Raw genomic sequence first — 71,549 nt, forward strand, 5'->3', positions numbered from 1 at the left:
GCATTCCACCCAGCTACACCTGTGTTTGGGGCTAACAACTTATGCTTGTGTTCAACTAAAGAAGCATTATCTTTATGGAAAATGTTTATTCTGACTTTTCTTTCTCATCTGGAAGAAATTGAGCAACTGCTGCCAGCTCCAGGGAGCACGAAGAGGTAAGTACTGTATTTCCAGAAAGTTTGATTAGCTCTGAACTAAAGCAATTCTTCCTTAAAGGCATGTTGTACTCAGGAAAGCACTGAAAAATGAAGGATCCACCATAGTTCTCCACTGTTTGTTCTAATGATTAAGCAGTTGTTCTTTTAAATTTTGTCATCTATTTTCTTGTACTCTTTAATCCTTTCCCTGTTTGTGGGAGATTAGGGACAGGCTGTCGGAAGATATCGCGCTGTACGGGCAGACAGAACCCCTCCCTCAACTCTTAGTTGGTTAGTGTCCTTGATAAGATAAGTAATACCTAACTTGTAACGTAAGCAGACGGATGTGATGTAGCAAACAGAGGTTTTATAACTCCATGTAACCAGTTAATAAACGCCATTAGCCGTCCACCACACTGGTGTCTGTGAGCTGATGGACCGAGCAGCCTGGGTGTGGCTGCCGTGTCGTTCCTGAACCAGGTTGCTACACCTCAGCGGAGGCAGCAAGTGGTGCCAAGAAACCCAGGAGTCGCCCGGGAGAACGGGAGTCGCCTGGACGGGTGAACAACGGCCGAGCGGCTGGTCCAGCTCGGCGGGAGGGACGCCTCCGGACCCACGCAGGGGATGGAAGCTCTCGTGAAGGTCGTTTCTCAGATTCATAAGCAGTGGGGAATTGATTGTAAAGCAAAAGATTTTACCCTCGCAGTGACGAGGCTTTTGCAACTTAGTATTATTGATAGACCGGTGGATATCCTCCACCCAGATGTTTGGGATCAATGTACTAAAGCTCTTGCCGAAGACACAATGTCTTCCAGCTCAGGGAAAAATCTTAAAGCATGGGGAAGGGTCGTAAAATCTTTACAGAAGGCTTTGCATGAACAGGACACCTGGAGAGCTGCGCGAAATTGTTTAAAGGTTTCCCCCCAATTAGGTATCGCAGCAGCAACGCAAACTTTCTCAGAGGGAACTGTTGTTGAGAATTTTCAGAATGTAAAAGAATGTACTCTGAATGTTAGTGATAATGCTCAGAGTGTTGATGAAGTCGGTTTGGCTGAATGTATGGGCTCGGGCTCAGAAGGTCAAGAGTTTGCTTCGAAGCCCCCGGGCTCAAGGCCGCTCACTGAAGAGATAAAACAGATGCAGTCATTTTACAACGGTCTAGCTGAAGAAGCTAGGAATGCTGAAAAAGCGGGGGAGGGACCTCCACCTTATGCGCCTCAAGATAGCGCTGAAAACAAAGAGAGCTCGTTTGCTAATGCGGGGGCACGCAAGCAGAAAAAGGGAGGAGAGCGCAAAGAGAGAGCTGAAGCTAATCTTTGCCAAAAAGCGCGTTTTTCTAAGGCAAGAAGCTCCCACAGCAGGAGGCGGGGGGAGCGCAGGTACAGGAGGCCCAGGGGGAAGGAGTGGCTCAGCCCCGAGAGAAAGGGGCGGGGGCCCAGGGGGAAGGGGCGGCTCAGCCCTGAGGGAAAGGGGCGGGGTCGGAGCCCGACCAAAAGGGTCCAGAGCCCAGAAGCAGCCAGTCAGTCGACTTCCGGCTCTGAACCGGACTGTAGCTGGGACTGGGACAGCCAGTGCTCTGCTGCCGGCTCTGACTCCGGCTCTGACAAAGAAGAAGTAACAGTATATAAAATCAGTAACAACAATGTTTCTACTTGGGTTGAGGGGAAGTCAGAACGAACTCCCCTCACAAACTGGAAGAAGATAAAAATGGCATGCTTTAAATGCAGCCAGGCAGTTAAATTGGGCAAACGTGCAAATTATCAGACTCCCACCTTCAGTGCCCCAATCATTCAAACCCTATCAGATTCTCACAGCATGCAGACACAGGAGAGAGGCCACATCTGGCACCTCCTCCTCATTCAGTCCTTTAGCTATCTACCAAAAACCTAAGTCAGATCCTTACAATTTGTTTCTTAGTGTGTTAAATGCTACCTTTTTGTCATTGAACCAATCCAATCCGAACTTTACAAAATCATGCTGGTTATGTAATAATGCAGAACCTCCTTTTTATGAGGGTGTCGCCCTTGATGCTCCTTTTGAATACTCTGCAGCAAACAATCCACACAACTGTAAGTGGGACACCCCCCGGAGAGAAATTACCCTGAGTCAAGTCACAGGCCGAGGCAAATGCTTTGGCAGTGTAACCGTAGCAAAGCAGATGGGAAATATCTGTACTGAGTTCATCCAACCTAGTCAAAAGACTGATAAGTGGGCAGTTCCGTTCCTATCAGGAATGTGGGTCTGTCAACAAATCGGAATAACTCCCTGTGTGTACCTTAGCAAATTCAATAACCTTGCTGACTTTTGTGTCCAAGTTCTGATTGTTCCTAGAGTCCTGTATCACCAAGAAGAAGAAATGTATCACTTTTTAGAAGAAACCATCCTGCTCCGCAAAAGAGAAGTAATGACAGGTATAACCATTGCAATGCTCCTTGGCCTAGGAGCCACTGGCACAGCCACAGGTGTTTCAGCTCTCGTGACCCAACATCAAAGACTTTCTCAGCTGCAAATGACAATTGACGAAGACTTACTGAGAATTGAAAAATCCATCTCCTCTCTGGAAAGATCTATCTCCTCGCTTTCGGAAGTCGTCTTGCAGAACAGGCGAGGACTGGATCTCTTGCTCATGCAGCAAGGAGGCCTGTGTGCTGCCTTGAGAGAAGAATGCTGTTTTTATGCAGACCACACCGGAGTCGTGCGAGACTCCATGGCCGAACTGAGAGGAAGACTGGCCCAGAGAAAGAGAGAGAGATGGTTCAAGTCATGGTTCAATCAGTCCCCATGGCTAGCCACCCTTGTTCCCACATTAATAGACCCTCTCACCATGATACTCCTGACATTGATTTTTGGGCCTTGCATTTTGAACAAGTTAGTGTCGTTTGTTAGAAGACGTTTAGACAAAGTCGACATCCTATTTGTCGAACGCATGCAATTATCGTGAAGTGTGTTTGTTACTAACATTTTATATTATTTTTGTATCCTATTATACTAACTTTAACAGCTTTTGTATTTTTATGACATTTATACTTTTATAACATTTATACTTTTATACTTTTATACTTTTTTATTTAGTCATGAGAGGGGGGGGAAATGTGGGAGATTAGGGACAGGCTGTCAGAAGATATCGCGTTGTATGGGCAGACAGAACCCCTCCCTCAACTCTTAGTTGGTTAGTGTCCTTGATAAGATAAGCAATACCTAACCTGTAACGTAAGCAGACGGATGTGATGTAGCAAACAGAGGTTTTATAACCCCATGTAACCAGTTAATAAACGCCATTAGCCATCCACCACACTGGTGTCTGTGAGCTGATGGACCGAGCAGCCTGGGTGTGGCTGCCGTGTCGTTCCTGAACCAGGTCGCTACACCTCAGCGGAGGTAGCACCTGTTTTTGTTTCCTTTTTTCTCCCTGAGAAGATTATGACACATCACAACCATATTTTGTATCAGCTTTCTTTTCAATAGATAACACTGGGAGATTTTTCAAGCTTAGCTAGCTGAGCTAGCCCTCAATAATTCCCTTTCCTCTTTCAGTGCTCCATTTTTTTCCTATTTCCTTTAAAAATTTCAAATTGAGCAGCAGACTCACCAATGCAGCATACAAAGCTAGGATCAGTGTTCTGCTCATATGTATTAAAAGCTTTAGAAACAGATCTTGAGTTTTCCCCTATGATTTCCAGTGTCATTGCTTTCTAGGGAATTGTGTTGCTTTTGCCCTGAGCACTAGATGCAAAACCACGCCACTGTGCTGACTTTGTACACAGACAGTTGATGAGAGCCAGGCTGCAGAAGAGGCCAGGTTACTCTGCCCTTGTCAGCATTCACCCACAGGCTGCCAAACACAGATCTGATCAACAGCAACTTTATATCTTACCTCAGGATCAGTGAATGAAAGAATGGAACCTCTTTCCTAGTGACTCCAACAAACAGAAATTAGCAGGGATTTCTTAGAGGGACGTTTTTTATGATCTGTTACTAAATCACTAGTTAGAAGCTAAGCATGAAAAACATTTTTAAGAATAATACTGTTCAGATGGAAAGCATCATGGTAAATGTGAAATACACTAAAGTGAGATTAGGCCTTTTGTTATTCCAAGCAGAATATCAATTAACCTATTTACTACACTAAGCTGGTGAAATATAAATTATTTATGAAGAAAGGAATTTGTTTTTCCTCATTTTGAGCTTCAGTCATTACAGATTTGGGTCTGCAGCCACAGCTGTTTCTTTTTGGAAAATTAATAACTGAGAAAAACAGGCCAAGTAGAACAAAACTCTGATTTCAATTGCAAATACTTAGAAATATAAAGCCAAAGAGACCCAGCAGGTAGAAATACTAGATATTTTTCATTGCTCCAGTGAAAACTCAATCACTAAGTTAAAGCCAAACTGTCAAGGTGCCACAATTGCTACAATTAAACATATTCCATAAGATGATGGCATGGGTGAGATAGTGCAGAGCTGTCACCTCAAAGGACCCTCCAGAGAGAAATGAGAAGCAGCAAATGCTTTGTAATAGCACTGATGGAATCTTACTGGATTTAAACAGACTTCAGATGTACTTGTTCTCCAAGTGATAAAGGGCCATTCTGAAACATTATGGCAGTAAGCAAGAATGAAGAAGGAACAGGGAGAAAAGAAGATAAAAAACACTACCCCCCCTAAAAAAAAAAAAAGAAATTGGAAAAACCTATGATTGCAAAGTCATTCTAAGATGTGAGTAAAAGATTGACATCCCAGCAAAAATGATTGGTGATGTCACTGGCTTGTAACCTTTTTTGACTGGACTATGTCAATATAGAGAAGTATTCATGGGAGAATAATTATCAAACAAATTACAATCAAACAAATTTCAGCTCATTGTGCATTTCAGACCCCTCAGGGCCTGACTAAAGGACAGGCTAAGCTAACTTTTTTCTATGGGCCTTTCATTGATGGCAGTAGAACTATTCAATTTGCTGTCACATGAAATTTGGATTAGTGCACACCCAGAGCTATACCAATTTACCCTACCTGTTATCCAACCTATCATTTCCATGTCTTTTTACAAACCATTTTATTTTTTGCAGACTTGTCTACAAAAAGATGAAGCTGAACCCGCTACTGGAATGTATATGCACTGGGCCAGCTAAAATAAATATATTCCCATAGCTGGGGTAATTCACATCAATCCTGAATTCTCACTTCATGGCTATTTAGTTTTGGATGCTGTCTGCCTTTGTAAGGAATCATGACATTGAAAATGCAGAAAATTTGAAGAAAAATTAGTTAATCCATCTGTCTGTATATGCTGGAAGTATGGAACCTCTGAAAACACAAATCATATTTTTCAGTGTAGGGAAAAGAACCTCAGCAGGACAATGCTCTGACTGAATCCTAAATGTTACTGTTTTCAATACTCAAACTAGTAGAAACTGAGACTGTGCAGGGAACAGTTTGCAAGACAAGCCAGACTATGCATCTGAGAATGAACCTGCAGTTAAAACAAAAATATGAGGCCACAAAGAAACCATCTCTCATTGCTGATATCACTGCAAATCTAACTTCATTCTTAGAAGGTCCATTGAGATACCTCTGAACAGGACACTCCAGGCTAATTTGGACCCGCACATGTTGTCCAACATGCTCTTTGCCTGGCTACTTCATGGAGGTTGCACTGGTGTGATTAACAGAACTCACATGGGGAACAAGTGGCATTGGGCTGCTTACATCAGCGGGCAGCCAATGGTACCCTGAGACAGGAACCACTGCTATGTCTCTGGAATGCAGTCACTCTCCTCTTCCTTCTTGGTCTCTGAACACTCTTGCATTTTAAGCCAGACTGGGCAGAACTTTACAGCTTATTTTTGGCAGCATGTGAAAAAGCTTGTTGTCAAGCCTTTAGCTTTAGGTTGGTCAGCACAATTTTCTGAAAATTTGTACAGCATTCAGTCTTTATTCTGTGCCAAGTATGAGCAGACTGCAGACGACTACATTGCACTTACAGCAACTGCATTTCAGCTGTCATGTTCCAGGTGGAGCTTCAAATATTTACAGATGAGACAAGTCTTCCACAGTTCAGTGTATGAATACCTTAAATCTGGCCTGCTCTCACCACAGTGAAGGTGATCATTTGGTAGCTCTAGAGCAAGTTAATTGTGTGCCCATGACATGCTCCAGCCATTCATTATGCAAAGAGTTTTAAAGTCATGTGCAAAATATTGAAGAACATTAGCAAAGACCTCTAAGAACAAAAGTGTAAAACTACTGATGGTATTTTACAGCTTTGACATATGTAAAACATACTTAGTAGCATATATTCTGCTAGATTGTGTGAAGAAACATAATCTAGCTAGTACATCAAGTACTAGCATTGGGTATATCAAGTCTGGAATGAAGAACTCATAGTGATTATACATATATGCAATTCAAATAGAACATACAGCAAATAAAGTTACAAACATTGAATTAACATACTATGCTGGTTTGGCTGAGATGGACTTAATATTCTTCATAGTAGCTATTACAGGGCTGCTTTCAATTTTTTACAGGCTGTGCTCAAAATAGTGTTAAGATAGGTGTGCTTGCATTATTGCTGAGCAGTGCTTGCACACCATCAATGCCTTTTCTCCTTCTCACCCCACCCCACCAGTGAGGGGACTGGGGATGCATAGGGAGTGGGGAGAGGCCCCATCCAAGACAGCTGACCCCAACTGAGGGTCAGCACATAAAGCTGGAGGGAGATTGAAAGGGGGGGATATTTGGAGTGGTCACATTTTTCTTCCATAGTTACCAGAGATGGAGCCCTGCTTTCCTGAAGGTATCTGAATACCTGTCTACCAGTGGGAAGTGGTGAATTAATTCCTTGCTTTGCTATGCTTCTGTGCATGGTTTTTGACTTACCTGTTAAACTGTCTTCATTTCAACCCCTGAGTTTTCTAACTTTCATGCTTCTTGTTCTCTTCCTTATCCCACTGGGTGTTGGGGGGGGGTTGCCATCAGGGTTTAATCCACAATACATACTGAATGCAAAAATATTTTTAAAAAACAAGATGGATCTTTAAGTGAAAGAACTGTCTTCTTTCCAACCTCCACCATTATTTAACAACATAGATGCAATGACATACAGCAAATATGCTCAAACTGACATGAAAGTAGATTTAAAACAGCTCAGGCGAGGCCCTCAGGAGGAATATCTGCAGCAGGTACACGATTCTGGCTCCAGTGTTACCAGGCACTTGGCCTTTGTCTACAAAAGCTGTTCATGACCAGTTACATGTGTCCTGTTGATGTTGGTATTGCCCTGTTTATACCACCTCCTGTCTACCGCCAAACTCGTCTCAGACCTGTTCCCGGACTGAGCAGGCCCTGGAGCCCTCTCAGCCTGGCACTGCCGCTGTGGCTGTGCTGCGGGTGAGCGGCAGCCAGGGCAGCACTCACAGCGCTCCGGGCCCACCCCCGCGGGCCCACCCCCGCGGGCCCGCCCATCCCCGCGGGCCCGCCCATCGGCGCGGGCCCGCCCATCCCCGCGGGCCGGCCCATCCCCGCGGGCCGGCCCATCCCCGCGGGCCGGCCCATCCCCGCGGGCCGGCCCATCCCCGCGGGCCGGCCCATCCCCGCGGGCCGGCCCATCCCCGCGGGCCGGCCCATCCCCGCGGGCCCATCCCCGCGGGCCCATCCCCGCGGGCCCATCCCCGCGGGCCCTGCAGGGTGGGGCGGGCGCGGCCGCCTCCTCCCCATGCGCCGGGCGCGGCGCCCCCGAGCGGCTCCTCGGCTGCAACAGCACAACCCACCGGCACAGGAACGGCTTTCTAAGTGACAGCTTTTAGTGTTCTAATTAGGAGGACATGATGTTGAGTCAGTAATTTTTCATTAAATTAAACATTCTCACTTCAAAGCCTCTTTCTTGAGCATCTCTGTTCATCAAATTCATTTTTGAAGTTATGTATAGAACCTGTCTGATGTTACACTTCTGGATACAAGAATTAAAAACGCATCATGTTAGGAGACTTACAGCAAATTATTGAATTCAATTTCAAAAGGCCCCAAAGATGCACATTAAAAAAAAATACCAGTAACATGGGCAAAGCTAGAAAACAGTAGTTGTTCAGAATTAGTGACTCAAAGTAAATGTGAAAAAAATTGCTGATGAAAGATACAACTGCCCTTTTCTTGAAGAATTCAAACTCTTAAGAATTGCTGAGTCAATACTTGCAACTCCTGTCATAGACTTCAAACAACTCATCCCCTAGAAAAGCTGTACAAAAGGAATTTCACCAGCAGTTTCACACAGTCTTAACTTTCTCCTGCTGACTCTGGGAAAATCAGAAAGGCTATGCTCAGCAGTATGAAATATCCCATTTTCTACACTTTTTTTTTTTTTTAAATACCTTTCTGCGTTTCTGGTCAAGATATTTGTTAACCGTGCTTCCTTTCTGAAAATCTTTGCAAGGTTCCACAATTGTATAAAGTTACAGATTATTAGAAACTGGAACAGGTGACACCACATTACAGTACACTAAAAGAGAGAACCACCTTAGAACCATGAGTCCACAAAATTTTTTATTAAAACAACACCAAGTTTAAGAAATCAATGCAGTGCAAAGAAAATTTAATGATTTTTCATCCTTAAGTATGTAAACTGCATTCCAATCCTGATATGATTGATGTAATACAGGAGACTATCCCAGATGAATGTCAAAGTTAAAGACTGGCATGCTGAGCAAGGAAGGTTCTTATTCTTTGCAAGAGTTCTTTCTTTACACTGTCTGGTACCAAAGCTGAAACACAAATAAGTAAAAAGTTAAAAAAGACAAAATAAAAAGTATGCTAAAATCCATAGTTTTACAACAGCCATTTCTATTCATTGTTCTTACAATTCTAAAGTAACTGTTAATACCTAAAGTAACTGAAACTATTTGATTTTCATAGAACACGTCTATATTTTTCCCATTTAAAATATGCTAAAATTGGGATCTATTGAGAACAATGTTGTTACTGGTAATTTTTTTGTTTTTTTTTTCTTTTCATAGTCCGGAAAATTGGAAAGTTTGAGGAAAAGGATTATTCAATGGGAAACAAGATATAATCATCAGAACAAGTGTGATTATCCTACCTCTTTTCTTCACAAATTTAAGACCAAAAAGAAATCTCAACCCTGGTCTCCGAGTAAAGGTCTCGAGCAAGCTATTTTGAAGGTCTATTTTTATTTAGAACTTAATGAAGTTTCTACCACAGACATCAAACCCTGCTAGAGAGCCTGAGAGGAACAATATGAAGCAGACAGTGGTTTCATTAAGTGATTTAATTTTTTTTTTTGTATCTGTATGCTATGTCCTTTACTCTTCCCAATGCCATTACATTAGAACTATTAGTTCTGATTTTCCATCTTAAAAGATTTGGAATTTTAAAACATCTGTGTTGCATACACTGCTCAAGACCATTAAGCCAATTATAAAAATAAATATAGACATGACTAAATAATGTAATCTGCAAAAGTAATCTGAAGGCTGCTATACAATACAAATTCACATGTTTAATTTGTAGTTAATATCAAACTATTAACATTTTTCCTTGAATCCAACACAGATAAGCTCATGATGCTGCTTTCAAAATATTAATGAAATAGAGGTATATTTATTGAAGTATTACTCTATCCACATTTGCATTTTCTTACCTCTGCCTTTGGGAGTGATTTCTGCCACCAAATCATCAACAGTAACATGTTCTAGTCCTTTTTCTTTAATGACATCTGGGGAAGACCAAGACCAAGACAGATACTTTAAATCTTTTAATCCGTTCATAAATGACAAAACCTGTGCTGGTGATCAAGAGACAAAACCTGCCTACATAGTCATGACAGAATACGAAGTAGCATGGGACCTAAATATAGTTTATGAGCTCAGCACCTACTGCATTATACAGTGGCTTTTAGTCTCTAACTTACGCCATAGGTTTAAGGATGGGAACTTGTCACTGCTGATGCATCTTGATCAGCTCATTTTAAAAGCAAACATTAGAACTCATAATGCTCTCACATCTGAGCATTACCAGATGTGCTTGTTACTGGAGTGTTGGAGCAGTTCACAAGTTGGCTCACTTATTTCTTAAAACATATTATTTACAGAGTAGTAAGAAAGGTGCAGCTGGAAAAACACTTTGGAACATACAATAAGGAAGAGCACAGACAGTAAATCCTTACTATTCTTCCAATTGGTTTAAACAAGATTTCTGTATATACCTCAACCAAGTCAAAAAGTATGTCAGAAAGAAAGGAATAAATCTATAGCAAAATAAAGGCTATTATTAATACACATGAGTACTGAAACAACTGTTTACTTATAATGCCTTGCAAACTACTGAAAAATGCAGAAGTCAATGCTGAGAAGTAATCTCAATTCAGTAGCATGTTTAAACATAAATGTTGAATTGCCAGGGATACATTCCTCTTGCCCAGGTCTTGTTTAAACTGTCAGTAAAGCCTTAATCTGGGACCTTTATTTGGCCAGAATCTCAGTTGAGTACAAAGGAAATTAATTAATTGGCCACTGTTACCTTTGCAATGTGCCTTCAGCTGATCCTTCCAGCCACATTCAATTAACTTGGCCCTCAGCAACTCTTTAAGGCTGTTAAGACAATATAAAACTTGTTACAACAGCAAACATTCCTGACAGCTTAAATATGCTCCAGTTTGAAAGTCAAGCCTACAATTACTACCCGAGAGCTCCCAGACCAGCAGCAGGTGGCTGAACAGCAGGTGAATCCAAACCCAAATGAGTTCCAATTTCAGTTTACCGTGCTGGACTATGAGGATTTGGTGCGTTCAGAGCTAACTCACATAACAGGTTCAGACAATGTTGATGCTCCAGCCACGGAGGAAAAGGTAGGAGCTCTTGAATTACTTGAACTGACTGAGTCTACTCTGGGAGCAGATGTATGCAAACTTTTGAAAATGGAGTATTTCACCTGCTACCAGGTCTTTAAAATAAGTAAAACCTTCTCCCTCACCTTTTGGGAAGAATTCTGCACTACTCAACTGCAGGTTTATCTCTCAGTTACACATTACCTGGTTCTGAGTGAAAATGAAGGATCCTGTATCTTACCTTCCTAAGCATAGTTAGCTATGTCAGCTTAAGCAACAAGGCTTCAGGCATTAATGGAAAAGACACAACAGTCTGCCACAATGAAGCGTCTACTCCATACATCGAAACAGAATATGGAAAGTTAGCTAAAAAGGTGAAAATTAGTACTAGAAAACAGAAGAAGGCAAAATGAAAGTAAGATTTGATAAATATCTTTACTATCTTTTACCCTTTTCTCCAATGGCTGGAAAGCATGCTTATCTTGTACTATCCTAAGTAACTCTAGCAAACCCCTGTTTTTATGAATGAAAGGATTGTAGCAAGAGCCTGAATAGTATAGATCTAATCCCTTTTACTTAGTGAATTGTGTAGAGGGCAGATAAACTGATGACAAAAAGCAGAATAAGAATACAGGTGAAATTGACTGCCTTCTGGGTATTTCTCAGTTCAAGAAATCAAGTGCTCTGTCTCTGATCACCTGATGCCTGTTTATAAGACAGCTTGTGACATCCTGATAAAACCCTTCCTATTCCTAAATTAGCATAAAATAGATCTTAATACCATTTCAAGAAATTGCTTTTTTTGCTGAAACTCTGTGCAATCTCCGAGGGTATGGTCACAATCAGGAAAGATGTAGAGCAGAGATACCGTATCAGGCTACAAAAGGTTACACCAGGTAAAAGGCTATGCCATGACCCAGGGAAAAAAAAAATCTTCTCATAGAGGCCTTTAAAAATGAAGGAAATAGAGATTTTGGTGCATTGCAAGCATAGTGAAATGATTAGGAGGGAAATGTCATATCACTCCAGTGATATGTAAATACAACATCACTAAAACAGACTGAAGAGACAATAGGCCACAAACATTGTGCAGTTTACTTCTTTGCCTGTATTGGGATCTCTACAATGACTCGCACAAGTGCTGCTTTATGTATTCTACTATGGATTGCTTTACCTAACAAGAGAAGAGTTAGAAACACAAGAAAACTTAAAAGCAAAAAGGAAAGTTTTGTTTCATTCTCCTTATCAGGAAATAACAAGATTTATCTGCAACAAACTGTATGGAACAATGATTCTTACATGAATCTGGGGCATTCCAACACAAAATACCTGCATAAGAGAAAGCTTTAGCGTTCATAAGCCAATTACCCCATCCTTTATTTCCCCGCTATCCCTTTTCAACTGGAAAACGAAAGTAAAACTGTTTAAAAGGCATTTTAAAAAATAATTTATATAACACTCAAGACTTTCATGTGCAAGCATTTAAAGAATTTAGAGTTGAGCTTACTTTATTGAGTTTACTTCTAGGTGTAGGACAGGTTTGATGCATTTAAAGCCTCTCACCGGCAAGGAGGAGGAAGTCAACTTACCGTTCTCGCTCTCCTGTTTCTATTAGCTTTTGGTTAATGGTGGCTCTCATCTGCGCATCTTTATTCATTTTGGAAATCTAGGTTTTCCACAAACCTATGCAGAGCAAAACAGAGTTTCGACAAGTGCTGGTGTCATTCACTTAACAACAACAAAAGTCACCAAAACAGAATGACATGCAGTGTTCCGTCCACTGACACATCCCCACGGTTAATGACCGGAGCACCAGTGTGTGACCGGCTCAGGGGATGAGCTCGGAACGGCTCGCACCCGGCTGCCCGAGAGCCGGGCGCCGGCAGTTCACAGGGCCGCCTGCGCGGGCACGGCCCACCCTCTCCGGGCGCGGCCTCTCCGCAGCCCGGCCCTCCCGCCCGGCGTCCCCGGCACTCGGCCCGCCGAGCGGCGCCCCGGAGCGAGGGAGCGGCGCGGGGAAGGCCGGGCCCGGTTCGCTCCCGGCTGGCTCCCGGCTCACCGCCCGCCGCAGCCCCACCGGTCCGTGCAGCAGAGGGGGAGCCGCCTGCAGGACGCGCCAGGCGCCGCCAGCCCCACCTCTCCTGGGCGCGGGCGCCGCCGGGAAACGTAGTCCGGGCTCGGCGACTACAGCTCCCGGCGCGCCCCGGGCGCACGGCTGCCTGCGGGCCCGGACTACGACTCCCAGCATGCACTCCGGCGGCCGGGCGCCGGCGCACCCTCTTCCCGTGGTGCTCCGCGGCCGCTGCCGCGCGTTCCCCGAGGGCCCGCGGAGTTGCCGGCGGATCCCGAAGTTTTCCCGGAGCTGCGGGATGGCGGGCGCCGCCCACTGCTCCCTGCAGGCCAAGCGGCTGCTGCTGGACCCCAAGTTCGAGGGATACAAGCTGTCGTTGGAGCCGCTGGCCTGCTACCAGCTGGGGCTGGACGCGGGTGAGGAGCGGGCGCGGCGCGGGGCTGATCCCGCCGGGCATCCCTTGGGCAGCGCGGGCGGGACGGATCCCCCCGCGTTTCCCTTCGATCCCTTGCGGTGCTCCGCGGCCGGGCAGCTGCCCTCGGTGCAGGCAGCCCCGAGCTGGGGACAGCCCGGCCCGCAGCACCGGGAGCCCCGCGCCTCTCGAACGGCGGGGGCTTCAGAGACCGAGCGCTTCGTCTCGGCCTTTCTCATTTCAGTTGCTGCACTAGGCCGGGTGCGTCCGTCGTCCTCCTCGCCAGGTGGCTTCGTGGTGGATCGAGGTCTCTCACTTGTCAGACCTCTGCCTTGTAGCCGCCTGCTCCTGGTGCGCTTAGTTTCTAAATGAGTAGGAAATCTGTGTCCTAAATCTGGTCGTGCTTGTGCAGGCAGGGTGAGGCCAGCTGAGGCAGTTCAGAGCGGAGTGTGAACCGAGCACATGCAGTTTAGAGAAACACATACGATATTAACATCTTATACAAACTTCAGCAAATTACCTATTTTTCTTTCCTACTCTGCCCACGTTTCAGAGGTGGGTATTCATGCCATGTATTCCATGCCCTGCTTTCTCTGCCAAGCATCATTAGTATTTGAGATGCTGGTCCATTAACAGGCTAATTCATTGAGGGGTACATCAGCACCAAGTCCTGTTGCATATGTGCCTAGAATCTTAGCCATGCCCTGAAATATCTCAGCATTCTACATATACTGATTTGTTAAATTCAGGTCTTTTTGTAATGTGGATGAATTAGTTTGGTTTTCTTTGTAAAGCTGAGACAATAAACACAATTTGTGTGGACTAACCTCTGTTTCTATATATTTGCTGAATGATATACCTGTCTACAGAGTTACCCATTACACGTTACTTTAGGTTTTTGTACAACATAATTGTATTCCTAGCAGATCAGAAAGGTATGTTTGCTATGCTGAATTGTCAGCAGTAGGAAGAAAGTTTTTAGATAAATTTTCTATTGAAGGTTAAGTGAATGAGACTGTGAGTATATCTATGGTAGGACTGGAAAATTTAACGAGAGGAACGTTTTTACTGTAAGACTGCTTTAGGCGTCACCTTTCAAAAGACAGCCCAAATGCACTGGTGCTGTTATGAGTGTGCTGCGGTTGTGTCAGAGATAGCAACAGTGTAGCATTGGAGCTCTCCCTTGTCTCTTATTTGCTGTTCTGCCTAGGGTCAAGCAACCTTTATGGTTCTTGCATACTTCAGTTGTGCACCTGTTCTAAATAGGTGAAGATTACATATATTAAAATATATGAACAGTGGAGTTACTAATGGAGAGATGGATCTACTCAGTTCTTGTCCGTTCACATATTTTACATAATAGTTCCAGTAACTCATGTAATAGAGGATTGGTATGTGTGACTGTTATTTTCTTTCATCCTTCCTACAGCATGAAGACCCTGACTCATTTCAGTATTACTCAACTGTCCTACAGAGTCACTAATCCTAACTCACTTATTCTGTTCTGTGTGCACATACATAGATATAGATACTGGTCCTCTGGAAAGTGGAAAGCTTTTACTGTTGTTCTTGTGTTTTGGAATTGATAACAGGAAATGTATCAGGCCTTATATCTGTCTTCCAGATGTTTCGATTGCAGCCTGCACTTTGCCCATACAGCTGCCTCTTTCTCCTTGCTGGTTTTCTTTTATGTCCTTCAAGGCAGTATACTCACAGTGCAGAGATGTTCTGCGCCTCACTTTTGTATATCCCAGTGTCAGTGGTCTACACATGTGTAAGATTTGTGGTATCCTTCCAAAACTTGATGTTTGTGTTGTACAGGAGTAATGGGTTGAGTTGTAGAGACTGTGGATGGTGTGTAGGCTGCGGCTTTTTCAAATTACTTAATGGGACAAGAAACCAGTACTGTGTGGGAAGGCCAAGAACTTCTGCTTTCCAGCACACTTTCCAATGTGCAGATTCAAAGCCTGTAGAACATGATGAAGAGCTCGGTAGTTTTTGAGTTATTAAATCAATATTTGTCACTGTGTGAAGAATTTGATTTCATTTCCTCAAAGTGGGATTGAATGCAATAGCTAAAAAAAAAAAAAAATCAAATGTATAGGAATACTGTCAGTATAATTATTTCTGATTTTATTCACAACTCTTTGCAAAAATATTGTCATAGAAAGATTAATATTGAAAGGTGGTTGATTTTTTTGTTTTACAGAAAAAGATTTGATGAGTGTTTGTCTCAAATAACCTGAGATTTGTAATTCTGCCTGTGTGACATCCCAAACTTGGTGGCAGTTAAGAGGAATATGTGATTTTTAGAATACTTGGAATACATGACAATAAAAAGAAATAAGTGCTCGTTCTTAAATAGAACTGAGTTTTAATTCAGCTTAGTTGAAGTGTTTATGAAGTGTTATTACAGACTTGCATAGTGAACTTTAGAGTATCAATCTTCTCTCAATATTTCTATCTCTGTTTTTATATTTATCTATTTTCATGAATTTCACTGGTAGCTATAAAATAAAATTATTACCCTGTGGAATTGATGCAGCCTTCCGCCCCTAGAGCACGTGGATAGCAGCATGTGGTGTTGTGTGACAGCTTGTGGTGGTTGTCATGTTCCTGAGGACTACAGTGAACTTCATTTTCTGACCATCATGTAAAACTTAGTGTTCAGTGCCTTTAGCTGGTTGACTATGGTTGCCAGGAATTTGCTGTGGTCAGATGTACAGCTGACAAAGAAATACATTTTAAGAAACTATTTATTTATTAAATCTGTGATGGAAGGTGATTTTTCTAGTAATTTTTTTAAATGTATGCTCACAGTGAAGAAGAATGGGGGAAGTGGGATACCTTCCCTTCTCTTTTAAATGCTATGGTTTGCTTATTCTTTAATTTCTTCCTTATTCCAGCCCATTCTGTCCTAGTTATTAATAAGCTCTTACAGTAATTTGTTTTCTCGTCTCTCTTTCTGATAAAATATTTCAACTAGTAACGGGTCCTATATTATTATGCTTTTATTTCCTAGCTTTTCATTGTAAATTTTGTCTTTCTCCTTACTTTTTTTAGTTTATTTCCTTAACTCAAATGTTTCCTTTGCATTGAGTTTTGTAATGCTTTTTTATTCCGTCACCAAATGTTTAGGAGGGACAAATGAGTATCTTGTTTGTGGTTATCTCTTCTGCCCTAACTGATCTCAGCAGAGTCCAAAGCAGAGATTGTGGGGCAAATCCTTGTCTCCAGCAAGGAGCATGTCCCAAGTTGCACAACATTTTTAAAGGATCAAGAGTTTTGCTGTTTACCATTTAGATGTCTCATAATTCCTTTTCCTTTCCAGAGGCTTAGAATTCATTCAGATGTGGAAGTCCCTGATCCCTTTCCTCTATCTTGTCTGTTTGGCAGGACCCTTGTACCTATAATGTAGTAGTGGATGCTTTTCAATATAACTACAGCTGGAAGGCAGTGTAAACATTTGCTCAGAGATGGAGCTACTGTTGCAAGCCAGGAGAATATGCAGAGAATGCATTCCTTTGATCACATGCATTTATCAGTTTTATCACTTTTTTGAAAAGTGGTGGTAATGCATGCTGCTTAGAAGGTCTGCTTCAGTGAAAAGTTGCTCATTAATAGAAACATGGAAACCATGTTTGTGGCTTTTTATGGAGCAAAAGGCACTGGTATGTTTCAAACATTTACAGATTTTCATTTGCATTTGAAAAGTTAAATATAAAAAAAAGTTTTTAATGTATGGGAAACAGAAGAAATTGAGAGCTTTTTCAGACATTTGCAGCTGTAATTCATAGAAGTTTAGGTCTCAGGCACATGTTTATTCAACAACAACGAGATGCTGCCTTCAACAATAAAAGCATGGTTTTTATAATTAAAAGAAAAACCATTAATGCAGGGTTAGAAGGATCTTTGAATACTGATACTACAAAATATCTCTTCCACGACTAGATCAGTGTATCTGCAATACAGAATTGCGTCCACCGGGTGGCATTGCAAAACAAGGCATGACATACAGGTGTACAATATTTGATGCCACAAAATATGCTGGTAAAATTACTTTGCATATTTTGCAGTGAGTTGCTTTGGTGTATTCAGGAAAGCATCTAAAAATGCAGGGGGCTGTTTGGAGGTTGTTCCTCACCCTATTTTAATCTGCCTTTTTTTTTTTTTTAACCCCAGTTCTGCTTTATAGAGTTTGGTGCCAGATGTACGACCTCTCTATTCATTTAAAATATAAGTTCCTTGATAGTGTTCTTTATTCGGAGGAGTTGTTGGGTTTTTTTTGCATTGCAGACTAATAATTGTAATAATATCCAGCTAGGGGTCTTGTAGTAACAGTAAGGTTAGGGATGTGTTACTTCTGTTAATTATTATAAATTACCTTGTTTTTAGTGCTTTTGCTTTTCAGTAAAGCATTGTGAGTGCAAATATTTTCTTTAATTATGTTTAAACTATTTTGAGTCAAATTATTCTTTTAAAGCGTGGAACTAGTAGAGATAAATACAATTCTAGAAAAGTAGCATGGTTTTCTTTATTCTGGTCCAAAATATCCTGCGTAACTAGGGTTGTTGGGAAATAATATTGAAAGCTGAGGTTTAGTTTATACATTCTGTTTACTTGCTTTCTTTTCTGGTATGAATAACAGTGTATGTAAATCAGTGTTTCTGACTTACCATGGTATAGGTGTATTTATCAGAAATTTGAAAGAGACCACATATCTTTCTGTTGAATAACTGCCCTTGACTGCTGCTTCTTAATTGAACCTAAACAGACTTGTGAACCCATTGAGAGTGGTGAATTAGTCTGACTCTTAAAAATCACATTAAAAAAAAAAAGAAAAAAGAACAAAACAACAACAACAAAAACACACAGGGAAAAAAAAATTAAAAACCCTAATACAAAACAAACCCAAACCAAACAATAACAAATCAGAAGAAAATCCTGACTAAACAACCAAATTAAAACTCATAAAACTAACTGTGAGACTGAATAACGTGATGACCTGAAGTATTTCTTCTCTCCATTTATATTAACTTACCTTTCTCTGAATTTACTTTATTTAAAGTCTCAGTTTCTTTTCTCTTTTCTCCTTTATATTTTTGCACTCAGCTCTATTGGCTTTCTCTTTTTTTCAAAGGACTATCAAGTAACTTTGAAGGCTTTAGAAAGGAAGGGATGAACTCCATCCTAGTGTAGAATCTTCTGTAAACTATTTAAGCACATGGTATGTGATAGCAGATGGCAGTTGTGTGCAGATTTCACTTGGTCACAGTATGGGTTTCAGTTAATGGAGAATGGAATAGATTCTCTAATTGCTTCATCTTGGCAGAGCTAAGCATATGTATGATTCATTCTGAAAGCAGTTGGCTACTTCATTTGAAGTGTTTCATGACAAGACAGTATACATTTGTCAGATTTCCTAGTTTAAAATCACCTATGAATTTATAGTTTCTGACTTCTGTTTATGTGGAATTATTTACATATTGCAGTAATATAAGGGATTTGGATTTCCTGTTCCTGACCCCCTTTATTATTCAGGGCTTATCAGAACTACAGTCTAGAAAACTCAAGGACAGAGAATTCATGTTCTTCCAGATTTTATAAAGTTTATCACCTTATAATCAGCTAATCAGTATTTATTATTCTAAGAATTTTTGTGAAAAGTTGTACATTTACTTCAGGAATCATCTAGTTTGGAGTATTTAGACTGTTTGTTCAGTTACAATTCTGACAGGAACAGCGTAACCAGGGGAATGGGAAGGGAGAAGTAGCAATAGGAAGCCTTACTGTTTTAGGTTTTTTTGTGCTAAAAAAATCTTTACATGTTTCTACACATATATTCTAATTTCATAGGATCAGCTATAGAGGAAGTAGATGCTATGTGCCTGGTTTCACTGAAAATAATTATCCTGGATTATATTTGGTTTGGTCTGTAATTGTTTACAAAACACTCATGTCATCTCTTGTGTTGGGAAATAAAGCTTACACAAACAGCTTTAAAATGCATTTTCACAATATATGTTTTTTTACAGTGTTATTTACAGTAAAATATTCTAATTAAATAAAGTAGGAATTGAAATGGGTAGCAGTCCTTGCCATTAAGGCAGGTGTATTTTATTGTCGCTCCTTTGTTGATATTCTAGCTTGTTTTGAAGGGCCATAGCTTGTGGAACAGTAATTTATTAATTGCAGAGGTACAGAAATCCCTCCTGCGTGATGAATATGAATAATGATTGGATCTGCATAGAATGAAAACTGCTGGTTTGCAAATATCAACAGTGATTACGAGATTAATTGCTAATTGTGCTGTCATTTTGCAAGTATTTTGTATAGTATGACTGGATTTTTTATTAATCGGGCAGTATAATCTTGCATAGTTTCCTAAAGCCACTTTTATGTTAATAGCCAGTGTTGTTAATGGCTCTAATGTCCTGAGCCATGTAGTGGTTGTCTGGTTGTTGAGTTTGTGATAGCTGTGCAGGGGTGCTGATGAATGGACTGCTGCTCTTTGCACGAATTCGTCCTCTGACACAGTAAACTGCTTCTGCCTGCAGTAGGGTTTTAGTAGATGCTGAAGAAGATTAAGAAGTCTGAGTGCTGCTGCAGAGAGTTGTGAATCGTCCCTGTTAAGGGGTGGGATGGAAGTGAAATACTGGAAGTAGAAGTTGATAAAATAACTGTGAACTGCTGCTATGAGAAGGATTATCATTGAGGTGCTTTCCCTGTACTTAGGGCTTGAATGCTAATCATCATGGACTGACAGAGTTTACTTGTAACTTTCTAAATGATTTTCTGTGTGTGAATTTCAAGATAAGTTCCTTGCAGGAAAGCTGAGAATCCTCAGTTGACTGTACTGGAGAATGAAATTGAGTTCTGGTCTATCTGAGATTATTTACAGAAGGAGGGACCAGACCTCTTCTAATGTATTTTGAAAAGTTTGGACTACAGCTGCATCATCTCTGTATAGATATGGAATAGGAGGAAAAAAGCTGCACCTCATTTAAATAAAAACCTGGTTAGTCTGCGACAGATAATCCAGTTCTGATTACTGGTAGTGTTGCCTTTTTCCCAACCTGGAAATGAAACTTGAGGTAATTTTAGTAAGGAGGTAATATAAAAGGACATCTTTGTTTGAAGACTTTCAGAGGCAGTTATGGAAAGATGTCCACAAAAGCCCACCCCCTCGACCCCAGGGGTGAATACATTTTTATAGGTTTTAGGAAATCAGCATAATTGATAAGGACCAGTCAGGAGGACATGTGGTGATGCAATTCCTCCCCATGTCAAGCCCCTTCTGTGGAGCCCCACCTTCAGCACTTGTACTTCGTCCATGAGAATGTATCTGGAAGAATTGTTCTCAGCCTTGGTTCCCAGGAAGAGCCAAGACAGTACAGAGCCTTGCACCTCCCGGGGCTTGGAGCTCTGAATTTGTTTTGTCTTTCTGCTTAGGGAAAGGCTATGGAAAAGTACTGGGGGAACTAGTCACTAATACAATAGGCTGCAGAGCTACAAATATATGTGTGAAGAACACAGAGAGCATAGAAAAGAAAGAAAGGCAAAACTCAAATGACATAATTTCCCATTTTTTAGAGACTAACGAGACTCCATCTTGTCTAGTCTCTACTCCATATTTAGCCATACTACCGGTTTACATAATCAGTCAGCCCACTGGTTGTTATACAGATGCCAACTAGAACTGCAGCTACTATGAGTACTTTTTTATCCAGGCTCAGTTTGGTAACCATGGTGTGAATGTATTGAAGATACTCAAGGTTCAGTGAGCTCCTTTTGAGAGCTACCTGGTGTATAATGAATTTGTTTTCAAATTTCATCCAAATCCTTAGCAATTCTTTCACTCTGATCTGCGTAAGAACAACAACCAGTGTTACTGATTTTGTGGTTAGTAGAAAATTAACTGCTTTGAAATGGTTTTTGAAAAAAAAATCTGTTTTGTCAATAACCTTAATATGATTAAATATTATATTTGGAATCATAGCCTTATGGACACAGGCCTGATCTTTATCTAGGGGAAAAACGTACCAGACCAAATTTTCATATCCAATACCACTCTGACAAGTTGTTCTTATGAAGAGTTTTTGGATACATATTGGACTAGAGCTACATGCAAATTTTTAGGGCCAAATTTGAATCATGGTTACCAACTGCACAGATAAGAGGTACAAAAGAACACTTTGAATCACATCATCCTGATCTGTTTCAGTCTCTGGTGTCCAGTTGTCTTTTTAACACTGAAGCAGTGAATCCAGGGTTCTCTGCCGGCACTTCTGGCATCAGTAATTGAGTAGATGTTTTCTATTTGGAAAAATGTAGCTCAAGTGAATGACTGTAGGTAGCACTCTTGCCTTGAAGAAGGTAGTATTCTGATGAACAGCAGTTCTTTGCAGCCTCTTTTAATTAGAAAAACTTAGTCTGAAATTTTGATGGTATCATGGGCATTTCTGGAAATTTCTGAAAGTGCTAAGAACATGGTGGGGGTTGTTGTTTGTTTGCTTTTGATTTTTGTTGTTATTTTGTTTTGTACATGGTGGGGGGTTTTTGTTGTTGTTTTTTGGGTTTTTTTTTGTTGTTGTTGTTTTTTGGGGGTTTTTTTGTAATTACTGTGAGCTAATTCTGCTTTGTACTGTTTTAATCTTTTGCTTTGCGAGTGTTGGTAGATTAGTTCAGAATTTAAGACTATGAAATCCATGCAGTTACATGGAATGTTTCTTTTGGCTTCTGTTTTCGTAGATTTACTATAGAGCAGACTTTTTTCCCTTACTGTAATACAAAGTAGGTTTGACATTGTTGTTGCATGTGTGTAGCTGTGTGCTTCATCCTGTGAGAATTATTGATAAATTAGACCTCAGCACATGCTGATGAGAGACAGGGTGGAGGTGTATTGGGTTTGCATGGTGAGGTTTTGGTAGCAGGGGGCTACAAGGGAAAACTTGTGAGAAGCTGCTGGAAGCTTCCCCCATGTCTGACAGAGCCAATTCCAGCCAGCTGCGAGATGACCCGGTGCTGGCCAAGGCTGAGCCCAAAGTGTAAAAAGCTACTGCACAAGAACTGCAGCCAGAGAGAGGAGTGAGGCTGTGTGAGAGAAACCACTCTGCAGGCACCAAGGTCAGTGAGGAAGAAGTGGAAGGAGGTGCTCCTGGTGCCAGAGCATAGTTCCCTGCAGCCTGTGGTGAAGACCATGGTGAAAGAGGTTGTTCCCCTGCAGCCCACGGAGGCCCATAGGGGAGCAGAGATCCACCTGCAGCCTGTGAAGGTCCCCATGCTGGAACAGGTGGATGCACCTGACTGAGGCTGTGATGGCATGGACAGCCCATGCTGCAGCAGGCTCCAGGTAGGACCTGTGAACTCTTGGGGAGAGGCGTCCACACCACAGCAGGTTTGCTGGCAAGACTTGTGAGCCCACAGGATGGACACCCATCCTGGTGCAGTCTTTCCTGAAGGACTGTGACCTGTGTAAGGGAGCCACTCTGGAGCAGTTTGTGAAGAACTGCAGCCTGTGGAAAGAACACAGCTTAGAGAAGTTTGTGAAGGATTGTCTCCTAGGGAAAGGACTCCATGCTGGAGCCGGGGAAGAGAATGGGGAGGAAGGAGAAACAGAGGTGTGATGAACTGACCTCAACCTCCATTCCCTGTCTCTTGTGCTACTGGCGAGGGGAGGAGGGAGTAAACAAGTGAGAGTGAAGTTGAGCCCAGGGAGAAGGGAGGGTTGGGGGGGGAATGTGTTTTAAGATTTGGTTTTATTTCTCGTTACCCTAGTCTGACTGGCAGTAAATTAAACTAGTTTCCCCAGGTTGAGTCTGTTTTGCCTGTGACAGTAATAGGTGAATGATCTCTCCTTGTGCTCATCCTCCCTCAGGAGCTCCTTCTTCATTATGTTTTCTCTCCCCTGTCCAGCTGAGGAGTGATAGAGTGGCTTTAGTGGGCATCTGGCATCCAGCCAGGGCAAACCCACCTCCATAGGCCACTGTAAATGGTGATGGTGATGAGATTATCAAAACAAATGACTGCAGTGGCCTTTAGGGTGGATGACTTGCTTTCCCAGTTTATCGTGAAATTTTAAACTATGTATACACAATGTATTTTTCTTCAAATAAACCATACCTATGGAATGAAAATGGAAGAATTATTTTTAAATTGTTTTGAATTTTAAATTACTAAAATGTAAATAAATAATTGTTAAAATAGTGTTCTTCTTTTCCTTCCAGCTGTAGCAGAAGTGCAGCTTCGTGATGATCAATATACCCTTGACCACATGCGTGCTTTTGGCATGTATAATTATCTTCACCTTGATTCCTGGTACCAGGATAATGTCTACTATGTTGATCAGTTTGGAAGGGTTATGAATCTGTCAGTGACTCTGGTAAGAATAAAATCTTTTTTTTAAAACACTGAATTGGAAAATATAGGAGCAGATGAGATAGAAAATATTGCAAGTAGGATCCAAATGTAAAAACTTGGGGAAGCTATTGTCAGGAAGACAGGTTGGCCAACAAAAATATATTTCACCAGGAAGAATAAAAGGATTTCAAGTGAGGTTTCTGACTTCTTTGTGTTAATGATATTGCATTAGTGCTGCAATAGTGTGTGGCATCCCACCCTTAAGGGGACAGAAGCACTCAGGAGTGCTTGTGGCCAAAAGGGCTCAAAAAAGCTTGCAGAGTGTTTTTAGAGAGTTATACATTTGGCGCGGAAATTGAAATGTTAGTCCCTGATCTCCTAGTACAAACACACAGCAGTGGGCTGATGGGATGTCCAGGGTCCTGGAGGTGCTTGGTGGGGCTATCTGTTTATGGATCAGTTTCTCCACTTGGATAGTTGGCGACTCACTTTCTATGCAAGTTAGTTATCATGTGCAGTTTGTTCTTCCAGTCCCTTCTGGAAATGGGTTGGAGGGCTTTAGGGGTCTCTGGTGGGGGGGGGAGGGGTGTCTCTTGATCTCCCCCCTGCAGTTGATGTCCACATCCACTTCTCTGCATTATTCCTGTATGTGTGCTGTACTGTGCTGTGCTTATGTCTAGGAGCCAGAACAAGGACGTTTGTCCCAGAAAAGTGCTGCGCTACCTCTGTGGGGCTCCTCTCTCCAGCCACATCCTGTTCTTTCTCACAGTTATTACCAGTAAACCTTGGCTGAGTCCACAGCCTATGGCTATCACTGCTGGAGACATATACATTAGGTCTTGTCTTTTAGGCTTCTGCATGGTGTTACACCTGCTACCATTCTGGGCAAGATGGACATGAAACAAGCTGAAGGAAAGGGAAGATGCTTCTTTTCTAGTTGCCTTTCTCTTTCTCCCTGACAGTACTTGATGCTTGTTTGCTAACTTGAAAACCCAGTCACTGTATATATGTTAGAATTAGAAATGCTTAATCCAGACATCATTTGTTGGAGGCAAAAAGATGCTGGTGGTTGCGAGGGAACTTAAAAAGTGTAAGCAAGCCAGGCCAAGTCTGAAATTTCTGCTTTTGTACTGGTGGTCCTAAGTAATCAAACTTTGTATTTCATTTGAGCCGTTTTAATGCATGTATGCTTTAATTTTCTTTACAGAACTATACTTCATTTCAGAGAGGGAAGGACATGGTTCTATGCACACCTGTTTCTGGCACATACAGTTGTAGTGCTTGGGCATTAAGGAAAAAAAGACTGTGGAAAGGAAAATACTCATTGTCATACTACCAGAGAGTTTGAGTTGTAACCCTGTCAGACAAATGAAAACACACAGCTATGTGTGAGTTTTTGAGAGCACTGGCTTAGCCTGTGCAAGGTTCTGGGGACAGAAATTACTAGGTCAGGACTAAACTATAAAAAGTTCTGAAATTGTAGTTTCAGATTTTCAGGAAATACAGGTTTCCAGACAATGATAGAGTGAGAACTGAAGCTGCAAAACAGTTCCTTTGCTTTTCATAGTATATAGCAGTTGGAGACCTTGGCAGAGTCTTACTATGTCAAAATAATCTTCTAGGACTTCTTCCAACACTTTTGAGATCATCTAGATTCCTAGTAGAAGCATCTAAAAGAAAGCCTTCTCTTAACAGTGGCTTGTCCCAGTCTCATTTTTTGTTTTATCCTTGAGGTTGGTTAACCCTGGATTGCCGCTGGGCACCCACCCAAGCACTCTCTCACTCCCCCTATTCAACAGGGTGGTGAGAAAAAATGAGAGGAAAGCTTGCGGATGAGGATAAAACCAGGGAGATCATTTACCAGGTACCATGATGGTAAAACAGACCTGCCTTTGGGGAAAATTATTTAATTTATTGCCAGTTAGAACTCGTGTAGGATGATAAAAAAGGTCCCACAAAGCTTATACCAGGAATTTACTCCATTGTGTGCTTTTCTATGGGCAACAGTGTGGATATCTGTCCTCTGTGGGTTTCAGGATAGCCTGCTTTCCCATGGTCTGCTCCAAGGGCTGCAGGCAAACCTCTGTTCCACACCTCTGTCTTAGCTGACAAGCTCAACTCTCTCTGATGGAGAGTCCAGCGGAGCCAGGTGGAAGTGGCTGTATGTGCACGGGGCAGCCCTGGCCCTTCCTCACTGAGACACCACCTCTGCAGGTCCCCTCTGCCTGCACAACACAGACACTCGATACATACCTTTATTTGGGGGGCACTATGTGCGTAAAATTGATTTCTTAGCAGATAAAGGATTTTACAACAGGCTATAAATTGACATAAGAAATATTCTTCCCTAGGACCTATGTCAAGATAATGGCACTTGATTAATATCTGGTCACAAGTTTTGGTTCCACCTGAAGGGGAAAATAAAACTGATCAAACTGTGAAATAAATAGGCACCATCTTTTGTCCTAATACATGATACCGTGCTGTTTTGCAAAGGAAGCATGTTTGCATATGAATAAAAAGGAATGTGTGTTCAGAAACATCAACAAGGTGTCTCATTACAAATGTGCCCAGCCATGTATTAGTTAAATGTATATTAAAAATAAGATTGGTTTTGGCTAAGTACAGCTTACAATTAAAATGAATGTCAGTCTTCTTTAAAACAGAAGGTAGAACAGGGTAATGTGTTCATCCTAAAATCAGAATGAAAGAACACATAGGCTTTCTAACGCATCATTATTTCTAGTTTTATTTCTATTTTAGCTGCAGCTTTGATTCTAATATGCCTGTGTGTTGGTTATCCATATATCATGAATTATCCCTACAACGTAGGTGTTTAAAAAGATGTCATCTAGGTAGGAAAAGAAGTGCATATAACACCTTGCCACTTGCTCAAAATCACACATAATTGAAAAAATAAAAGTGATCAACACAAGCAGTTCTTCTGTGTTGATGGATGAGTATTCAGGTTTGTTTTTTTTTTACCAGACTGAGAAAATTGTTACTCTAACTTGGTTGGAAATACTGTGTAATAGCTTTAACCTTCTCCTATTACAGCTGTTGGACTTTTTTCATTCAGTATGCTAGCAGCAATCAGTACTTTGCTTTAAACACCCAATGGGTAGGGTAGTGATAGGATTACTGACTTGCAATTTTTTAATTGGTCTTTTTCTTTGCATATGACTCAACTTTGTTGATTGCTCGGTGTTTGTAGCATTCAAATATAGCTGCAAAGCATTCAAAGTTGACCTTAAGCTCTTCTTGCAAAGACAACTTGGTTTCATTTTATGCTCAAATAATCAATTGAAAAAAATTGTGGCAATAGGAACTCTTGTCACACTTAATTAAAATCTTTAACGGTAAATATGTTTTCATCTTTTTAATTTCCAATAAGAGTTAGCTATGGAATACTGTTTCTGTAACTTTCAGTTAACTTCAATTCAGAACAGCTGTTAGTGGCACCAGACACAGTGTGGGAATTTATTTGAAACAAGTCAAAATAAGAAAGCAGATAGAGAACAACAAAATCTTTCAGTGTTGTGTTTCAGGGTTTTAAATACATGTCTCTTTGTTATTCAGAGTGCTGGATAAAGGCATTTTTTTCAGTTAAAGAGGTGTGTCAAATGCCTAGATATTTTGATTTTTCATAAAAACATATTCTTGTATGTTATTTCTACTTTGTGGGAATTGCCATATGACTTATAACTTTCATTTTTCCCTTTCTTTTTTATTCCTTTATTCCTTTCCCATCCTTTGTTATTTCCTTGAAAAAAATGCTTTTATTTTAAATCTTCTATAAATATCTGATGTTTGTACAGTATTGTCATTTAACCCCGGCTGACAGCTAGGTACTGTGCTTGCTCACTGCTGCTCCCTCATCCCAAGAAGGATGGGAGGGAGAACCAGAAAAAGGTAAAACCCACAGCTTGAGATAAGAACAGTTTAGCACTTTATATAAAGCAAAATTTAATAATAATAACAACAAAAATAATAATGATAATGAAAAGAGAGATAAATAAAACAAGGAAAACCAAGTGGTGGACAGTACAGTTGCTGACCAGCACTGACCAACGCCCAAGCAGTCCCGAGTTGTATTAGCCTGTTCTTGCTGGTATAACACATGACTACAGACTCTAACTATCCCCCCGTGATTCTAAAGCAGGGAGTTACTCTTACCCCAGTTAACCACCTGGTGAACAAAGAAACAGTCAGTCGGACTGACTGTTATTGATTGTTCTCATTGTAAAAATTTCTCTTATGTCTAGATGAAACTCTACTAATGCAACTTTTTGCTGTTGTCCCTTATCTTCTCTACATGACTTCATGTGAAGAGAGAGCCCCCAATCTCTTTGTGGCTGCCCTGGAATACAGTGATGAGGTCGCCCCTGAATCTTCTCCAGGGAGACGAGGCCTAACTCCTTCAAACTTCTCACATAGGGGAGATTCTCCAGTCATTTGATGGTGTTCATGGCTGTCCTTTGCACCTTTTCCAATCTGTCCATGCCTTCTTTAAACGTTACTCCAGGTGGGGCCTGACAACCACTGGCTAGAGTGGGATGATCACATCTCTTATCTCTGCTAGTGATACTTCTGCAGATGCAGCCCAGGATCCAATTTACATTCGGTGCTGCGGCATTGCACTGCTGATTTATGGTCAGCTTGTTATCCCCGTTGGCCTCTGGTCTCTTCATCAGGACTTCTCGCTACCACACAGATCCTGGCCTATTCTGAGCTCCCTGGTTGTTCCATTCCAGGTACAGCACCATGCTTGTCTTTGCTTATTTTCCCAGCGTTCTTGCTGCCCCACTCTTGGAGGCTCTCTGGGTCTCTGTGCCACATGGCTTTCCCATGTAGGTACACGTCTACCTCATTACCTAGTTTGGTGTCATCAGCAAGTGTGGTGAGGGTGCTTTCAATCCCATCTTCTGGGTACCTTATGAAGATGTTCAGTGTGTGGGGCCTGGTATCAATCCCTAAGGGACCCCACTTGTAACAGACTGCCAGCCCATTTTATTTAACAGCTTCTTAGTTCAGTTAAAAAACTTCAAATTATTAAGTTCTATTCCAGTTATTTGACTGGAATGGAGATTGTGACTGTGATGTTGCTGAATCTCCAGTTAGCATCTTATATTTTTCTGTGAGAATATTTTGTTTGTGCTCTTTGTGCAGCCTTATCTACTTCATAAGTAGCTGATCAAGCTGTATTGCTGATAAAGCATGTCCTGAGTGTTTTCTAAAAAAACTATCAGCGAAATTCTTTTCAAATCATAAAGATTTTATTGAAGTCTAATAAGCCTCTTGGGTTTTCAGAGATTACTTCAACACAAAAAATGGAGGTAAATCTTAGTCCTAAGCAGGCAGCAGCATGGCTGACATTCCATGAGCCAAGTAATGAGCAGAAAGTCAGCCACAAAGTGTAATTCAGCAAAGAAAAAGCTGTATGTGAGAGTGAAGGTAGAAGATAAAGGATAATCCCTAAAAGATATGGTGGAAGACATGCTGCTGTACTTAATGAAAACAGTCGGAAATCCAATTTTCAGCGTAAAAGCAGGTTTTTTTCCTGTTAGAATTAGCAGGAAATTGAGAACACAACACAGAACTAAAACAGGACTTATGGGAACAATTACTAGAAATATAAATGAAACTGTCAATCTAACATCCACTTTGCAGTGTTATTGAATCAAGCTGATTTGTGTAAAGTTAACAGAGCAGGAAATAAAGGAATTGGCGGGGGGGGGGGAGCGTAAAATGTAGTGGTATGCATAATTTTTTAAAAATCCGTATGTCTTGATTGTTCACTGAAGAATTATATCATCTGTGCAATTTGTTCATCATAGTGTCTCCATTTATTCCTGCTCAAAAGCTATTTGTAGTTCAGTGTAAAAAAGAATGCAGGGTAGCACTGCAACAGGATGCTAAATAAACTTATCCTGACATGTAGTAGAATCAGAGAATTGTATAGGTTGAAAAAGCGTTTTAGGATCATTGTGTCCCATCAGTCACCCAGCACTGCTAAGTCCATCACTAAGCTGTGTCCATGAGTGCCATATCCACACATCTTTGAAATATATCCAGGGATGTTGTTTGCACCAACTACCCTGGGCAGCCTGTTCCAGGGTTTTTTTACTTCTGGAGAGGAAATTTTTCCTAATATCATCTAAGCCTCTCCTGTAGCAACTTGAGGCCATTTCCTCTTGTCCTGTCACTTGTTACTAATGAAAAGAGACCAGCCTTCACGTGACTACAACCTCCTTTCAGGTAGTTGTAGAGAACCATAAGGTCCCTTCTGAGTCTCCTTTTCTTCAAGCTCAACCAGGTTTTCTCCAACTCCAGCTCCCTCAGCTGCTCTGTCCCTCTCAGGACTTGTGTTCCAGACCCTTCCCCAGCTCCATTGCCCTTCTCTGGACACAGCTCAGTCCCTCAGTGTATTTCTTATAGTGAGGGGTCCAAATCTGAACCCGGGATCTGAGGTGCAGCCTTGCCAGTGCCCAGTATAGGGGGACAGTCCCTTCTCTAATCCTGCTGGCCACACTATTTCTGGTCCAGGCCAAGATGCCATTGGCCTTCTTGGCCACCTGGGCACACGCTGCTTCGTGTTCAGCTACTCCTGATTCTTTTCCACTGGGCAGCTTTCAGCCACTCTGCCCCCAGCCTGTGGTGCTGCCTGGGGTTGTGACCCGAGGGCCGGGCCCAGCCCTTTTCCGTAATGAACCTCGTACCGTTGGCCTTGGCCCATCAATCCAGTCTGTCCAGATCCTCTGCAGAGCCTTCCAACCCTCCGGCAGATCAACACTCCTGCCCAGCTTGGTGTCTTTTGCAAACTGGCTGAGGGTACCCTCAAATCCCTCATCCAGATGATCGGTAAAAATACTAGACAGGGCTGGCCCCAGTACTGAGACCTGGGGAACACCATTAGTGACCGGTCACCAAGTGGATTTAATTCCATACTACAATAATAATGTGATAGAAAAGTGTTGGGGAGGAAGAAGCCAGAAAGCCCTATAAATATGATTGCTTAGATTCTGAGAATGAGAAACCTGTAAGTGAGATAGAATTGAAAGTAAGTTTTGATGTTTGAGATGTATTAGATACTGGATCTCTGGGAAAACAGTTATGTGACCATCTGAAGGTTACCTGTAGCCAGACCCAGAGGTCAAATGGAATGTTCTGTCTCACCCCTCAATGTATGGTTCATCCCACACCTGTACCCCTCCTCCCCTGAAGTATCAGGTATCTGTAACCCCATTGGCCCAAGTCCTGTTCCAGCCCACCTTGAAGACCCCTGATAAGGGGTCCCAGGGGGGCTGGACGCTCTCTTTGCTTGCACCCTTTCCCGAGGACTTTCCTCTCTTTGAATCTCCTCTCCCTCCCTACTTCTCCCTTCCCCCACTTTCCTAGGCCTTGCCACGAGCTGCAGCCTGGCAGCTCAGAGCAAGGCCCCCACATCCCTTACAATAAACCTCATCTTCTAAACCCCAGCTTCAGAGATCTCTTGTCTATATTTATCTACACCATCCTGGAGTCCTCAGCAGCAGGAGGAAGCAGTTTCTACAATTGGTGCCCAACATGGGGCTCGAACCCACAACCCTGAGATTAAGAGTCTCATGCTCTACCGACTGAGCTAGCCGGGCCCCAGTACTGAGACCTGGGGAACGCCATTAGTGACCGGTCACCAAGTGGATTTAATTCCATACTATAATAATAATGTGATAGAAAAGTTATTTGAAAATGTGGTATGAATTAGCAAAGCTTTGCTTTGCCAGCTAATCATAGGTATTGCTTCTCTGAACTTACTGAATAAAGTGACTACTCTAGGAAGGTTGAGAAATTATATTTGCCAGTTGTGCAACTGAATAAGATAAAATTCTTTTAAATTTACAGGTGAGTTGTATGTACTAGCTTGAGTACAATTCTGTGGTTTTCATTTCTTTTTAAGTGTCCATATTTTTCCTGGGACTAGAATTATTTGAGGTAAGTAATTAATAAATAGGAATGCTAGAGGAAAATAAAAGCCTTTTCTAATACAAAATATAATTACTGCTTAAAACTGAAGAAATAAAAGTGCTGAAATATCAGTTAGAAAACACTCATAGAAACCAGTTTGATGAATTTCCACCACCTTTTCCACATGTGTGAGAATTGTTCTTGCTACCTACTTTTTTCCAAATATGCTCAATGATACACAAAACTGGTACATTGCTACTGAGATTTATTATTCTTAATTTGCCTATAGTCTTTACTGAAATGAATAAATACTTCATAAAGTTTTAGTTCATGACTGTTTATTTCTAGGACACTGCTCTACAAAAACCAAGAGAAGTTTTCAGGCTACCTACAGACTTGACTGCATGTGATAATCGCCTTTGTGCCTCAATGCACTTCTCATCCTCCACATGGGTTACCCTTTCTGATGGTACAGGAAGACTGTATTTAATTAAATCAGGCAAGCGTGGAAGCAGTGCATCTGAAAAGTGGGAGGTACGTCCTGCAGGAACGTGTTTTGGAGTTGTACATATGTCCCTATTGAAGTGATCTGACTGCATTAATAATGGTATTTGTTATCCTGCTTGCACACAACAAATATAATTGTTACATTTCTACCTGAAGCTGTGAGTGTCATGTTCTGTGGTTAGTTCCTCTTTGTTCATGAAAGATGAAATTGGCAAAAAGTGCCCACATTTTGCATCTATTTTCTTTATTAGAGTGTAGTTTCCTAAGAAACCACAGATGTTTTAGTATTGGCAAAAATGTAGGTGTATATACTGAAGAGGAAGATTTCAACATGATGGATTAGCTCCTTTCCTTTACATCTTTTGAGAATTCAGTAAAGGAAATTGATCATCCTGGTTTTAGATGCTTGGTAATAAATACCATCTGGGTTTTATTCTGTTCTGTGTGAGAATGCTGATACGTAAATAAATTACATTGAAGTTGTCAGTGTAACAAAAATATGAGATTTTTATCTGAGGTTGTGTCATCATTTAAATTGACTTGTTGAGTATGTAGAGCATGCAGTGGTTTAGAGTTATGTTAATATGACAACCCTATAAATCCTCAAACTATCAGGTTTCAGTAACAACAGCTGGATTGAGTCTATACTCATTCAACCACTGCAGCTTGGATTCTTTGTAACTTATTTTTTCATTTGTTCTTTCATTTTCACATGTTAATCTTCTAGCAAATAATGTTTCTTTTCTTCTTCTCTGTTGTTTGGATTTATTTTGTTTTTATCTTCTTTGGTTATTTGCTGAATGACTACTTTTTGAAAAAAGCTGGAATACATGGGTTTTAGAATTAAAACTTTCAGCTGTAGGTGCCAAATGTCTCATGCTGTAAGATATGGAATCATTCTGTATGAAATTGATGAAATAATTTTAATATAAGTATAAATATAAACTATTTTGATGAATTAATGAAATTTATAATTTTAAGTTCATAATTAATGATATTTTATGTTCATAGTGGTGCTTTTTAGCCTTTCAATGTGACAGGAATTGAATATGTATTCTGCCTACCTAGTCACATTCAAATATTGGATGTACTTTTCCAATCCATGTACTTCAGTAACTTCTAACCCTAAACATGAATATTATTCTCCTTCATTTCATTATAGCTTTTTTTTTTCTTACTTTATGGAGGAGGAAAATGGGATCTCTGCAAAGCTAAATAATGGCATGTGTGATGATTGAACACTGGTAGTGATGCTTTGGACTTTCACGTCTTATCGTTTGCACGTGTCAAGGTCTGCGGAGATTTTCAGAATGATTTCAGAAGTATCTAGAGAACTAGTGAGGGCCTTGGGGAAATGCCTACATTTTCTTGAGTGTGAGATTGTTTGCCTAGTTGATAGGCAGTGTTTATGGACCCTCTTGTTTTCATCAGTTGCTCTACCTCTATTTATTGCAGTGCTAAAGAGTCACAATGCTGCCAGGTTTGGGGATCTTTGTGCTTTGTTTAATGGGCTCTTTTTAAACAATAATGTTTAAAAAACACTTCAGTACAGTAGCTTAATAACCACAGAAGGAGGAACCAGAAATGTGTGACATTTGTGGGTTCATATCGGCAGAGAGATTTGTAGGGGACTAACTGTTACTGATTTGACATTCACTGAAACCCTTCCCTGCTTTCTGTAAAAGAGCAAGGCTTCCAGCTTTAACTGTCTGACTTTTTATTACATTTTTGTCTTTTAGATTGTGTTTAATGAAGAACTAGGAAGTCCATTTATTGTAGCACACAGTGTTTCCTTTGTAAAGTCTGATGCACATTCACTAGCTGTGCTGCTGCTTAGGGTAGAAAAAGATGAGCTGGACACAAAAGGAAGTGGATTTCATGTTACCTTGGAATGGGTTACAATTGCAGGAAGAGGAGAGGGTAAGTGTTTTACATTTAAATTACTGGTGAGTAGTGTTTAAAACAAATTAAAATCATGGGTTTTTTCTTTCTAGTCTTAGAAGTTATTTTTCCACAGGTTCTGGTATTTCTTTTCCACAGCTTAGATTTTACATAGGTATTTTTTTTTCTTATATTTTGAGATCAAGTTATTGGTTATAGACCTTAATTTTGGAATTTCAGTCTATAACCAATAGACAGACATTTGGAAAGCAGGAAGAAGTAAAGTTTTGCACTAGTGTCATTAAGATAATTAGAAAACAGGATAGCACTTTACTTGAATGTTATGAAATGCAATTTCTGTTTAGCTTGGCCTTGTAAAATTGAGGTCATATGGAACTATTTCTAACTAATGCCTGTTGTATTTTTTACAATATTGTGCAGCTGGATATGGGTCTTTGGTTATGGCTGTTGTTGTTGTTGTTTTTTAGATTCCAATTAATGATATAGTGGGATTAGAAGTAGTAAGAGATAAATGTAAGACCTGTAGCATAAGATGTAAATACTAAATCTAGGTTTTCCTGCAATAGGAGTATGAAGTTATTCCATTAATTTTAGACCTACACATTGAAAACATATTAGTTAGTATATTAATACCTACTAATTAATATTTTATCCTAATGAAGTGTGACAAATGATACTTTATATATTTAATATGACCATATATATGTACATTAAATATTTACATTATATATGTACATATATGTGTATATTAAATATCATGATTTACATGAAGGATACAAGACCCCATGTGTCACTGTCTGATTTAAAGATGTGTTAATTAAATTGATAGACATTGTTGGAATGACTGTGATATAGTCCTGCTCACTATGTTTCAAGAAATAAAATTTTCATACTGACAGAAACAAGATCTTTAACTGGTTGAACCAAGGCACTTGAGGCATACTGTGATGCTACTAGCCAAATGTTCTTCTATCTCCTACATATATAGTATGGATAACAAAGCATAGAACAGAATAGTTCATTTGGAAATGTCATCTAGTCCAACTGCCTGACCAGTTAAAAGCCTGTAGTTAAGAGTATTGTCCAAATGCCTCTTAAAACACTGACAGATGGGGCTTTGACCATCTCTTAAGGAAGCCTGTTCCAGTGTTTCTCCACCCTCTCAGGAAATAAATGCTTGCTAATGTCCAGTCTGAACCTCATCTGGTGCAGCTTTGAACCATTCCCATGTATCCTGTTAGTGGATACCAAGAAGAAGAGCTCAGCATTTCCATCTCCACTTCCCCTCCCTGGGAAGACTGTAGACAGCAATGAGGTTGCCATCAGCCTCATTTTCTCCAAACTAGACAAGCCTGAAGTCCTCACCTAGTCTTGACAGGACATTCTTTCCAGCCCTTTCACCAGCTGTGTTGCCCTCAGTGGCTTTATTTATGTTTTCTGCTGTTGAAACCTTGGATGATGGAAATATTTCTCAGAAATGAGACCAACTGCCTCATGCTTTTGTGGCCAGCTCAACAAGAGAAAGAAATCTCTGAATATTACTGTTTATAACTTAGGAAAAAAACTAAATCAGTAGCACTGTCAGTCTAGAACTGAAGATTTTTATTAACACAGACTTTTATTATATTTTTTATTATATTTTTTTACACTTTCATAAAAAATTCTTTTTTACATTGTGTGTTTTGTAACTTATGACAAATATTCTTGGAATCCCTAAAAGTATATTTAAAAATCTTTGAAAAAGTCTTGACAGTTCTCCAGCATTTCCAGGGAACAGAAAGTTTTTGAAATTACTTCAGTAGATATGCAGATAATAAAAGGCAAAGCCATCTTTCATTATGAAGAGGGAAATAAATTTTGATTTCATTTTAACAAACATCTCACAAATCGGACTGATGTATGAACTAGTCTCAAAGATAAAAACTGTTTTGAGGAATTGCAATATTTTACAAAAATCTCTTTCATCAGGCAATTGCTGTTGCTTGTCTTTCCTTGAAACTCTGTCTGTAGATGGAGTTTATCAAATCAGATTTTAGTAAAAACAAGTAGTTACTCAACAAGCCAATTCTTAAATTACTAAAATCTGTGCTTCATCAGAACAAAGCCTTAAAACCTGGTTATGTCTGTTGACACCATCAAATGTAAGATCTCTGCCCTGTTTGGCAGACTTAACAAAGGGATTGTACTCACCACTATTGTGTTACCAAAGAACAAAAAATGGAAGCATGAATATAAATCAGAATGGTGGCAGTGGTTAGGTCTTTTCATATCTTCTGTGGTACTTCAGAGGACTGTAACAAAGGTATACCCTTTCCAAATTGGTTTTCTTTTATTAACCAAGCATTTAGGAATACTTGCTGTAAAACCTTGAAATGAGGAACCACAATGCTGCCTTATGAGTTTCAGAAAATATGACATGCTTAGCTTTCTTCTGACCTTCTCTACAAGAAAAAAAAAAATATTTGTACAGAAGTTGTGCTGGGCTAGCTGTGATCAACAAAGACATCATAAGAATAAAAGGCAGTTTTAGATTAATCCAGTATAACTCATTGGAAAACCATGGTACTGTGATTTAACAGGTAGGATTGCATAGTATCTAAATGTAATGAATACCTTAAGTAATAATTTGTCTTCTAGAAATATATTCTGACTTTTAAACATTTTATTTTATAGGTGATTATAGATATGAAATCAATAAAAGGAGAGTTTTGCAAGGAAAATCAGTCCCCCATTATGCAGCAATAGAGCCAAGTGGGGATGGTCTAATGATTGTTTCCCACAAACCATTCACATTTATGCAAAGTGACAGTGACAAATTAGAAGAAAATGAAGATGTAAAAGTATCAAATGAAAAGAAAGGTAAGACTTAGTCTGACAGGTTATGATAGGCTGCTCTCTTCTTTTACTTACCTTGTTAGTTTAGCATTTGTTTAGGAACTCTAGCAGTAAATATTTTAATATCTATCTTCTGGACAGATTGACTTTTGTTTGATTGTTTGCCTTTATTGTTGGAAGTTGTATTGTGTATGAACGTATATTAGGTGCTTTTTTTTGCCTTTTTTGTTGTTGTTGTTATTGTTGGATAAGAGGCACTTAAAGAATTTTGTTGTCTTAAGGAAAAGGATATTTTGCAGACAGACCTATTATAAGCTTTTGGTATTAGATGGATTGCTAATGCCTTAATTTAGGCATCTGTCTGAAGTACTCAAAAAAACAGTCTTCCTAGATGAGAGGGGGGCATTGACCTCCCCAAACTGGTTGGGTTTTTTAATTATTATTCATCAGAATGCTTTTTGATATGTAATTTATTCCTGCCTTTCTAAAATATAAATAATTACTTTGAAAAATCATTTTAAAACATGAGACTCCTGTAAAAGATTCTCTTTTCTCCAGCAGGAAAGCAGTTCAGAAAAACTCGAACAAAATGCATTCATACTTTTTTTTTCTTTGCAATCAAAACTAAGTATGTAAAACCCTGTTAAAAGAATTGTTTAGTCCTAAGCTCTGTAATGTCTGTGTTTATGTAATTATGTTGGATTATTTCACATTTGATTTCTGTTTCTGCATATGAGGCATTGGTTCAAATTCACAAATTCTAACTGAAGGATAGTAGCACAATCTTTGTCAATAGTGTGAAAATCTTTTTGGAAAGCAATACAAAAGGATCAAATTTCTGGAATGTGTTTAACCCTGTGACAACTGTGATATTGTAATGTAATGATATTGACATGTAATTTCATTAAGAATAGTCTGTACATATAAATCCTGAGGCAAAGGAGTTCTTCAGTGCACTGAGCACATAATGCAGTTGCCTGTTGCTAAATGTAATGTAGCAAATTTTGGTTTTATTTGCACAATTATATAAAATTGCATGCATAATGGCCTTTTAATATCAGATAATTTGTGTCAGTGTTCAAAATCTTGAAGACTGTCATGTCTCACATAGTAATAGTTTCTGGGGAAGTATAATTGTAGCACCTGTGACTGATCCATTGCAACCAGGGCAGTTGTGGCAAAGGGCAACAGTGCAAGAGTCCGTCCAGAGTCACAGTTGCGGGCAGGAGGCTTTGATCAGTGGAATGTTAAGTTGGGTTGTTGAGCTTTCAAGGGGAACCCATATTTCACTTTTTCTCAAAATAGAAGGGTAAGTTGTACAAGATTGCTCTTTAGAAAATATATTCATCTGTATGTGTATTTTCTGTGCATTACCCACTCCTGCTGTCACAGCCTTCCTTTTATATAAACATTTCTCTTAAAACGCCAATTTTTCTAGCCATTTAATAATCAGACAGATTCTAGACAGAGTAGAAAAAGTCAATCAGTTCCTCTGGGCAGGTAGTTTTATTTAATCTCCATAGCTGAGGCAGATTAAGACTACTTAATCTTATGAAATCATTTCTATTGAGTAGTCAGCATAGCTTTTGGCAAAATATGTAGGAAAAATGTGTTCACATCTCTAAATGGTATGTACTTCTAGCATGCAGTAGGGTGTCAGTATAGTGCGCCTGATGTCTCTTTAACGAAATTATTAATCATAAATGTTTTGTTGTATTTAAGTACATTTTGGGTTCCAATTTTATAATGCTACAGTAAACTTAAGAGTAATAGTTAATGCCTATTGTATAACTATCAGCATATTTGAGTATAGACATGAATGTAAATTACTTTTGAAATGAGAGATGCAAATGAACTTGATTGCTAAAAGGTGTTTCTCCACTTTATGATCAGAATATATTTTATGTAAATTTTTCAGAGTTAAATTTAATTTCCACTCTTTCAAAAACACAATTTCTTTCATAAAACTCCAGATGTCTCAGTATTCAGTTTGTATTTTCCTGCATGTTTCCAGCTGTAGACCCTCTCTACTACTGGCAGCAGACTGAAGATGATGTGACAGTAACAGTTCACCTGCCTCAAGACATCACAAAGGACGACATAAAAATACGTTTTTCTCCTGATAATATATGTGTTACACTGAAAGACCAGACTCCTTTGATGGAAGGAAATCTCTATTCATCTGTGGACCATGAAAGCTGCACATGGATAATTAGAGAGGACAAAAGGTATTGTATATATTTTTTAGTTTTATTGATGGGAACTGATTTCCAAACATATACCGTATCTGATTTCTGGCCCTTCTGGAATGGTCTCATTTAATGCTAGTCCCTTCTTGCAAGAATGTCTTCTCTCCTGAAAAGAGTTCACTGGCTTTTGCTGTCTCAGTACTGTTTCTTTATCTTAATTGTAAAAGTAATCCCTTCCTTTTGCAGTTATTTTCCAGGAAAAACCCCACCCAGTATCAAAATGTTAAACATAGATTTGTAAGAAGAGTAAACTTAATTGGTTCAACAATGATTTTTTTCACTATGTTTCAGGATTGATTAGTCTGAATGTACCTTGTTGTTTGTGTTAATTTCTCTTCTTCTTTCCACAGACGAGCATTTTAGTAATAATTCAACAGGAATTCTTTAGGCTTGACTTATGAATTCCTAATTACTTTTTCCTAAAAAATTATATAGTATGTGCATTATAGAAAATTAGTCTGTGTGAACTTAACATGCTGTAGACCTCAAATAGAAATGTTCCTGCTATTATTTGAGAAGTAAATTTTAGGTTTTTTTTTTTTTTTTCATACTGAAATAAAAATATGAAAGAATTAAGAGAGTGCAAAAAAATAATTCAGAGCTCTCTAAAACACAGTCAGGTTTTTCTTTGTGTGTTGTCTAGTTTTCGTACTCCAGCAGGGCTGAGCCATATATGTGTTTACCCAGGCTGGTCTGGTTATCTCAGGGATATTCATACTCTTTAATGAACTCAAGAAGAAACATTTACGCCACCAGGTGATCCACTCAAAAGCTCATAGCTGTTTATCTAAAACAGAGGCTACCCTTTGAGCTGAGATAAGGTTGGCTTTTTGCAGTTTTCAAAAGGTTAACTGTAAAGGTCAGTAATTCTCAAAAGTGAAATTAGAGGGACTAATATTTTTATATAGATTATGCTATTATTGTACATTAAAAATTGACTATGGTTACAATGTGTGGATTGTTGGTCTTTAGGTATCATGCTGAAAAACAGCTGAGCTGAATAACTTGATTTTTTTAATACTTATTCAAGTGAGCATTATTGCATGAATCTCAGGCTTCTACTTTATTGAGAAAGAGTAATTCCAGATTTCAGTGTAGTAATTTGCACTCAGTTCTTAATGTTCTTCTACATGCTGCAGTGCTGCTATAAATCTATTGATTAAAAGTCAAAAACTTGCTCCAAATGTCTTCTGTAAAAGTGTGATGTTCCTAATACCAGTGTAACTGCTTTAGAGACTGATTCAGAGTTCACTAAAGAGTTGCTGCAAAGGTGCAGTAATTAGTAACTTTGAGGGCTTTCTGCCAGGAGCACTACAGCTGTCATTGCTGGAGAACCTGTAAGTGTATCTAAAAAGTGAGTATAATAAAACTGACTTCAGTTTTATCATTATATCTATGTGTTTGTCCAACAGTGCATTTAAATGGAATTACTATGTTGGTGCATTGGGCTGTGTCTTAATTTTCATTTAATTAGTTATTCCTAATAGTTTAGTGATTTTACTGGGTTGTTGTTGGGGTTTTTTTGACATGTTACAGAAATTTTACATCTTCTGAGATATGACTTTAGATAGATAGTATAGATAATTAATTGATGTAGTATTACTGAGGTCTATGAAATACAAGTATTTTTGTCCCAGATGTTATATAGAGGTAGGGCATACTTAAATAACCCTAAGAACTATTACTTATGTTTCAAATAAACCTCTGTAGTAAAATACTGTCAGTCTTTGGATAGATTGCTTTACAAGTTATTTCCTGCCATATTTGAAATATTTTAATGAGACTGGTTCAGAGTAAACTGCACCTATATGGAAAACTCTGAGATTTGTGTTTAGGCTATTAGAAATCACATATTTGGTGTGTTTTTCTTTAGAATATTTTTTGGAAGTATAGTGTATTTTATAATTTGAATGCTAATGGTTTCTGTGATTTTCATTATTAATTCTGTTTGAAGAGAAGTGCTCTTAATAACATTTAGAGTTTTTTGACTAACCTGACAAATCAGTATAGTGCTTTCATGTGCTACTCTTTATCTTCTCTTTGCATTTTAGTTTGGAAATCTCTCTGATTAAGAAGAATGAGGGATGCCGGTGGCCAGAGCTAATCATTGGTGACACAAGAGGGGAATTTGTTATGGACCCTTCCCAATGCTCTGAAATAGCTGAAAGCCTGATGCATCTTACCTCTGAAGTAATGGTAAAGAGTCGAGAATCAAACACTTAAGATTCTTGTACTTTTGCATGTTGTCTTTTCTTGGTGCCCTAACTTGCGCTGCATTGACCCAGTTCATCATTCATTTTTAACTGCAGCTGTAATAAACTAACGGCGCTAAAGTTGTGAATGTACTTTGAGCAGTAAAACCATCTTCAAGGGGGAGTGAATTTAACTTACAGGATGGTGTCTGTGCACCAAACAGAAGCCTGGATTTAACACTGGAAATAAACTTTGTTCCCACCAGTTAGGATGTGCCCGTTTGTTTGAAAGCAATTAATTAAATGATTTTGAAAGATGTCTGTTTCTAGTTTATCAATAGGTTATAGCAGAACTTTTATACTGTCTTCCTAGGGTTACTCTACTTGGCCTACAGACTGTGAGTGTAAATGGCATGTTTAAAAGGAAAATTTAGGAAACTATAAACATGACTCATGAACTTTCTGGCATTTTTGTTATACAGGAAGTCTGCTTAAAGTAAAATGTAGTTTTGAGCTGCTATTTGCTCGATACTTTTAATTAGAAAATGGCATCTCATCTGAAACTTGTGAAGTGTGCCTTCCTGTGTCTTTTGATATATTTGGATTTGGATTATTACTTTGTCTTTAATAAGACTGAAATTTGTTATTAAAATAAATTCTATTTAGTGCTCCAGATTGATTTCTCTCCTCTCTCCCTCAGTATTTGTGAGCAAGATATTGTACTAAATCTTTTGACCGTAGATTTATTTGGAACTTCAAATTTCTTTTCTTTTGTACTTCATACGGAGCTTAAACTGATGATTTTTTAAATCATAAGTTTTCATCAATTTAAAATAGATTTTAATAAATTAAAATTATTATTAGAAAAACTAAAATATTTCATGTATTTAGATCTGCTTATAAAACAAATCAATCCATTTTTTATTAGCATTACTGATGGCAAGCTGAAACAAGCTTACATTGATGTATGTACATTTACTAAATGTGCATATATTTTCGGGATTGTATACTATTGCTATCTAGAGAAGGGAATTTATTGTCCATGTTTTAATGGCTTATGTACCTTTCCTCAAACTGAAATTGATTTTATTGTACCTACCACTTCTGCAGTCCTTCACAGCAGAAATCATTCTATTAATTTTGAGTAATAATAGCTTAATCTTTCAGTATGTATGGATATGCAAATAATTCTTCATGTTCAGTTGTTTTTGGGGTTTTTTTTTTTTGTGTTATAAAAAGGATTAATAAATTATTTTTTCAATAGTTTCCATTTTCAGTGTAGTTCATTCTTTTTTTCAGAATCCAAACCCTGAAAAGGAAAACCCACCTTGTAATGCTCAAGAGTTAGAAGAATGTGATGCTTTTCTTGAAGACGGCGCAAGCTTGTGCAGATTTGATGGCAATACCTTGAAAGTCACTCATATAGTAAGTACTGCAAATTATTACAGAAATACTTTAAAGCAGTTTTTTGTTTGGAATTTGACCTCTATTATCAGTACAAAAATCTGTAGACTGTTGAAATCACATGAATTTTTCCCATAATATCAAATCACAGTAGCAACAGAAATTGTCGGTCAATATGTGTCCTTCAATGTCATTTTAATAGAAAAACAAAGCTCCTTTTGTTCTGATTAAAAAAAATACATATACTTTCACAAGTGAGCCATTTGAAAAACTAAAGTTGCATCAGAGCAATTATAAGAAAAGAGTCTTTTTTAGTGCATAAAATTCTTTAGATGACTTAGTTTGCATTTTCCTCAGTAGCTTTTCAGACAGCCTGGTAGAAACCTGACCTTTTTTACTAAGAAGCTGGAGCATAGATCACTTTATAATACTTCTTTGTCAATCACACTGAAAATAACAGAGCAGGGGCAAAATGCTTCAATAGCGGTCTTGATCTGGGTTGTAAGCAACCCTGACTAACAGTAAACTAGGATTTGATCTGGTCTGTGGTCTGGAGTTGGAAGCAACAAAATCATATGAAAACATTACAGATTAACTTGTTGTCATGGGGTTGTTTGGGGGCTTTTTTTGAAACTGGATGAAAGCAAAAATGACATTGTGGTTGTAACATGGTTTGGGTTCCCTAGTAAGTTGTGCGGCCTCTGTCCTTGAGATTTTCAAGACCAGAGTGGATCAAGTTCTGAATAACTCAGCCTAAACGACTGCTTCTCACACTGAAGGGTAAAAATTCCCCAGAGTTATTTCATAGATCAGGAGGAACATAAGCTCGTGGGATCACAAAGGGCTGCTTTCTAGCAGGCAGCAAGACTTTATGGAGCAAGATAAAATGGGTGGCATAAAAGTAATTCAAATGTTAATGTGTTTAAAGCATTATGGTCAAAGGACAGTTAGTGTGGGTAGAAATTGTAATTTCAGCCTCTTTTATGGACAATTGTGGTTTTGATTCTTGTTAGAGTATGTATAAATATGAGTATTTCAGTATATTTTTCAGCATACAGGAATATATTTTCACTTTGATTTAGTTCTTCTTTCAAGTTGTTCTTTCTTGTTGGCAATTATGGGGCCTTTTCCTTCAGAAATGGAGATGGTACAGCTTTTTAACCATAACTCCTATGAACATTTTTATTGAGGAGTCTGCTAATCTGAACTTTGGTAATTATCTGATTGTGAGTAAATTAAAAAATATTGACATTTTGTGATTTTAGTATTCTAACTAATCCTTGTTTCAGTGCTTGCCAGCTTTTACCTGAGAGGGACAGTATTTCCTTCCCTGTTAGCCCTGCAGAAAACCAGATGGGACTACTTAGAGCAAATTTTTTCCTAACATGAGAAGTTGTAGGTTAGGATCTATCCTAGAAAATCATTTCTGCACCAAACACATTCCTATTTGCTTGTGTAGTGGATATAGTATTCCTCTGAATATTACTCCAACAAACTTAATTGCGTCTCCTTGAAATGTGTTAAGCACCTCTGACGTATTGAGCTATTGATCAGTGGGATGCAGGATAATGTATTCAAACATTTTGTCAAGTAAAAAAACATAAAACGGTTGATCATCTAACTTTGGCAGTATTGTAACAGATTCTGCTATTTGTGCTTTGAATCAATATTTTTTATTTGTGTTGTTTTCAGATTAATCTTGGAAGCAACCAATATCTTTTCTCAGTTGTTGTAAATCCCAAAGAAATGCCATGCTTCTGCCTGAGGCATGATGTTGATGCTCTTCTCTGGCAGCCTCACTCTGACCAACCAGAGAATATGTGGGAACACATTGCAACTTTTAATGCTTTAGGTAAGAAATTAACTTCTGTGTCACACACCTGTGAGACTTTCTATCTGAATACTTCTGATGGGGCTTACATTGATATTTCACTTCCTTAAATCTGAATTGAAAGTTATTATAATTCTGTTGATAGCAGCATGGTAGCTGAATTTTAGAAATAAGAGAACATAGAAATGAAATTTTTTTGGCCTGTGAGGAAAACAAGCCTTTTCAGACCATGTATAGGGTGTAAGCACAGAACTGCATAGTAAAAAGGAGAGTTCTTTGGATAAGTGATCTTGAGTTAGAGACCACCTTAACACTCAGACATCATCAGGGCAATAGCTGCAGTTAACTGATTATATGTCTAGATGTGTGTAATCTTATGGTAAGGTGTTTTAATAAGTGATTTTTAGAATTTTCCTGTGTTGTTGACCTATGTGATAATCATTGGCATGCATTTTTCAATGGGATTGAAGCAAATACCCTTGCAGAAAGATGGTAGATCACTTTGCAATGATTGTATCTCAGTTCTCTTTACAGAAGTGTGAAAGGAAATCAGTCTGAAATGAATCTATTTGATACTAGAGTCCTGTAATGAAAGTGGAAAAGAGAGAGGGTTTTTTTTTTTCTTTCTGAGTGAATATTAACAGAAATTATAGTGTGTTAAAAAGTAACTAATTTTTTTTAGTCAGTTCTAAACAGAAGACAGGTTTTAAGTGTCTGTTCAAGATCAGGGTAGGCTCAGAAATCCTAATTTTTAAATGTAATTACACACTGGGAGGAGAGAGAAGAGATTTATTCTACTTAGACTGCTAATATTAGGCCAAGATTGGCCACATGGACCATGTCTGTGGCCTTATGATCCTGCTGAGAAAGTGAAAGACCTGGTGGGGCAGAAAGGAGCCAGATGTGGGAAGAGTATCTTGCTGTACTTGATGTATCCAAAACACCAGTTAAGATGAGGTACACGAGAATTGTATATTGGTATTAAACTGGTAAATGTATCCCTTTAGAAAGTACTGGCTTATGTAATGAGAGTGGTTTGGTGGGTTTTTTTTGTGTGTGTGTGTGGGGGGGGTTGTTGTTTGTTTTGTTGGTGGTTTTGGTTTTTTGTGGGGTTTGTTTGTTTGTTTGTTGTTTTGTTTTGTAGGGGTTTTTTGGGTTTGTTTTTTTGTGTGTGTGTTGGGGTTTTTTTGGTTAGTTTTTTGGTTGCTTATCCATTCTACTTGGCTTTGGGCTATATAGGTTATGTCCAAGCATCAAAGCAAGACAAGAAGTTCATGGCTTGTGCTCCAGATTACTCCTACGCTGCTCTTTGCGAGTGTCTGCGACGAGTTTTCATCTATCGCCAGCCAACTCCTCTGGCCACAGTCCTCTACAACAGGAAGGAAGGAAGACAAGTAGGACAGGTTGCTAAGCAGCTGGTAGCAACCCTGGAAGCCAGTGATCCTATCTTAGGCTTTCAAGCTACGAGTGAGAGATTATTTGTTCTCACAACAAAAACCTTGTTTTTAATAAAGGTGAACTCTGGAAATTAATTATTCAGTGTGCTCTGCTCTAGTTTGTGTTAAGAATTTGTTACAGACATGAAGAGGTAGACAATCTGACAAGTTCACTACAATTTGCTGAAAATCAAAAAGGGGATGTTTTACAGGAGAATCAAATTTCTTCATTGGAATTTTTCTGTAAGAAAGTGAGAGTGTTTTGACTTTGCTGCCATGGAAGTAAGCTTTTTCAGAGCTCTGGGAAAATGTCTTCTGCATTAACATCTTTGTCAGAATAATTGTCACATGCTGCTATTGCATAGGCGAATAGATTTATGCATTGCTTTTTTCAAGTGACTTTATTTGCTATACTTCTGAGTTTTGAGAATTCACTACTGTTTTTAAATTCCACTGTTTACCTGTGAAAAAAGTAGCCAGATAAAGAGTTACAAGCATATGATGTGCAAAGTAGAATGTATCATAAAGAAAAAAAATCTCCAATTCAGATACTGTTGACCAAAAAACTGATTTAACATTCAGTAGTTTTGAATGAAATGTGAGTGAAATGAGTGGGGTATTATGTTTCTTATACAGGTAATTAAATGGAGCAGTTTTACTGTTTGTGCACATTTTGAATTGTTGGTTTGGGACTTATTTATACTTGCAGTAAAATCTGTTCACATTTCTAAAATACGTTTAGTAGCTTTTTCCAAAAGCAAAGTAAGGGTCACTGTATAGCTGGAAATTGTACCTCCAGTGCTGGTAGCTAAGGTCTTGTCATACTCTCAGTTGTGCCATCTTTGTTTGACTTTATACTTCATTTCAAGTGACTCATTTACAATGAGAAAATGTAACAGACAGAAAAAGCACCAGTATTATAACCTGGGATGGGATACTCAGAGGTGCTGCTTGTGCCTCAGATGCCACTGTAAATGCTGCAGTCACTTAACTGTTCTGTCTTTGATGCCTAAGTCAAAACACGGTATATTTGCAATGTAAGCGTACTCTGGCCAGTGAGGATGCTTTGGTTTAACAAACTGGTATGGTTGAGTTGAATAGTTGTATCTGAAGACTTCTGTTTCTTATTTTAAATTGGCATTGTCAGTACATTTAAACCAAAGAGTTAGTTGTGACAGCTCCACCCAGGGTTGGGCTATTCATAGCTGGCTTACAAATCTATAGCAAAGAATTCCTAATATGTTGTGTACTGGCAGGAAAGCTGCTGTCATCCGCGATACCAAAGTACTGAGACACAACTACAGGCAGCCTTTTAGTTTGTGTCTCCCTACCAGTATCATTTCAGAACTCTGTAAGAATCTATTGAGGCAAGAATAAGGGTTTCTTTCATTGTGATTGTTTTGACTCTCCTGTAAATTCTCCAGATTTGTATCAGTGAACTGATTAAATAACAAGAGGGAGGCAAGTAGCTGTGGCTTGCAAGAACCCTCCAAATGCAGAAGCTTTTCAAGGAATCTGATTTTCCTTCTCCCCATAGCAGGATTATATCGTATATTCAATATTGCAAAGCTTTTCTTTACTTTTACTTGAGTAAGTTAAGACAGAATGGGTTTGTAAATCTCTTTTCATTCCTTCCTTTTAAAACTGTCTTGAAAATGCTTTTTGGAAAGGCACAGTGAATGTATTACCATTGCATGACTGTTATGCATCTAAATTTTATTTGTTGGCCAATAATGTCAAACAAGGTGGTAGAATTCCTGTAGAGGTCCTTTAGAAAAAATTATGTAGCTTATTACTTTGCAGCATAAATTAAGTTCTTTTAGATGTATATGAATATTACTTGGTAACCTGAGGTTTAACCTTTGGGGACACAGAGTTAAGAATGTGATATTTGGGAAATGGAGGAATGAAAGAGAAAAGGAATCATACTCAATATGCCTTTGTCACCTCTGGTCTAATGCAGGTAGTTCAATATGATGAGAATTTCAGCTGTTCTTTGTCAAATTCTTCTTGCTGTGAGTTACGTGTTTGGAAACATGCTCTGCTGTCTCCTGCAACAGAGGAAACTAAGTCAAGTAAAATGGTTATCTCTTCAGAGGCATTACAATATGCAATGACTAGAGCTCACATTCCAAATGTTTGTCTATTTCAAGGGAGTTCTTGTTTGCATCTGAAAATAACTGAACACAGGGAAAAGGTTCATCTCTTTTCCATGTTACTCATCTGTTTGTAATCATGGTTCCCAGGAACAATGTATAAAGTAGTCTCTCATTTTGCTTCTATGAGAGTCAAGAATATTTCATTATTTAAATTATTTTTTGCCTTGAGGAACCTTGAGTGCTGTTGCACAGCAAGCTACTATGCACCTGAGGCGGGGCAATGCCAAGCACAAAAGCAGGCTGGGCAGAGAATGGGTTGAGAGCAGCCCTGGAGAAAAGGACTTGGGGGTGCTGGTGGATGAGAGGATGGACATGGCCCAGCAATGTGCACTTGCAGCCCAGAAACCCAAACATGTCCTGGGTTGCTTCATGTGAAGCGTGGCCTGTAGGTCCAGAGAGGTGATTCTGCCCCTCTGCTCTGCTCTGGTGAGACCCCACCTGGAGAAATGCATCCAGCTCTGAGGATCCAACATAACAGACATGGACCTGTTGGAGCAAGTCCAGAGGAGGGACATGAAGATCATCAGAGGGCTGCAGCCCCTTGTCTGTGACAACAGGGCTGAGAGCGTTGTGGTTGTTCAGCTTGGGAAAGAGAAGTGTCTGGGAGACCTTAGAGCAGCCTGCTGGTACATAAAGGGGCCTGCAAGAGCGTTGGAGACGGGTTTTGGACAAGGGCATGTAGTGGTAGGGCAAGGGATAACAGCTTTGAGCAGAAATAGAGTAGGTTTAGGTTAGATACTGGAGGAAATTTTTACTGTGTGAGTGGTGAGGCTCTGGACAAAGTTGCCCAGAGAAATTGTGGATGCCCTGTTCCTCAAAGTTCAGCCCCAGACTGGATGGGGCTTTGAGCAACCTGGCCTAGGGCAAGGTGTCCTGACACATTCATGGGGAGCCAGGTATTATAAACTCCTTGCAGGTGCAAGGGTTTGGCTAGCAGCCCCAGAATGGCTTAAAATATTAGCAAGATGGCACCATCAGAGGTGTTTGAAAAGCAAAAATGTTTTAATTAAGATGAAAACAAACCATACAGGAAAAAAAGCTGTGCCAGATGCAAAGAGAATCCTTGCACCTGTTACAACGCCCTGAAAGTGCACTGAAAGTCTTTGTGCACTCTCTTAAGCAATGAGTAAAGTGGGATTCTTGGCATCCTGCCCAATAGAAATAGTAACAGGGTTTTGAGGCACAGCTCCAAGGATCCAACAGGTGTCTTTGTGCTGGAACATGGCCAAATAAGGTGTGGAACTCTCTGGTTTTTACCTTATAAGTGAAACAAAAAATGAAACCTAAATCCTTTCCTAAAATGGAAACCCCTGCTACTGTGGGGGTGCAGCCCCCACCATGTGAGGTACATGCCTACAGTGTCCCTGCCCATGGCAGTGGAGTTGAAATTATGATCTTTGAGGTCGCTTTCCAACCATTCTATAATAATTAAATGGCTGCAAGCCACTAGGAGACACTCCCTATCAGCATTTCCATTTCTGTATTGAATTACTCTTAAGGCTTATTTGTTCAGTATATCCTAAATAGACTTATACAAAGTATAAAATGTGGATATTTAGAAGAGCTGGTTTTCTGACAACCATGCTTCAGTTTTCTAGGATTTTGTTTCTTGAAATCTTACTTTTTCATACAGTTCTTCCTGAGAGGTCCCAGTCACAATCTATTTACAGAATTTCTGAGAAAATATTTGACTATTACAGGCTTACTTGGCTGTTACTGCATTATTTGATTTTAGTATTCTTTTCCAGTGCTTTCCTTGACTGCATGTTTGGAATGCATAATGTATTCTTCTACAAGTTTAAATAAATAGAAAAAATCTTAAAACTTTAAACATATTTTAAAGGATTTATATTAATTTCAAATGTGTAGCCTTCATATGCTACTGAAATAAAATAAATTTAAAAAATAGAAGTAAGAAATTCCTTATATTAAAACTTGTGTTAAAGAGTTTTCTGCTAGGGCAAAGTTCTAGCAGGTATCTGCACTGCAGGGCCGAGGCTGTTGCCAAGACATGCACTCTTGCACTTATGTCTCTGAAATCCCCTGTACAGCCTTGCTAATGTTCCATTTCTGCCAACACACAAATTTACAGAGGTAGAGACTGGAGGGGGTTGATAAGTATTCAGGTGTATTCTTGTGTTAATGTGCTCAGTGTGCCTCTGATTCTGTGTCTTCTTTATGTTCAAAACCCAGTGATATGGACAAGCCCTTCCTTCCTCTCCTCCTACCTTGACCTTTTTGAAGGAAAATGAAGGAAAAGAGGAAGGCTTTGGTCTGTATGTCTGTCCTTAGTCAAAAAGTGGTTCTTCATTAATGAAGCAACAGATCCCATGAGAGTAAAGCTTATATTTTATTTCCGTTTTTTGTGCTTTATTTCAATAAAGAGCCATTAGAACTTTTTAATTTCCTTGCCTTCTGTAATTTATGTTTTCTGTTCTCATACAGATTAGATGAACTTGAAGCCTGCAGTCAATCACATATTAGCCATGTAATAAAAATTTGGGTTTAAAATTTTGTGCTGTCAGTCCAATGTGCCTTATTCCTGGAAATCTGGTGGCATTTGTTTCCTCTCCTCTCTAGGCAATACTTGTTCATTTGTGCTATGGATAAAAATCAGCAAGGCCTAAAGATAACTTGACATTGACGTAGAAGAGCCAAGCACAAAGCAAGCCTTTTCATCAAGACTATTGCAATAATTTCCAACTCAAGGTATAGTCAGTTTTTCTTAGAGAAGTGTTTGCTGGAGTAATAGTTTTTCCTTTGTAAAAGGTTTAAAGTCCTTCTGACTTTACACCACTTTCTTTACACCAAGATCTTTGTCAGGAAGTGGTAACTGGATATTAATTAAAATAGATCTAATTAACAGTTTCAGATGCAGACCTGGAAAATACTTGTCATAGTCTTTACCAATCTAATGCTCTATGCAAAATATCCTTTATAAACCATTCCAGTGCATTTATGCAATCTAATGTGAGTTGAAAGGAATTCTCAAAAAAAACCCACAGGAAAGCAAATTTTAAAAAATTTATCATCTTAGAGCGTGACTTTCATTATGTTGTGATAAGTATATACTTTCTAATAGTGTATTCCAATAATACATTTCTTAATGTATTAGTTATATGCTGAATGTGCAGGACTTGTGTGTGTATGTAGCTTTGTATTTTCATCTGTAAATGCACACACCTGTATGAATTCATACGGCCTTAAGGTACTGGGGAGGGTGGAGTGGCTTTTGGAGAGGAGAATCTTTTAACTTTACTGACACCGAAGCTTGGATTCTTTATTAACATGTTCAGGATTCTGCCATACATGTGTTGTAATGTCATGATAACTGCTTCATGTGAAAACATCAGTCGTGAATCCTGTGGTGGTTTCCTCTGCTGAGGATTAAATATGAGATATCTCAGTATTTCATTTTACCCAAACTTAAATAGCTTAGAGGCCAAGTATTGAGTAAATGCCTCAAGCTGGCAGAATTGATGCAGAAGTAATAAGCATTTATTTTTATCAGAACAAGTAATGTTTAGAGGGAAAAGAAAGCCCACTGAATACTAATTCAGTCACTGAAATTGCAGCTGATTGGCCTTTAATGATTTTTTTCTTCGAAGTTACTCATTCTCTCTCTTGCATGTGTCCCCTCTAATAACTGTAGAGTACCTTATGGTAATTTAAGGTTGAGCAATTTATGGGAATTTTCTGAGTAACTTCATTATGCTTGCATATGTGGTATCTAAAATATGGGTATGAGGTACAAGATGGATACACCCACTCATAAAGAGACTGGGAACTCAGGCTCTTGATTTGATCAAGGGCTGGCGAACATCTGAGCAAAAATAAAAATGGATGGTTTGAAGACATTTTCATGAGTTGCAATTTCATATTCTAAAAAGAGTAAAAATGTGGGAATTTGTGCAGAATCATTATAGAATCATAGAATGGTATGGGTTAGAAAGGACCTTAAGGATCATCTAGTTACAACACTCCTGCCATGAGCAGGGGCACATTTCACTAGACCAGGTTGCTCAGAGTTCTATCCAACCTGCCTTGGACAATTCCAGCAGTGGAACATCCACAGCTTCTCTGGGCAATCTGTTCCAGTGCCTCACCATCCTCACAGTAGAGAATTTCTTAATATCTAATCTAAACCTGCCTCTTTCAGTTTAATATCCTTACCCCTTGCCCTAATCACTGCATGTCCTTGTCCAAAGTACCTCTCCAGCTCTCACAGGCTTCCTTTAGGTACTGGAAGGTGCTCTAAGGTCTCCCTGGAGCCCTCTCTGGGCTGAACACTCTCTGCTTGTCTTCACAGTAGAATAAACTTGCTTAGGCAAGATAAAACATACACAGGCTCCCTTCTAAAATCTAGGGATATATGCAATACCCTATAAAAGCAGATGGATCAATCAGAAAGAGAACTTGTTGGTTACCGAGACCTCTTCTGTTGTCATTTCCTTTGCATGTGGTAAGATATCAGTAAAACTGCCTGGATGTTGGTGTGATGGGAGTCACTCCTTTTCTCCTGTTTTTTTCATGGTGTAGCTCCAGTGGTTGCTGCTGTCTGAAAAATTCAGTTAATAGTCCTATAATGTATAGTTAATAATTATGTTAACTATAGAAATAACGAGATATATATATATAAAACCATAATGATATATATAATTATAGTTACATAATATAGAGTTAATAGTTATAAGCTATAAGAATTGGCTGCTGTTAGCAACAAATTTCTGAGCCTCTTTGCATCCAATATGACATATGATAAAATCTGCCTTTTCAAAACCAAACCCAAACAACCCCCAAACAAACCAACCAAACAAACAAAAACAACAACAACAAAGAAATGCACAAATGTTTTCCTGTGCTATAAAGAAAGGTGCAATATCCTCAAAGTTTAAACCTCATGTCTCAATGCCGTGGGGACAGCAGGATATTTGTCACTGATTCAGTTGTGTTTTAGGGACAAATTAGCATGCAACTTGGTTAGGCTGCCAGCTGTTCCCTTAGGAAGTGGGAAAAGCGAAGTTAGGTTATTTTAATAGGTTCACTGTGTCTGTTTGCAAAGCTGCACTCTCTGGGGTCTGTATAATTCAACATACTGGAAGGTTCAGGTGCCCAAACAGGGAGCTGTGAGCACATTTCACTGTGTGAACCCATCTGATGTAGCTACATGGCTTGGTGCTCTTACTCAGTTACCTGCTGTCTCGAATTATTTTCCATTGTCTGTTTTATTTGATAACAGAAATAAATGAACTTGCTGACTGTCTGCAGTATCTGCTGTGGAAGGAAAGAGCACACAGTAGATTGTTGAAGATATATTTCTGTATCTCATGTGACTTACACCATGACAAATCAGTTACATGGTTTTGACTTCAAGTTGATTAATGTTTACAATTAATGTATTCCCACAACTCACATTTTCTTGTGGAATTATTCACAGATTTGTAAGCAAACATGAGAACATTTATTCAGAACTGGAGATAATTAGCACTTCTCTGTAAGTTTTCAGTTGGTTATTCTGCCTCCATTATATGAAATAAATTTCTTGAAACCTATAAGAACTAGTTCATGTTGCATTCTTAAGTGAGACTAAGAAAGTGGAGCTTTGCCTCCTAAGTACTGGCAGTGGTCAAAGTCCACAAGGCCAGAGAGGACTAAGGAGAACTTCATGGTGCTTTAAAAGCATCCTTTTAAAAGCAACCTACCAATGCAAAGGGAGTGCAGATGCTAAACTCCCAGCACTTCTGGATACTTCCTGGGTTCAGCAGCCCTCGTTGTTCCAAAGCAAGATTATAGCCTAGGAAGAAGCGTGCTGCAGAACCCAACCCCTCCTGCTTTACAGCTCTGCAGAGATTCTGACTGTGTGAATTAAAACAATAATGTGTTTGTACCAGTGATGTCCAGCTGTGTCCATGCCCACAGCACATTTCTCTGAAATGTGTGTGGTTGGATGTGGGATATAAAACATAAAAAAAGTGGTCAGGCCGAAGCTCAATCTGTCCATCGTTTATTTCCCTTAAACAACTGCTTTTGGGTGGGGGAGAGAATTAGGAACAAAGAAGTAAAATGTGTGGATTAAGATTAAAATGGGTTAATAATACAGAAACTGAAGAGAAAATTAATAATATTAGTAATAATAACAACAACAACGTGTTGTTTTGTTGTCATTGTACAGAACAAGTGATGCAAAATGTAATTGCTCACCACTCACTGACCAGTGCCCAACCAGTTCCTGAGCAGTGGTGCTCTGCCAGATTTCCCCCTGATTTATATGCTGAGCATGACGTGACACCATATGATAGGAAATATTCTTTTGGCCATTTGGGGTCAGCTGTCCCAGCTGTGTCTCCTCACAGCTTTTTGTGCACCCCCAGCCTCCTTAGTGTCAGGACAGGGTGAGAAGCTGAAAAGTTCTTGCTTTAGTGTCAGCACTGCTCATCAGCAACTGATACATCAGTGTGTTATTAAAATTATTATCATCCTAAATCCAAACCACAGCACAAACAACTAGGAAGAAAATTAACTCTATTACAGCCAAAAGCAGGACAATGGCAAAACTGAGCCTTGCTGGGCTTCAGGCAATGGCTCTGCATCCCAGGCACACCCAGGCGGTGGTGTGTCCTTGAACAGCCCAGAGGGAAATGCTGATCTGCCCACTGGGGGAAGGATTTCCCCATCTATGTGTACAGGTAAACTCCAAACTTGTTTCCAGGGGTGGGGGAGTGAAGGCTAAAAGGTGGGAATGGGTTTGAAGAGTTGTAAGAAAATGAGTTTAAAGGCATCATGATAGGAATGAGCAGGTCTGGTCCAAAGGGTTTCTGTGAGAGACAGGGCAGTTTTTTGAGCCATGGCTAAGCTGTGTTGCTTTAATGTCCCTTTTGAGCCAGCTTTCACTTCCTTCTCTATTTTAGTGGTGGAAACTTTTGTGCCTTTAGCTGTGGTGTGGGTTAGAATTCCTGTGATTACAGCACAGAACCCAGATTCAGGGAAATTCTGCAAAAGCCAGACCAAGAAAGCGACATTGTCTTTTAAGCTTTTTTAAATTTTTCCCATTAAAATTGAATAGAAGCAGGGTATATGATTACTGCCAACTGAGAAAATTATTCAGCGGAAGACAAGGGTGTATTTTAAATAAATTGAATATCATATGTGCTTATATGCATGCAAATGTGCATGGAAGATGAGGAGAGAAGAGAACCATATGGCCGTGGGTTACAAATGGCTCTACTGCTCAGGGAAATTCATAACTGAGCTTTGATATATATGAGCCTGCTGGGGCTCAGATGTTCTCATGTTGGTGCTTTAAGAAACCAGCTGAATCAATAAACATTTGAAAAACAAAACACCCAGCCAGGATCCAGCTTAAAAATTCAGAAAAGATACCCTTAAAAAGGACTTAGAAAAAAGGCTGGGGCTTCTGCTAAGACTGAAATACACATAAGATTAAAATGAACTTGTTTATTTTTATATATTATGCTGTTCTGTAGCTACTGTACATACTAAGTATGTTTTCTGCTATTTATATGTTTTTTGTCCTAGCCTCTAAAAATATTTTATTTACATCAATATTAACTTATTTAATTACTGAATCAGAGTAATTAAAAGAATGCTTTAGCAACACCAATCACTTTTAGTCAAAATACAGGATTTCCACCTTCATTAAAAAAAAGATAAAATTTTGTATACAAGATTCCTTTCCTCTGTGTCTTTGTCAGGAGACCAAACATTTATCAGGAAAGACGTGCACTGGAAACTGGACAAAGATAAATTCTCCACAGCAGAACATAAATAGCCCAGCAGATCTTCCCAGTAGTGGTTTCTTTGCACTTGGGCTGAGATTTTGCAAGGCCTATATGCCCTAACTCACATGAGTGGGACTACCTAATGTTGTGCTTTCCTAGGAAAGAAAAGCAACAGGCATGGTAAAACAGTGACAGTGCATCAGACTGTGTGGATTTACTGTGAAGGAATATTAAAAATCACATCATATTCATGTGAGACTGGAGAGTGGTATTGCTAAACTTACAAGATGTAATCAGATGTTAACAGACAACCAGCAGCATTCAATGTCTCCAGTAACCTGAAGACCAAGCCATGAGCGGCTTTTCCAGGGGAGTGGCTATTGGAAGTGGTGTCAAAGGCTTTTCTAAAGTCCAGGCAGACAAAATCCACAGCCTTTCCCTCACCCACCGAGCAGGTCATCTTGTCATAGGAGATGAGGTTAACCAAGCAGGACCTGCCTCTCACAAACACACCCTGGCTGAGTGTGATCCCCTGCTTGTTCTGTTGTGCCCTGTGATGGTGTGCCTACTCAGATGATCTGCTCCATGACTTTCCCTGGCACTGAGCTCAGGCTGACAGGCCTGTAGTTCCCTGGATCCTCTTTCCCACCCTTTTTGTCCCTGGCTGTCACACTTGCTGACCTCTAGCCAGCTGGGACCCCCTGGATTATTCAGGATTGCTGGTAAATGATGGAGAGCGGCTTGCTGAGCCTCTCTGCCAGCTCCAATTTGGCCTGGATAGACTTGTGTCTAAGTGGTGAACATGAAGAATGTGCTCCTGTCTGAACACATTGCTCAAACCCATTGCTGATGTAAGGTCAATAACTTGTCCTCACAAGCATTTTTTATGTATGTACATCATCTGGCATTTTAATGTTTTTGTTTCTCTTGGAGAGAGGATAGGGGATGCATTTATCTTTAGATGAAAGAACTGTATATATCCATTCTGACTTCCCTTTTTACCTGTATTCTTTTACATGAAGTTCTGACTTGTCCTGTTTGCAAAGATGTACTCTGTGGTCAGATGACATCTCCTGTTTTTCTTGTTTTGTTTTTTGGCATTTTTAAATTTATTTGTATGTTTTAAATCACTTTTTTTACCATTCCAGCTGCTTGGTAACGTGTGGCAGGCTGAGGAGTTCCTAGCCAGGCTGAGTATCACAGCATGGGTTTATACAGCCTTCTGAATTTCACTGTAATCAAGAGAGAAAAATGTGTCTGGCTTCACCTGAAAGGCAGCCACATATTGTAAATCATCAAACAGGGACTGCAGTGGATTTGGGGGGAAACCCCACAAAAGGTGATGTCCTCAAAATTCAAGGTCCTTTGGTCAGTCATTAAAAATCTGAGTGTGAGTAGAGATACTGAAACAGGTTCTTTGTTGCTTCAACTTTGATTTTTTTGCCCATGACATTACTAGACAGATTAATTTTTTGAGCTGCTTTGTTGACACTGAATCCCAGGAACTTACGATCCCAGTGATTTCCTCAATGAACTAAAGACTCAAACTCCATTAGAAATCTTCAGGATAAGAGTGTGAAAACACAGGCCCAGATTCAATATGGGTAGAAAGCTCTTGCTTGTAAAGATAGGACATAAGTTATCAACTACTTGGTTCAATTCTTATTTCCCATTCTCTCTTATATCTCCATTCTTATTCTTTTTGTTGCTGGCGATTTTTTCTAGCTTTCATTTGCATGCCAGAAGGTAAATATTGGCAAGTCCAGACTTTCACAGCATCAGCTGTTTTAGATCCATGTATTTATAAAGTACTCTGTGCACCTAGCTCCCTCCTATACAAATAGAAAGGATTTAGCTACCACTTATTGAGGATTAATACTTAGGATTAATTATATTTTCACACTGCTTTGCAATTGGCTGCCTAAACTAGAGGATTTAGTGATTCCTATGTATATAGAGCCATTTATTTATGGTGCTTGCTGATAAACATGAAATTGGTGCCTTGCTTGGCACAGCTTGTTTGTTTCTTCTCATTTTAAGGTTTCAAACACCGGTATATGAAACTGTGACAGGTTTTCTCTGCTGGCAGGGGTGGCTCAGGTGGCACCTGCTTGGCCACAGCTCTCATGTTAAATTGTATTGTGATGGGTTTTCCCTTGGGCTCAAATGCTATTGATGCAGGGTAAAAATGTGATCCCAAAGTAAAATGCTAAATCTTGATTTTTTTTTCAATTTGCTCTGGTGTTGACTGAGATGAGCAGTGTGTAAGCGCTTGTGAGCTGGAGAAATGGGTGCATGAGTTGCCTTTTCCCTGGCATCTGCTGGCTCAGTCACACCTAACACAGGGTCATATCCCAGGTTACAGCACTTTGCAGCTGCTAGAGTTTCTCCTTCCTGGAGAGGATTCCGACTTGCTCACTTAAAGACACACAGCCTTTCTAGGATGAGGCCAAAGGAGCACTAAGGAACTGGCTATGGGTCAGCACTGTTAACAGATGAGTTCTGGAGTTCATCTCTACAGCTGTATATGAAAGAAAGAGGAAGGGCTGTTTGACAAAAGCCAAGAGAGATAAAGCTTTCTGCTTTCTCAATAAATTACATTTTAAAAGGTCTTTGATTTAAAGTATTAAGCATTTCTTAGTCAAGGAGTTGTTCTTGTGGAGAATACCCGAATCCACCATAAATGAAGTTGTGCTAAAATTTATGCTATGAGTGGAGGTAGAACTTTCATCCCACCTGGTTCTCCTGATGGAGTTTAGGTGTTTCTTTATGATTGCTCCTCAGTTAAGTAGCTGAAAAGAGATGGTGATATTTTCCTAGAAAGCCCTGAAAGCTCACAGCAAGGTTTTGTTGTGAGAGGAGTTAAAGAGCACATTTAGAACCTTTGGGGGTTTTTAGTATTTTTTTTTTTTTAATCTGAAAATGCAGTTATTCTGGAAAGCTCTCCTTTTCAGTGTGCAGTTCTCCCTGCATGGATTCTGACCTGTCCCTGCTGCTGTTTGCTGCAGAGCCAGGGAAGTTCCTCCCAGCTCTGTCCTGTCCTCTGAGACCCTCACTCAGCGACCACAAGGTGTGCATTCATTCCAAGGGATAATTCTCTGGTAGGAGAGAATTTTTCCTTTTCTGCTGCCAGAACAGAACAAAATATTTAAGACAGTCAAAACTGAGACGTCATTTTTGTCATCTTTCTATGCCTTTAGGGGCAGCAAGCCAGCCCATGAGAGATTGCTTTTGGTCTGCTTGCGGAGGTTTGTACCTGCAGTGGGCTCCTAGAAGGACTTGAGGGGAGAAGGAAAAAAAGATCAATCTGAACCTGAGAAGCACAAAAGAGAGATCCTTTATGTCCTAGAAGTATCACCTCTGTAGGAATAAACCTATTACCTTTCTTTCTGTGACACTTGGAGAGACTCTAGTTGACAGGGGTTTGTTTTCACTACATCAAAAAAGATGGATCTTGGCAACCTGGTTTATCCTCTCTCTTTTTTCATCTTTTTATCCACAGAAGGAAATTGATGTGCTTTCTGTGCTATGCTCAGGGACACCACAAAAGACTATGTCTAGCATGTTGCACATCAGCCATTCATTCCCTATGAGAGAAATCTTTTATCCTTTGATAGGCCATGGCATTCAAGTGCCATTAACAATTGTTACTCGCTGAATTTTTGGAAGAGATATATTTTTTTCACAAAGTGTAAAGAATGCTCTCAGTTTGACTGTGCTCTCAACTAAATTTAAAAACATACATTCTTACTAAATTAAAAATTAGTTTAGTTTTTGCTTGGTATTCTACATTGATTGATTTCCACCCAGTTCAACAGTGATGTGAAGAACTCTACAAAGTTCTAAAAAGTTCTACAGAGAATTCATTCTGTAAATTTTACCAAAATAAAATACTGAGAAAAGAGTAATGCCTAGTAATTCCTAGTAATACCACAGCTGAGGCAAAGCTCTGACATCTTTAGTCAGAGCTGGTTTTCTTTTGCACCAGTGTCAGGAAGCCTCCCTAAAATTTCTATGAAACAGAATTGACTTCTCCATTCTTAACTAAACACTTAAATACACATAGATGTAATCTGTGTCCAATTTGGAGTCTGACTGAATTGCAGAGACAGCATGAAAGTGTGTAAGGATGGAAAGGACACCAGACTGCTGCACAGCATGGACCTGGAGGTGAGTTTTAAACAGGATGATGGTGAAGATTGGCTATAACTGGCCTTTCCAATCTGGCTGTCTGTGGAAATTTTAGAAACCTAACACTTGATGTGATATCCCTAGGCCCAGTCTTGCCCAGGAGTTGGATCTCCCTGCATGAAATGCGCTGTTTGTTGTTGGCACAGCAACACTGGGAGTGAATGCAGCCAGACAGGGACCTGCATGTGCTCTGTAGCACTGAGCACACATAATTTACATGGACAGAAGCACCATCATACAGATGGAATTCTGTTCCCCCTTCATCTGTGCTGGCACATCTGAAATGAAAGGGGATTTTCAGATGAGATTAGGACTAGAAAACAAGAGTATCTCTGCTTTAGTTAGTACTTGGCTAAATGTAGTGAAGAGGAACTGCAGCACCCAAGTACATATTGCTCATTTAGATGGATTGCCTTTGTTTTCTTAGAGAAAAGAGTGGGTTTGTTTGAGCTTCCTTTCAGCAGTGATGACAGGAAGACATCACAAATTACACTCCAAATTATCATGGCTAAAAATCTAGCTAATTATCTGGGTTTGAATTAATTAAACTTCTGTGTTTTCAAGTCCTGACCCAGATGCCTTTGTTGGGATTTTTCCCTTCCATGCTGCTCGTATGCGTTTCCTGTCACTTCATATCTGGATGTTGCATGGTTTCTCCTATAGGTCTTGGATGATGCATGGAACTGCATTGAAGGTTCCCTTCCCCACATACACCCACCCTGCCTGGTGACCCTGTTTTGTGTCTGAAGTGCTTGGAATTGAAAAGCACTTCCACAAGTACCAGGCACTGGTGACAAAAAAATTGCCAAGTCCTCCATTACTCTAATATTTACTGTGGCTGAAGCAGGTGCACCTAATTGTGTGGATTTATTTTTAATGTTTCCTAGCTAAAACAAATGAAATCTCTGAGACAGAAACTGTTTAAGAGATCTCTTAAACAGCTTTGATTACTTTGAAAAGCTGAACTTCCACTGGCAGAAAACAAATCCTAATTCAAAGCCTAGATACTTACAGGGCTCTTTAGTTGCTCTTCTCTAGCTTCACAGAGGATTCAAGCTGCTAATGCTAAAATATTTTGCAAATTCGGCCTTGAGTATCTCATTTTGCACAGGAAAATATTCCATTTTAATTATTCAACTTAACATGAAAGTATGTCTAGCTCTGAGCGATGAGGCAGTTTGCAGCTCTGATTAGCCACACAAACAAGAATTTTGCAGCTTTGATTACTCATCCAGTTAGGAATAGTCTAGTTTTAAACAGAAAGATTATATTTGCAGGAATCTTAGCAAATATTTTCTTTGAAAACAACTAACTTCTGTAAAGTCAAGGATATTCCTTGATCAATCCTCATGCTGATTTATTCAAGAAGTAGTGACAGCTGAAGGGAGGAAAAGGGGCTGGAAGTGGTACATGTTGTGATGGACTCTGGTATCTTTAATCTTTTCTGTTACCTTTATCCCTGGTTCACGTACTTGTCTCCTCACTTTGCAAGGTCTGAGCCACATTCTTGATATAAAATTCAGATTAAAAAATATTTCTTACCAATTTTTATTCTCCGATTTCATGTGGCATTACTAAAGGAGATACAACTAGTGCAATGTTGTGGTGTTCCTTGGTCCAACACCACAATTCTGAAATTACTCATCCTGAAAGGCAAATTCTGTGCTACACAGGTTTTCACTGCTTTCTTTCATTTCTATGACCAGCTGGATCAACAGAGTTGTTACTCTATGTATAAGTAATTAATACCCTATTTCAACCAACTGGAAAAAAAATATTTTTTTTGATCTATTTCTATTTATTGATGTGATTGATGGTAACAGATGTAGAAGCAGAAGGTGTTTTTGCCTCGTCCTTCCATTCCTGATCAGTAAAACATGACAGCGATTTTTAATTAATTCTAATTGATTTTCAATTAATTTCCTCAAGGGATGGACTATGAAAAATGACATTCTGAAGACTGGAGCAATGATGGAAAATTTCTCTTGGTAACGATCCCAAGACATTAAGAAGATTGGAACTTATAACTGAAAGAAGAATTTGTGTTCCAATACAACTGCCTCATCTGGCATCGGGAAAATTCTCCAAAAACTTGTTTCTTCAGTACCTTTGTACATCAGGGCTCCCCTCACTTACCCCGCACCGTGCAGACCTGTGTCAGTGCCTCAGCAGCAGACTGCCTGCAGCACAGGTCTGAGGGACAGGGGCAGCCTGGCCACTGCGGCCTTCCCTGTGGCTGATCCAGTCTGGGCTGAGCATGGATGCAGGGAGCCGCGTGGGCCTGTGCCTGGCTGCCAGGAGAGCCCCCAGCCCTGTCCTGGGGTGTGTCTGGTTCTGTCCCGCTCCGGGCGGGAGATGACCTCCGGCTAGCTCGGGTCAACACAGCCACAGATGGTCCCGGTTCGTTTCGGCTTCTCGGCTTAGCAGCTGGACCCCAAAAGTGTTGTTACAGCAACAGCAGCAGAAGAGAAAAGGCTGGCTCTCAGCTTAGCAGGTTAAAAGATGTTTATTAGCTCAAGAGCTGAGGAGCAGAGAGGCTCAGAGCTCCGAGCTGAGAGCTGAGCAGCTGAGAGAGTTTTTTCCTCCCTCCTGCCCCCTATAAGCGGGGGAGGGGTTCCAGGGAGAATAGAACAAGACAACAAATCAGGGGATTCAGGGGGTAACAAGGTGTGCCCACCCCCAAGCCTTGGACCACTAAAATCCAGAGCTAAAGGAATTCCCCCCAGGGGGCCTATCACCTGAAGCCTTCTCCCTGAGATTTCACAACCTGGGAGGGCTCCTCAAAGTGACAGACAGGCTGCCCCAGAGAGGGGGGTTGGGGCAGAGGGGATGTTACAAGTCAGGTGCGGAGTGGGAGGACTGACACAAAACACCTTATTATACAGACAACACAAAAGGGATACAGAATTGGGGATACAGTGAAATGAACCATAACATAAACTTCTTATAAAAACCTAATAAAACAGTTCTGCACCACCACACTGGGGGACATCAGGGACAGAACAGCACAGACAGGCAAGGGAGGGGATTGTCCTGCTCTGCTCTGCTCTGGGGCAGCCTCACCTCGAGTGCTGGGGGCAGCTTTGTGTGCCACAATATAAGGGAGATATTAAATGGTTGATATCCAAAAGAGAGTAACAAAGATGCTGAAGGGCCTTGAGGGGAAGCTCTGTGAGCAGCAGCTGAGGTCACTTGGTCTGTTCAACCAGGAGGAGACCTGAGGAGACCTCACTGCAGTTACAGCTTCCTCATGAGGGGAAGAAGAAGGGCAGGCACTGATTCCTGCTCTGTGGTGAGCAGTAACAGAACCCGAGGGAATGGCTTGAAGCTGTGTCAGGAGAAGTTTAGGTTGGATTTTAAAAAAGGTTCTTCACCCAGAGGGTGACTGGGCATTGGAACAGGCTCCCCAGGGAAGTGGTGGCAGCATCAAGCCTTGACAGAGTTCAATAAGTGTTTCAACAATATTCTTGGGCACATGGTTTGAGTCTTGGAGATGATCCTGGCAGACCCAGGAGTTTGACTCAATGATCTTTATGGGTTCCTTCCAGCTTAGCTTATTCCATGATTATGTGTTTATAAATGTGCTGTGCCTTCATCATGGGCACAGTCTCAGCCCCTCTCTGCCTGTGCTGTGGCAATAAGTGCAGCCAAGACCATGAGCTTCCCAGAAACTGTGATAACCAGGTTACAAAACATCAGAGGGGCACTCATGGAAATAATTGCTCAAAGAAATTTTTGCATGGGCATCCCCACAAAGACTCACAGATTCTTACAACCATGATGGAGATGGAGAGCACTGACTGCAGGATAATGCCTCTGTGATGTCCTCACTGATGCCAGAATTAAGAGGGTAGCATCTTTCATGCAAGTGAGGCACAGGATTTACCAGAGATATGTACCTGTCAGTGTGAGCCTTGTACAAAGTCAGTCTCTTAAAAGAGCAGCTCCACAAAGCAGAAAGAGAGAGAGCAGAAAGAACACTTGGATTGTGGGGACTTGTGCTAATTTTAATGTGTGCTAAGAGTTTCAATATTTTGTCTTAATGAACAAAGGAAACCAATGAAGTAAGAAATAAAACTTTGACTTCCTCCCAGCCAAAAACCATCAAATGAGATCTGCAGCATGAACAGCACAATTAGGGATAATAAATGGCCTAGAGCAAAAGGGAAAGGATGCATGAGATAGTATCCTTTGGGGGAAAAATAAAAAATCAATCCTTCCGAACAGATTAGAGAGAAAAATATCTTCACCCAGAAGTCTGGAGATTGAACCCAGACTGCAGAGTGTGCTGCAGAGCTCAGAGATTACCTGTTTTTCATTTCTCTTCCTGATGCCAATGTATGTGGATTACACCCACCATTAATAAACACGGTTTTAGTTGTTAGCCTTATGAGATACACATTCTAATTTTACATTTAGCTGCTTTGCTGATAGCAGCTGTCCTACATGTCCACGGTGTTCACTTGGGTTTACTGAGGGATATCCCTTCAAAGAGTGACTTTTGAGTATTGAAGCAGAAAGAATTAAAAGAATGTGTTTCCCATTTGGGGTATTTTTTGAGGCAGTCTTTTATTCCCCACTGTGCATTTAATATGCTCATGTAGACTTGCTGCTCCTGGCACAGTCTTAGAGATTAGATTTCTGAAATACTGACAGAAGTCCAGCTATTTTGCTGAAACCACAATCAGAAAAACCTGGCTTTAGGCAGCTCTCATTAAGTGGGAAAAGAAAATCCATTCCAGTGTCTTCTTATTTAAAAATAAATTTGTAATTAATTAGCCAGTGCTGTTCTGCAAAGCTTTTAAGCACACAGAGGTCACCAAGAGTATTTTTGTGTTTGATGAATTTGGTGGTGGAGTGAATTTTAATAGCACTTCAGCATAAAGTCAGTCTTCAAAACAGGCACTTACGAAACTGTAATTATTTGGGGCTGTAATAAGATGATAGTTACCTTCAACACTGTTTTTTAACCATGTCCAGTTGGTCTCTCTTTGCATCGAAATACTCATCTCTCTTGTCCTTTCATTAGCCTCTGGTGAACAACAACACAACCTTCAAACACTAAAAACCACTTTTTCTGTGAAAAACTTAATTCCATATTATAGTGAAGTTCATTTTCTTATTTTTATTTATAATAGAAGAATAATACTTTAGGGAGAAGTAGTATCTTTTACCTCCTATCCTGTCATTCCAGGCAGGGGACAGTGCACAAGTCAGTTTTAGATCTGGATGTGAAGGATGAACAAGCTAGCAGAGAACAAAAAACTACTCTGAGTTTACCTTTGTTATGGAGACTGGGGGGGAACCTTTGGAGAAGGGGAGTCATAAATAAAGGGTTGTAAGGTCCATTGGTTCCCGTGAGGTAGCGTGGCTGTGCCCATGCTAACTCAGAGTAGACCACCATCTGCCTGCCAGCTCCAGACCCAAGGGGCCCCACATGGGCTGTGTCTGTACCATATCCACTCCTTCAGAGCGTGCCAACACCCCAAGTGCTTATTGGGAATATAGCCAGGCCAGGCTAGCTCCCTGGGAGGGAGGCACTTTGCTGGGGACTAGATGTGCTCCAGGGGCTGAACAACATCTCCACAGTGTCGGTGGCAGCAGCACAGTGCCCAGCCTGAGCTGCTGCTTCATTCACGGCTATTCGCTAGGGGCAAATATCACCTTCAGAATAGTATTCCTTAGCACCAAAATATTTATTTTAAGAAGTCATAATTGAAGTAGCCTATTGAACTTCAGCCTGACAGTCCAGAATATCATAGCACTGGGGAAAAGAAACTAGATTTTGTAATTTAGAAAAACGCAGTCTTATTATGCAAGCTCAGTCCGTGGCCCCTTATGTTTTCTAGTACATCAGACACAACATTCTCCTTCAAGCATCTTGTCACGCACTATTTTAGTGTAACAGCAACAGCTTGTGAAGTTTCTTTGATGTGCAACTTGTTACTAGACATGATCTCTAAAAAATTACACTAACCTGTTCTCACTGCAGTAGACATGGCCATCTGCCTCTCCCACACACCCACTGTACCCTCTCACAGCCTTGTTCACTCTTTTAATTGTTCTGCATAAACAGGGTAGGATACAATGCAGCACTTTAAAATGTCATGTTTACATTATAAAGACGTTCAATTTCTGAAGATGCTTCCTCTCATCAGAGCTGTCATCTCCTATTTCCTTCCTAGATGTTTCCTATGTGCTAAATAGCTTATTGACCCTTTGTAATTTCTGTTCATTGTTCTCCTGAATGACAATGTCTGCCTGAACATAATACAGCCTGCTTTTCAAGATACCCCAGGTCTTTCCATGATTACCTTCTAAATGTGCTTTTCTGTATTTCATACATAAGTCAGTGGCATATGAGACAAATCTGTTATCCCAATTTGCTGTCTGTACTTTCCCCAGACACTGGGAGCTGCATCGTGTTATTGTTTGCTTTCTTTCATACAGTTACTGTCTAGAAGTTGAAAGAAAAACCTGTTTGTGATCAACAGGGATTTGATCCATTGTTACAGGACCTCTTTCTGCTGTGGCGCTGACAACAGAGTTGCATAATTACATTCTGAAATTAATATAATTGAGCTTATATTGGGTATGCCCATCACAGATAGAGCTCATCTCAAAAATCATACTTGTTAGATGGGTGACAATTATTTTAGACAATACCTGTTTTCTGTGCTTTATTTTTTTTTTAGAAGCTATGAGTTAAGTGAAGATTTTGGGTAAAAGTCTGTTACTATAATCTTATTTTCATTATTCCATATTTGTATATATTCAAGCTACAGGATATAAACACAAAATAGAAGTTTATCATATGAGATCGTTATTATTTTCCATAGTTTCTTGTACTTTGTTTTCTGTCCCATGCTTTGGCCTTGGCAGACCAGACGCTTTTCTCTTCTGCCTGTTTGGATCCAAAATGTGTGCAGGGCAGAAATACCTCTCTGGTGGAATACTGTGCACTCAGGCTGCAGCTCTCTCAGCACAGATGCAACTCTGTTTTCCTTTAATTTTTCCCCACTGAAATCAAGTGCTGATAGTGACCCCAAATGCCAGCATAATCCTGAAGAGGCTTGAGGAGCTCTGATGAAGGAGGGGTGTCCATCTGGCAGGTGTTATAGGTGTTGGTCAGCGCTGCCCTGGTGCATTTCTGCAGAGTGTTGGGTGTTGTATCATATCACAATATTGCTTTTGGAAACAGCATCCAGTGCTAGGTGTAAGCACACGTATTTCAGGAGGGAAGCTCAGTGAGTTGGAGTTCTACATGGCTGAAGGATGCTGAGCCCCTCTGGGCCCTGCTTCGGGCTGAGGCTCTGCCAGACCAGTGCCCTGCCCCATGAGCGTTTCCTCCCCACCTGCAGCCCAGCGCTCTCAGCTGAGACCAGGATGTGCCCTCTGCAGTGTCCTGCTTAACTCTATACATCAAACCATCAATAAGAGCCCAAATATTATAAACTTCATAGAAACTTCATCAAAACAAGCAGAAAACTCAACTCTTTCACTTGCAGTAAGAGAGAAATGAAGGAGGAATAGGACAATTCTGCATGTTCACCAAACAAATAGCTCATCTTAGTGGTAGAAAATTAAAAGTTGATACAATCTAGAGCTGTTAGGGAAAGCTGAAAAAGTGAAATTTGTAGGGAGGAACTTAAGCTTGACTTGATAATGTCTCTGAGACATCTACTCCAGTGTTTGACCACACTCACAGTAAAAGGCTTTTTCCTAATGCTTAAGTGGAATTTGCTATACTTCAATCTGTGCCCACTGCCTCCTGCCCTGTCACTGAGCATCACTGAAAAGAGCCTTGGAGCTTCTCTCTATCAAGTATTTATACATGCTGATAAGATTCCCTGAACCTGCTCTTCTCCAGGTTGAAAAATCCCACCTCTCTCAGCCTCTTCTCATGTCAGATGCTACCGTTCCTTCACCACCTCTGTGGACCTGTGCCAGACTCATCCCAGCATGTCCATGTCTCTCAGGTACTGAGAGGCCCCAGCAGAGTATCCCAGATGTATTTCCCCAGGGTTGAGCAGCGGGGAATGATCACCTTCCTTGGCCTGCTGGCAATGTTCTGTCTCATATAGCCCAGGAGGCTCCTGGCTGTCTTTGCTGCAGGTTGTTTTTGCTGCCTTGTGGTCACTGTGTTCACCAGGATCCACAGTGCCTCATGTCCCCAGAGCTGCTCTGAGGTCAGCCCCCACCACCTACCAGTGTATGGGGTTATCCAGCCCCTTGGAGACAATTTGGGTTGGGTACAAGTGAAAAAATTAAGAAACCTACTACCTGAGGTTCACAAAAGTCAGCAAGACCTGACTGGAGATTGAGCCCTCTGTCTTTATGACTAGTGGTAGAGCATTTACCTAAGAAATGAGAGGCATGAATCGGGCTTTAGTCTAGCTCTATGAAGTTTAGCCTTTCTGTATATCCTGATCCTCAGGAGACTGAGTTTCCTATACATTACCTTGAGGAAAATCAGAGCAGATCAAGGAATTCCACTCATCCTCTTGAGGCTGGGTTCAAGCACAAGTGGCTGACATCACCAGAAAAGCCATGCAGTACCCATGGAGTACAGGAACCAACTCTGCTGATTGTAGTGACCAAAGAACCAAGTGGCTTCTTGTTGCTGCCCCTACTCCCAAGATGTGGGGGCTTTCCTCCTTTATTATTTGTTTATTTTGCTTAATGCTGTCCAGTGTAAAATGCATCAATAATCCTTGCAAGAGGGACAAGGATTCATATGAATCCCCTCCCATTTAAGCACTGTAACTACTGCTAGGCTACTGGCACACTGCTCTTCCTTCAGGAAAAAAAGGCGGCATTTTTCAGGATCTCATTCCCCTACAGATGAAAAAGGATGTTGTTACATTTTCGGTCCATTCCCAAGGACAGCAAGGCAAAAGGTGTGTATTCAAGTGGTTGTTAAAAATTTTAAATTGCAGTGTCATTATCTTGCTCAACATTTTATTAGAGTAGCAACAAAAATCCATTACAAATTAATCCCCACATTAGCATGCATCCAAGAATTACAAAATGCTTCTTTTGAACAAAAATTTTTCTACATTTATCAATAGTACATTTCTCTGAACAATTTCACAATATTTATAATAAACAAACATATAAACCACATAAAGGGACAGAATGAAACTGGAATTACTCTGGGTAGGTGAAGAAGAAATTCCCTCTAAACCAGTTGCTCTTACATAGTTTGTTAAAATTCAAATTTCCAAGATTCAGCTCCCAAATTAATGAATTCAGGGGTCCAAATCACTTTGGCTGAGACAATTCACTGGCATTTGCTGTATCACTGTATCCCAGTAGTAATGAATCATGAGAAAACAAACTTATTGAAAAGAACAAAAGCACAAAGAAACAGTTCTGTCTGAAGAAGACATAAAATATAGAAAGATCATTTTCAAATTTCACTGCAGTTTGTAGCAAAAGGAACAACTGTACACACACGTAGCAGAGAAATAAATAAACACAGACAGCACTGTTGAAAGAACAGTTTATCTTTTCACATTCTTGAAATAATGTTTTTTTACCCATGGTGACAGTGCTCAGATCTGAGGGGTGTTATTTATTTATTTATTTATTTATACATAAATAAATATAAGCTATTTTTAGAATAGCTTAAAAAAAAAAAATAAAATTGCCAACTTCCAAAGTGACTGATCCAAGCCTTCACTGTGTAGCTGGAGAGGTGCTGCAGCAGCTCCTGATGTAGAACCAGTCCTTCAGTCCATTTTGCTGAATAATTTTTTTTTGCAGGGATGATAGTGAGATCTTTATCATTTGACTTGTGTCATTCATTTCCACAGTAGCATCATAAACCCTTTTATAGCATGTTGGAGCTTCTTTGGTATGTCCTTTACTCTGAACTCAGGGAGTTTGTGTGATAATTTGAACCAAAGTGTGTTACAAATACACCTGACCTTTCTCAGCTGCACAATTTCCCTTCACTGAAGGTTCTGAAATCTCAGCATTTCAGACAGGAAGAGGCATAGCTCCCTAAGCCAGATGCAAAAGCACGACCTCTTCTGTCACATTCTGGATAAATTTCTAAATAAAAGTCAAATAAGAATGCAATACCTTACATAAAAGTTGTTAAATAAAGATATAGGCATGGATTTCAGTATTGCTACCAATCAGATAATTCTTTCAGACTAAATGTTCCAAAGGAGTTTGCTATCCACAAAATAAATATACAAAGATATTTATATTACTGCAGTCAGTAGTTGACATTCAGCCACTTTTGCTTCTAGCAAAAAAAAAAAATTGATATCATTATCAATAAATTTAAAACCACAGAATGTTTTAAAAAATAGACGTTCACATACATGATTTACAACATCTGAGAACAAGAAAAAAGATTGATTGCTGTTCTAAACAGAAGGGTAAACAGAAAGTCACATTAGCTTGATGACTGAAAAAGTTTTTTAGTGTTAGCGGTATATCAGTATGAAATTAGCACAGATTTCACAACTAACATCTATAAAGATACAGTCACATCACATTATCAGTTAAATATCACACCTTAGCTTAAATATGCAATTTTAAACATTGTGGTTTTGCACACATTTTGCAATCATAATAATTTCTGTTAGCACAAATAAATATCAGAAAGAAATAATTTCTTTTAATTTTTGTTATTCCCGGTGATGGTGGATACAAAATCACCTATCCAGATTTTAACCCTTGATGAAGCATCACAAAGAATAAGGGCTTAAATACCACACCTGAGCATCTGGTGGAGTAGAGGCTGAGAAAGCAGATAGTTACTTTTTGAGCAAAAAAGGCAAATAAAGGAGAGAATCCACTTCTGGTACAGTTGGTCTATAAAAGCTGTAATGCAGTGTGTTCTCTGGAAGTGTTAAGATAAAAGTGTAAGTTGTATTCCTGTTATTATACAAAAACTGAGCTCAGTTTTTACCCAGCCAGTTGTGCTCCTCACCAGACAGCCAGGTTTCCATGGAACTCTCTCTTTGCCTGATGCTAGTCCTGCACAGCTCGCTTTTTAAGTAAGAAAAGCAACTAATTCCAGCACCTCCTGAGAAATTCTGGAAAGCAGGGCCTTCTCTGAAAGCACTGAATAGGTGCCTGACTGAAAACAGCATGTGAAGAGCAGAAGGATTTCCAGGCATCAGCTCCACCGGTGCTGCCTTGCAGCCTCTCCCTCCTCTCAGAGCAGGAATCAGCTCCCAGCAGCTGCAAGCGGCGCTGGCTTCATCCAAAGGGTTTGCAAAGGCACACAAAGACTTTGCTCAGTCACACACAGGAACTTGCCTTTCCTTTGAATGTCTCTTGGCTAAGCAACCATAAATTCCTGTGTAAGGTTCACAGG

The 71,549-nt window shown here is 39.8% G+C and overlaps 3 protein-coding genes and 1 non-coding gene across 5 annotated transcripts in view; 1 reads left to right on the plus strand and 3 right to left on the minus strand.

Annotated features, from left to right (window-relative positions):
• Positions 1 to 8,652: 8,652 nt before the first annotated feature.
• On the minus strand, positions 8,653 to 13,164 carry ENY2 (ENY2 transcription and export complex 2 subunit). The gene is made up of 5 exons (XM_040062406.2): positions 13,037 to 13,164; positions 12,567 to 12,660; positions 10,671 to 10,741; positions 9,793 to 9,867; positions 8,653 to 8,896 (listed from the first exon to the last, which is right to left on the minus strand). The coding sequence occupies exons 2-5, from the start codon at positions 12,632 to 12,634 to the stop codon at positions 8,820 to 8,822; spliced, it is 291 nt and encodes a 96-aa protein (XP_039918340.1). The 5' UTR covers positions 12,635 to 12,660; positions 13,037 to 13,164; the 3' UTR covers positions 8,653 to 8,819.
• Positions 10,956 to 52,133, plus strand: NUDCD1 (NudC domain containing 1). Of its 2 annotated transcripts, none has more exons than XM_040062396.2 (10): positions 10,956 to 10,998; positions 23,687 to 23,841; positions 32,112 to 32,297; positions 34,010 to 34,190; positions 36,846 to 37,031; positions 39,022 to 39,235; positions 41,308 to 41,452; positions 42,748 to 42,873; positions 44,545 to 44,704; positions 45,923 to 52,133. In XM_040062396.2, exons 2-10 carry the CDS (start codon positions 23,734 to 23,736, stop codon positions 46,213 to 46,215), a joined length of 1,599 nt encoding a protein of 532 aa, XP_039918330.1. In that variant the 5' UTR covers positions 10,956 to 10,998; positions 23,687 to 23,733; the 3' UTR covers positions 46,216 to 52,133. The 2 variants fall into 2 exon arrangements, with proteins under 2 accessions (XP_039918330.1, XP_039918321.1); XM_040062387.2 differs by lacking the exon at positions 10,956 to 10,998 and adding an exon at positions 13,294 to 13,464.
• Positions 31,378 to 31,450, minus strand: TRNAK-CUU (transfer RNA lysine (anticodon CUU)). The gene has a single exon. It is a non-coding gene; the product is annotated as a tRNA-Lys (tRNA).
• Positions 52,134 to 70,028: 17,895 nt separating the features above from the next.
• The window catches only part of TRHR (thyrotropin releasing hormone receptor), a 12,067-nt gene continuing 10,546 nt past the window's right edge, over positions 70,029 to 71,549 (minus strand). Inside the window, exon 3 of the mRNA XM_040071058.2 lies at positions 70,029 to 71,549. This exon is cut by the window's right edge and continues 2,273 nt beyond it. The gene's annotated coding sequence lies outside the window, so the exon portion shown is untranslated.

Source organism: Hirundo rustica, chromosome 1, assembly GCF_015227805.2.
Source record: "Hirundo rustica isolate bHirRus1 chromosome 1, bHirRus1.pri.v3, whole genome shotgun sequence".
In the NCBI taxonomy this organism is placed as follows: domain Eukaryota; kingdom Metazoa; phylum Chordata; class Aves; order Passeriformes; family Hirundinidae; genus Hirundo; species Hirundo rustica.

What these genes read in the sequence shown, in the direction of transcription:
- ENY2 (XM_040062406.2), bottom strand. Translation starts at nt 12,634, where the DNA reads ATGAATAAAGATGCGCAGATGAGAGCCACCATTAACCAAAAGCTAATA. An exon ending in GCTGAAGGCACATTGCAAAG is followed by an intron (nt 9,868 to 10,670) that starts GTAACAGTGGCC and finishes GGTCTTCCCCAG; the next exon opens with ATGTCATTAAAGAAAAAGGA. An exon ending in AATCACTCCCAAAGGCAGAG is followed by an intron (nt 8,897 to 9,792) that starts GTAAGAAAATGC and finishes TTTGTGTTTCAG; the next exon opens with CTTTGGTACCAGACAGTGTA.
- NUDCD1 (XM_040062387.2), top strand. Translation starts at nt 13,347, where the DNA reads ATGGCGGGCGCCGCCCACTGCTCCCTGCAGGCCAAGCGGCTGCTGCTG. An exon ending in TGAATCTGTCAGTGACTCTG is followed by an intron (nt 23,842 to 32,111) that starts GTAAGAATAAAA and finishes GTTTATTTCTAG; the next exon opens with GACACTGCTCTACAAAAACC. An exon ending in ATCTTACCTCTGAAGTAATG is followed by an intron (nt 41,453 to 42,747) that starts GTAAAGAGTCGA and finishes TCTTTTTTTCAG; the next exon opens with AATCCAAACCCTGAAAAGGA.